Here is a 72,089-nt window from a genome sequence, read left to right as displayed (position 1 = left end):
CATCGACGTGTGCCCTAGGTGAGTTCGCCATATTTCCCTGATGCTTTTCTGCCGCTTGCTAGAGTTTTTAGACCAGGGGAACGCCTCATCGGCGAGATTCTGGCCTTGCGCCACCGCGGGTAGCCCGCCGCTGCCTTCTGTTTCACCAGAGATGAGAGCGAGCGCATTTCATCCGTCTGATCTAGATTAAATGGCTAGGATTAGATCACTCGTACCCCTTCGTTTTTAATCCAGTCAGCGATGATGTGGCAACCATGTAGCCATATTTATTTGACATGTCATGCCATGTCAGTGTTAGTTGCTGAGTCAGCAAGCCCACTCATCGTTTCTTTTTTATTGTTTTATTGTTCTGCTTACATCATAAAAGCTAGTGTTGATGCAGTAAAGGTTATTTTCCAGTACAGAAATAATTCATATAATCTTTTATAAATAGTAATTGTTTATGTTAATTAGTAAATAGTTTAGGTAATGGTTTCTTTAGTAAAGATAGTAATTATAATAGTGTTTAAATATTTTCTTTGGTAAAAAGAAATAAAATAATTTTGGAAAATTAGTAATTTATTTTTTAGAAGTATATTCATGTTTCTTTGATAAATGAATTATTAATAATTCTATATAATGTTTCCTTAGCGGAATATATTATTAATAATTCCAACAAATATATTCTCCACAATAAAAATAATTATGAAATTATGATTAATATTTTTAAAGTAGTTTCTATGATGTTTATAGTGTTTTTGTAATGCTATTTAATTCTGTTATATGTTTTATAATTCAAATAAATGGTACAAAAATCGAGAAAAATTCTAGAAAATCATAGATGACTCCAGAAAAATTCTATAAAATTCCTAGTAATATAATTTGATCTGTAGTTAATCTTTTTAGTCCTGTTTTGATCTTTAGAAAATTGTAACTTGTTAACCATAGTTCCGTTTTGACTTGTTCTTTTGCCAAATTGTTCGGAAAAGCGTGATCTTGTATGTAATGATTTTGTTGTGTGATATTTGATTCATTTTGGATCTTGGTGTTTATGTGTTGACTTTTCTGCGTATGTTCACGAGTAGATGTCGACATTCTGGAGGAGTTAGAAGGACTCCAAGAACAAGCTTCGATGACCCAACTGAGTCGAGTGAAGGCAAGTTGTGTTCTTAACATATTTATCCTAATTTTTGAAATATTTTGTTTTACAAATTTGCATGCTAATAACTTGGTTGGGAATCCCAAGAGTTAGGATTTACCATAGTCTTCCCATATCATCCTTGTAGCCATGGTTTAGTTTTGGGTTATGGAAGGGTAGATGATGCTTACCCATGCTTTGGGATCGTAATCATGATAATTGCTCTACGAAACTTAATAATGGTCCTATGCAACAATGATAAAATATGATGGAATAATTTTTGTAGTGACATGGCATAGGGATTTGAGCATGTGGTATGAGGAGACCGGTACGGGATGTACGATTGAGAATGTGGTAGTCTTGCTCAAATGTAAGGATTGGTTCATTGGGTGACCTTTTGGTGTTTACAATGCAACCACAAGTTTGGTATAGGATGGGCCTAACCAATTAATTTGCTTTACTCTCAGCATAGTATAGACCAGGAAGAAGAGTGAGGAATGGATGAGATGTTGTAGCATCTAGGCCCCTAGGTAAGTGGTAAGTGTTTCGGTGATTAATGACAACCATATTACTGTGACTAACAATTTGTTTTGAAGGGAATAAAAAATTTAGTATACAATGATATTTGGGTAATCTTGGTCCCTAAAGTGCTTATATGGACAATCAAAGGACATATGCTTTAAGATTAAGGATCTTCTAGTTCTAAGTGTCACAAAGGAGATGGAGGACACTTAGAGTAGTATAGGTCTTCTTTTCTTTTAGTCTTTTGACCGTACTATAAAGGGGGGCTAAAAGTAGTAGCTTGACTTAGTGAGTCTAGACATAGCTGATGCACACTTGTTAAATTCTAGCACTAGGTAGAGCATACAAGTCCATGGTGAAGTTGTCGAGGAGTTAGAGCTCAAAGAGAGTTGAATTGGACGAGCTCAGAAAAAAAAAATATATATCACTCACCGGATAAACACTAATTGAGGCATCCGAATTATATGAAAAATTTCAGAAGTGTTACACCGGAACATCCGGTGATGGAAGCCCGGTGACCACCGGAGCTTTTCCAGCAGAGAAATTTTTTGGAGAAAAACAATTTTGTACTCACCGGATTATCCGGTGACTGCATAATATGAACACCGGACTATTTCTTGCAGAGAGCATTGCTTCGGGCCACAGTGGAAAATTACGTTCACCGGACTATCCGGTGACTTAGCTGGCAGACCACCGGAGAAATGTTGTGAAGAAACTCAGACAAATTGAACTCACCGGATTATCCGGTGAGAGCAAAAATATCACCGGAGTATTTCTTGCAGAAGGTTCTGAAATTCAAAGGGTCGGGTGAGTTGTACTCACCGGATTATCCGGTGATGACTGCGTGTTCACCGGAGTTTATCACCGGACAAATGTTGCCGTGCAACGGCTAGTGACAGCTGGCTCTGGGTTTGAACCCACCGGATTATCCGGTGATCTTAAGGATATAGCCAGCGGATTATCCGGTGATTACAGAAAAATGAGAGTGGTTAGCCAACGGCTAATTTTGATCTCTAGGCTATAAATACCCACTCAGTTGGTTTCAAGAGGCGCTCTTGCGACACTGTAGCAACTCATACACTTGGTGTGATAGTTAGAAGCAAGAGAGAGCACTTGAGTGAATTTCAAGTTCTTGATTGAAGGTTAAGGACATCATTAGTGCTTGGAGAGTAACAAGATGTGCATCTAGCTGTAGTCTAGGCTTGGTCTCTGTCAAGTGAAGCTTGAAGCTTGTTACTCTTGGTGGTTGGCAACACCTAGACGGTCTTGGTGATCGGAGGTGTTCTCGGTGAGCTCTTGGAGGTCTTGTGGGAGCCCCGGGAAGAGCTTGTACTTGGTTTGATGCCCGCCAATCCGGAGATGGAGAAGTGGCAATCCGGAGAGAGCACTTGAGTCTTGGTGACTCAAGGGGGAGCTATATCCTTGGTGGATACTCCAACGAGGACTAGGGGGAAGTGCCAACTTCTCGATACCTCGGGAAAAAATCGGTGTTCTCTTCTCCATCTATTTACATTCCCGTAATTTACTTTGAGCATTTTCTTCGTGCAAGCTTTCTATCTCCTCTTGTTCTTGGTTCTTTTGCTTGCTTGCTTAGTTGCCTTGTTTTTTCTTGTTCGTTTAGTAGCATTTCATTTCATCTAGGATAAGGTTGTCTTGTGCTCTAAAAATTGGTAAAAATTTTATTAGTGCCCAATTCACCCCCCCTCTTGGGTCACTCGATCCTTTCAGATGTCTTGGGATCTGAAAGGCGCAGGAGGGGGCTTCCGCTGTTGAGGTGTATTCATGCGGCGATGAAACCTTAGCAGGTAGGCATGTACAAAAAGGGGCATTGTAATGGCTTTGAAGTGATCAACTTAGCGCACACCTTGGAAGTGTGGAAGGTGCCAGCGGGTACTGGTAAAAGAGTTTGATCACGACTTATGGGTAAAGTGTACAACCTCTACAGAGTGTAAAATGGGTTAATCAGTCTTGCTCATGATTAATTGGCATAGAAAACCTACCATGATTAGAACTTGAGGATTTTGTTGGTGTGGTCAATTGTGATGGTGGGAACCATAGTTGAGGTGTCAGTTAATCACGATGGTGGGAACTGTGGTTGAGGTTAGTTTGATAGTTGGTCAACCCTAGTGGTGGGAGCCATGGTTGAGGTATTGGCTGGTCAACCTTGGTGGTGAGAACCTTAGTTGAGGTGGTCAGTTGGTGGTTTGGTCAAGATGGTTGGAATATTGAGGTTAGATGTTTACTTATTGTGTTTTATTTAATTTATTACTCGCTTTTCAACTCCTTTTGAAATGAATACTATTTTCTGTAAAAGAGCCATATCAGCCTTAATCTTGTTAAAGCCTTCATATGCATATTACTCTCTCACAACTTGCTGACTACGTCTTGTGCTTACACTTGCTATAACCAAACACTTAGTTGGGAAAGATTTCAAAGACTTTATGGAAGAAGGTGCACTCTAGGGAGGTGTTTTACATCAATCACCTATGGAGTTATCAGTGAAGATGAAGAGTACATTTAGGATCCACTGCAGAGTTTTATTTGGTTCTTCGACCCTTGAAGGTCTCATTTGTAAGACGATTTATCGACTAAGGTATGGATATTGTAATGGTTATCATCAATGAAGTCATTATGTGTTGGGATTGATTGTTGGGCTCAACACATAGATGAGATTGGTTTATTTCTTAGATCGGTCTCGACAGCAGGCTCACAGGTCAAGGCATTCTGAGGAAACATGCAAGTACCCCTAAGCCATAGGCATACAACCAAGCTCATTTCCTTGTGTTGCAAAAAATCAATGAAGTGTCCCCATATATTGACGAGCACAAGCAGCTGCTTCTTCAAGAGAATCCAGGGCAGACCGAAACTTGGCTTGTGAAGCAACATATGCAAAGGTTTAACACTTGGTTCCGAGATCGAATCAGTAAATATAGTACTCCTAGAAGTGATTTGATCAGGAAACTAGTAGCAGGCACTATATACACAATTACAACATATTAAGGATATGATATAAACGTATACACAAATTACACAATTGCCCAAGATCAGAAAAGCACATACCAGAACAACGGTGTCCGTATAGATGCTTATGATAATAACATGCAGAGGAGTACATACTATGGTTAGATAGAGGAGATATGGGAGCTTGATGTAAGGGAACGCATAGGCTATGCTAGCCTAAAACAAAATTTTCTACCGCATTCACCAAGGAAACCATGCTAGTAGGAGATCATAGATCGTTACCACTTGACGCGCAACATAGCAAAAGAAGAGTTAGAGTAGACCGATCCAACGTCGTGCACGTCATCCTCCTCGACTAGCTCTGCACAGGTGGTCGTGCTCCTCGACTAGTTCCTCAACCAGCTTCGAGCAAGTGTGTCAAGTTCTCCACCAGTTCTGAGTGGTCGCATCGTGTTCCTCGACCAGCTCTGAGTGGTCGCATCGTACTTTGCGACTAGCACTAAGTAGGTATGTCGACCAGCTGAACAAGTCCTCGACCAGTTCCGAGTGGTCACTTCGTGCTTTGCGACCAACACTGAGTAGGTATGTCAACCAGCCAAACAAGTCCTCGACTAGCCGAGCCGCAGCATCACGATCTTCACACCGAGGAGATCAGTGTTGCAATAGCAGTAATGCCTCTATGGTATCCACACGTACTGGGTAGGATCACCACGCGATGGTGTGCTTGCACCATAAGCACGGCTAGGGTTTTGGGAGATCATAGGGAGGGTTATGGCTAAGGTTTCTAGAGTGGCTCACCCTTGCTTCATCCCACACCTCAACTTATATAGAGCTTGCTAATGGGCTCCAACATTGGAAGCCCTTTAGGACTATAACTCCTCATGGATCATAATCCGATCAAACCCATATACAAATCTAATTCTTATGTTTTGTTCCAACCCATTAAGTGTGTGACCCGTTAGGTTGATGTACAAATGGTTATGACTCGAAAACCCTTTCCGAACCGAAATCAACAGCAGTCCCTAGCAGGATATATTGACTTCCGAATATACACAAAGATCATATTGGCTGAACCTTAACATACACATGCACCGATCTCTTTACCTCACGATATCAGTCAAGCTTAAGGCGAGATACGTGCCACCCTTAGGATACCTCAACAATTCACTCGATCAAGTAGTGGATTCATCGTGATTAACTTTTTAATCATATATTGGAATGGCCATGTACTTTCTCAATCCAACTACCTCAAGGGGCCTAGAAATATCTCTCCTATTATCAAGAAGGGGCAAATTCCATCTTGATCACTCACACCCCACGAACTATTTTATGACTAACCCGAAAACTACCTTTATGACTACCCAGTTACAGAATAGCGTTATGCAGCCCTAAAGTATGTCCCACATTATGGGAATCAATGACGATATTAGGTCTAAGGATCCTGCAAGTATATCATTTGAGATAACAACTGATGGCACATCATAAATAATAATCCCAGCAGTATCTCAAGGTGGGTCTATCCAACATCATGTTCCATGACATAAAATATTCACATTATTGATTTGGTATCTCTATACCTACAATCTGTGAAACATAATCATCAATCAATACATATGTTGGCCTTACGAATTATCACAGTGATATGTGATTAGGGATCAACTTAGAATAACATTATGCTATGAACAAAAAGTTTCACAAACAAGTCACATACTTGCTAATTAATGTAAATGACAATGATTCTTGGAATAACACATTATTCAGAAGTATATAAATATATACATGATACAATAATCTCTATTATTGTCTATATGGCATATCACCATCACCTGATTACTTGGGATTCAAGGTACCCCTATTTCGGTGCTGTTGGCTACACGGGACAAAGGGCGTTACGAAAGACAAGTATGGATTTACCAGGTTAATCTCAAACATGTCGGATATAAGGACAAACCTTTCGTACTCGCTAAACATGTTGCCCATGTGTTTTATGTGACTGACACGACAAATAAGAAACTCCATGTGGTTCTCACCGGGAAAAGACAGATCATCAGAGTTGAAAATATGGTTGATGAGGACAAGTAAAATTAATTTGATGAAATCCCCCCCCCCCTTTTTTCACCGCAATCACGCTACAAGTTGCACGGAATGAGAAGACTCTATAATTGCGTTTCGACCACAACAAAGGGATCTATGTCAAGAAAGCACGAAAACAATAAGTACAAGCCAAATGATAATGAATCGATGTAACCTCAAATTTGTAATATTTGTAACCTCAAATGATGCTGGATTTTGTGCAGTTGTGTTGAATTCATATGAATTTTGAAAAATTTAAGTGAATTTATTTGAATTTAGATGAATTATGTTGAATTTTATTCAATTTAGTTGAATTCAGTTGAATTTTGTTGAATTTATAAGAAATTATTTCAATTTAGAAGAATTATGGTGAGTTTTGTTCAATTTAGTTTAATTTAGCTAAATTTTGTTGAATTTTATTGAATTTATTTGAATTTAGATGACTTGTGTTGAATTTCATCAATTTATTTGAATTCAACTAATTTTTGTTGAATTTGTATGAACTTATTTGAATTTATATGAATTTATTTAAATTTAGATGAATTTTGTTGAATTTTGTTGAATTTAGATAATTTTTTGAATTTAGATGAACTTATAAGATTTTAAATGAATTTATATGTATTATACATAGATAATTTAGATGAATTCATTAGTGACAAGTGATATAGGTCATTAATGACGGGTGCGTTGTATTCCTCATCACTAATTTAGAGGTCATTAGTGAAGGGTTTAAGCTACGACCCCGTCACTATTGAATGCCTATATAAAATGGGGCCGGAACACTAGCCCTCTCATTTTCCTAAGCAATTTTTTTAAATGTTATTATTTTGTACGAAAGTATAAAAAATATTGTACAAATTCAAAAAATTACAAAAAAAACTCCATTGTCATGAGTTCATTGTGCGAAATCTAGTTTTTGCATAATGAACTCGTGAAAACTAGATTTTCGCTAATTCAATGTGCAAAAATGTGAAATTTCGCTGATTGAAATATAGAAAATATTTTGCATGAGTCAAAGTGCGAAAAATGAAGTTTTCACACTTTGGATCTACGAAAACTTCATTTTCGCAGATCCGTTGTGCGAAAATGTTTTTGCATAATGAAAAAAAAAAATGTTTCGCTGATTGGTTATACGAAAAGCAGTTTTTTCGATTTTGTCTCTTATAGTATCGAAAATTAGTTTAATTTTTTATGCATGCAAAAAATTATCTTTAGTGACTGGTTCATCAAAAAAAATGTTTGTTTTGCAAATAGTTTGTCCAAACAACAACAAGAAGTGCTTAGTTTTTCCTTGATTTTTGGTTCAATGTATTTTTGTCGACATTTCTTTAATTATTTGATGTAAAATTGTGTGAGTAAATTTTTAAGTGAAGTAATATTGGGATGCTGTAAAATATTTTTTTGAACAATAGTACTTGTGAAGCATAATTATCATAAAACCCGGTAGGAAGGTTACATACGCCGATTAACATTACATGGGATATGAGGTTTCTCGCCGTAGCGCGAATGGACCCTAACCATAAAGAGATGATGACAAGAAACATTGGTATGTATGGTACACCTAAAGACTAACCTAACAACGTGTCGCTACTAAATCTAGTATGCCTTAGGGAATGAAAATAGGCCAGATTACAATAGATGCTCTACTGAGTGCACCTACGATATTTGCCCTTCATGAGGGCATCAGTGCCTACCGTCTTAGTGTGGCAGGCCCTCTCTCGCTTCATTTCTCTGTCAGCTTTGCACGCTTCAGCCACGGCGTGCTCCTTCATTGTCTTCCTCATGTGCTCCTTCTTCTGACGCTTCAGTCATAGTTCCTTCTGATGTTGCTTGTATTCCCGGTGTTTGTAAGCTTGCCTCATCCACCGCATGCTCATGTTGATCCTCAGTTTGCTCCATGTCCAATTATCCCATGAAGTCACAGATAGGTATAGGAGACTGGACAAATGATACAAGAGGGAATATTAGTAAGACGGTGTATGAAATCGTATGAAAACGGTCACAAGAATGATCACGTCGCTATACCGGTGGGTAGTCATACGATCCATGTCGAGACGGATCGTACTGGTAGTTGTCACACATGAATAATTGTCTGCCATAGGTGTAGCAGATGTCGTGGGACTCACGAAACCTATAAGGGTTGCCATAGAAGCATATCGGCGGTTCGACCCCCTGGGGGATGAAAGTCGCCTAATGTTTCGTGGGTGGGCTTGGTGGAGTTGAGGAAGATATTGCAGTTGAGAGAGGTGAGGAATGAGTCGTGTACCCATGGTTTAGGCTAGGGTTATTTATGGTGGCCGGGGGCTGATGCATAGACTAAGTGTATGGGCATACCTGGGGGATGGAGTATGGAAGTATTGTGCACAAGGACAAATGACCTGGGATTCGCTGTGAAAGTTGGAAAAGTTGTGCCATCGATGCTTGACAGAGATTCCCTGTGAAAGCTGTTGCTCGGTGTGGTCATGTCATTCTATAAAAGTTCACTAAGGAGTTATTGTTGCATATGTATGGAAAGCAAGGAATCCTATAAAAACATTAGGCATAGAAAAGACGTATTGGCATAATGATAAATCCCAATCATTTCATTGATGAAAGTAAATTACATCACATATAAGACTCATCGTAAGCATTTATTGCCTGTATGTGGCTACAATACATAAGGCAACATACACCGAATCGTACCCTATCCCTAGATAATCTACGACAAGTTATAATGGCATGTAATACCTCATCGCTAAATGAAGCATGTCTTATGGAAAGACAAACTACGCCTGACCCCTACCTAAGGATGACGAATGCCAATTCTGCCTCATGCCTCTCAAGAACCTAAGGATGACGGATGCCACTCAAGAACCTAACAATGACGGATGCCAATTCTGCCACAAAAAGGACCACTACCAGAAAGACATCGTTAGTTTCCTTAAGTGGCTCACAAAAAAGGATAATGATTTAATAACATTCATTCATGAATCTCTTTATACTGATTTTTCCCTTAATTACTGCTACCAACTCCTTATAGGAATTCCTTACCGCGAGAACATTAGGAGAGGGGGTGCGTAGTCTTAGAGTGGCCAATGGGAATGAAGCTGAAGTTGTTAGATCCCTTCCATTAGTTCTTGATAGTGGCTTCACTCTTAGATCGAATAATGTAGTTTATGTTCCTACCATGAGGAGGAATCTCATTTCAGTTTCGATGTTAGATGATGATAGTTTTCATTGTAATTTTTGAGACAATAACTGCATTCTTAAGTTTAATTCAGATTTTATTGGTCTTGCCATCCGACAAGATAAATTTTATATGGTTCCTCTTAATGAATCATATGTGTCTATGAATGTCTGTGATGTAAGCCATAAGGGAAAGAGAAGTACAATTAATAGGATTTCTTTGAAACTGTGTCATTGTCGTTTAGGTCACATTTCGAGGTTGAGAATGAAGCGTTCCATTAAGGAAGAGATTCTCCAGCCCTTAGACTTCTGTGACTCTGACCTCTGCATATATTGCATTAAAGGAAAATATATTAAGCAAATAAAGAAGGCGGCCACTCGGAGCACATGATTATTAGAATTAATCCACACAGACATATGCGGTCCTTTTCCTATGACATCGGTGGATGGCTTTTGTAAGACCCCAACCCGGGATCTCCTATGCCTCCCATATCAGTCCCTGGATCAAGTAGCTAATACGCATAATACAATAGTTGTAGTATCATAGTCAAACTTCCTACATAAATACTAAGGTTCAGAGTACAAAAGGTTACAACCCACACTGTATATTACAAACCTGGCTGAGCGGCCAACAAAACACAGCGAAAAACGGAAGCCCAAGCCACAAACAACTAGGGTGCGAACGTGACTTCTAAGACTACTCTTCATCCTCGCATTCACCTCCTGCAAAGTCAGCATCAGCTTCCTCATCTGAATGACAGCAAGAGTGAGTACTGAGGGTACTCAGCAAGCCCTATACTACTTCAAAGTGTGGATAGATCAAATAAGGGGGTAATTCAAGGACAAGTCTTTACGGTTTAGTTTTAAGCGTAAAATAGTTTATGCAGGTATCCAATTGTACGATCTACGATTGGCTTCAAAACAGTTTAAAGAGTTCAAAACCAAGTAACAAGCTATATCTAGAGGGTTTTTGGTCCTAGAAGGGGCTACACCTCACTCCATAGTTTCTATCATCACCTCTGGTGTACCTCTAGTATCGCACAGCTTTCGACGGATTGAGCCAGCAATCTCATCTAATCCATACACTCACTCATCAAGACACATGCACCCAGAGTCTAGTCAATGCGGTTGCCACTTCCGCATGTCCATGACCATGGACACAGCTATTCGAATAGGTTTACACTCTGCAGAGGTTGTACACTATACTCACGTGATATGCCCAACCTTCAACCGTTGCAAACAGAGGAGCAAATCATACCGAGACACTCCAATCACCTTTCCTGCCGGGCTTTTCTATGAGATTTACCTCCAAGCGCCAAAGTCCATGTACTGAAGGCCAACCCCCTTTTAATCCTAGGCTGGTTCTAGCAACCTTCAAACAGAGCGACAGATGGTCACTTGACTACTCATTGCTCTCAGCCTCCTAGTATGATGCCCAATTCAGTCCGGTGAAGAACAAGTCAAGTCTTGCCCATTTAGGACACATGGTTGCACGAGGTGGCTAGGCCAAATTACATAATGACTTGGTCCTTAAGTGGCAGGGCAGGTATCTTCTGGCAACGAACATCACAGAGGTGACTCAAGCCCCCAGGAGCATCCTCATCTAGAGTACTACTCCACTTGCCCCTGCCAAACAGTTTTCACCCACTTTTACACAACTCCCACCATTTCCCACATGGCATCAAGGATTTTACAACCATCACGGAATTCACAACCATCAAGAATTCATGGTATATGAGTTAGCATTGATAACAATAAATCATTGTCTCCATGGGGATGTATTTTAAAAAGCGACGTCTTCGAGGAGACATATTCCATCCTAAGCATGCTAGATATCAAAGCGTTGTCCATCACTAATATAGATAACAACAGGTAATCCTAGGAGGATATGTATTTTTGATGATAACATTTATGGTATGGCAAGTGTTTAATAGGATTAACTACTACAAGTAGTTTGTAAAAGCGCAATACATAGCACATGCGATATAAGTCCAGATTTAATTGATCATGTAGATTAGTTAAAAACATAGGTTCAATATGATCAAGAAGATAGGACTTGCCTTCCTGAAGGTCAATTCACGATTGGTCTTGTCGTTCGAGTCTCCCAAGTTCTTCATCATCGGGCCTCGCCTTTAGTTCCTTCCTTGTGTTCTCGCTTAGAACCTTGACTTCAAGTCTACACAGATTAATGACGAAAGTGCAAAATGACTAAGGAACGGAACACCGGAACAAAACCAAAGGAAACACCAAAGCGAAACAAGAACATTAGAGGAAAATGATGAAAGCTAACCTAGCAGAAAGACGATCGACAACTCTTAGCTAAGAGAAACTGACGTACAAAGTCTAGCGGGGTTATTTAGTGAAGCTAGGTTAAGTTGTTAACCTAGTTGTTTTATTAACCTAAGAGAAAGCCTAAACAAGTTATTAACAACTAGGTGAGTGTTTATTAGCTAACTTGCAGAAGGCGACAGTTAGGGTTCCTACGTGTTGGTGAGTACACGTGTATCGACATCAAGGTATATGCGATACTTATGTCTATATGTATGTGAGCATGTATATATATACATAAGTATAACTCTAGGCTATTATATATGCTTAAGTGTCGGATTAAACATCATAATTTATAGCACTAACCAAGGTTATCTAGTAATTAATCTTAATTACCTAGTGTTTCTTAATTGCTACTCTAATTAATCAATAAACTATTGCTATGGAAAAAGCATACATATTATTAATTAACTAGGTTAAATTATTTATTAATCTAATTAATTATTAAAAGGGGTATTAGTTAATTAATTACTAACGTCAAACTATTCTATCATATTCTAATGACAGGTATTTATTTATTTAGCAGCTACACTAGTTAATATTATTACATTAATTAAACCAAAATAGCATGTCACATAAAATAACAACCTATTTCAAACATTTAATTAATATATTAATTCTTTAGTTTATTCTAAAAACTTAATCTAATTAACATGAGGATTAAACTTATACTTATGCTAGATTAACATAAGCGACTAATCTACATTTATAACCTAAACATGGATATTGAATATCTGAACACACTTTATTTACTAAAGACAACATCTAATTCTAGGTTAAAGCCGCAACAAAAAATAAATATCATAAGAGAAAATTAAACGGACTTCACAATTACAAGATTTGGCATAGATAGATTACGATTTTAGAGGAATATCGGCGAAAGAATCACCAAAATCGAAGTTGAAACAGAGGAGTTATGGACGACAGAAAATTTGCCGGAAGGATAAATCCTGCAAAAAGAAAAAGGATACTATGCTGCGGACTTGGTCCACGTGTTTGGTGAACCAGAGGGAGGCTCTGAGTGTGGTGCACGATAGACCGGTGGGGTGACTATGTTGTGGACATGGTGTATAGGCACCGCGACTGGAGTTGGGCGCGGGTGTGTGGTTTTGCTTGTGGGTGCCTATGTGTATGTATGCATGTATGAAGGGCGTGGGGGTGATCTTTTGCATGTGAAGATCAGAGAGGAAGAGAAAATGGCTTTTGCCTCTCGATGAAAAGATTAGCGAGGGAGAGAGAAGTGATGGCCGGCTGCTTGGGTGTGTGTGTGTGCAGGGCAGCGGCAGGCATGGCTGGCATGTGAGGGTGGTGAGTTGAGAGAGGACTTTCTGGGTTGCCTGTGTGGAAAGATTATAGGGGAGAGAGGTAGAGAGAGAGATCAGAGAGCGTGAGAGATTTGTGTGACAAATCAAATTGATGTATCTGAGTTGTAAATGGAATGTGTGATAATTAGAATAAAGGTATTTGAATTTGAATTGGATTGTACAATGATTCGATGAATGACTTGAAATTGTAATTGGTTTTAAAAATAGTTCAAATTGAATTTGAATTAGAGATTGAAATGACTTTGGAATGAGAATTTTGAATTATGACATTCAGATTTGAACCAAGATTCTAATCGATTGAAATGAGTTTGCGAAGCAATTGAACTGGAAGAATCGGATTAACTCGAATAATTTGATGCATTCGAATACATAATCGATGTAGATTTGAATGAGTCTGGATTGGAGCCAATTGGGATTAAATTCAAATAGGAATATTTGAACTTAGATCTAAATTTAGATTTGGCATTAATCCAAATAAAAGTATTTAAATTTAGGATTTGAAATTGTAGATTAGCACTGATTCAAATAGAGTATTTGAACTAGGAAAAAGATTTTTTACTTGAAGCCTCGGAATTTGAGAGGGGTTTGAATTCAAAATAATTGAATTCAGTTTGGATAGAGCTGAAAAGAATCTAAGAAACATATTTGGAATTAAGAGAGGTTCAATTCCAAAACTCCACTCAAAGAACCATAAAAATAATTAAACCAAAAATGCATATGATTAATTTATTGCAACAGTTAATTTAGAAATTAATTTATTGATATCTGGAATACTTAGCCAAAATAATATATTTGAATACATACATACAAGCATATACATATTCAAATATATATTTCCTTGATTTTATACTGGTTTAATAATTAGAATTTTTTTAATTTGGAGTAAATTTTGCTATTTCTAAAATGCTAAAACTCGGGATGTTACAACTTTGATTCATTCATCACCTTCACTGATGATTTCTCCCGTTACGACTATATCTACCCCATTAAAGATCGATCTGAGTCTCTCGATAAATTCAAGGTATTTAAGGCTGAGGTAGAAAATTAGCACAACATAAAGATTAAAGTATGAGATAGGATGGAGTGAGAGAGTATTATGGGAGACATACCATGTTGGTGTATCAGGAACCGGGGGTCCCCGAATCCCGAGGTCAGGCTAGCCATCCGCCACATGGCGCCATCCCGCAGGGTCTCTCCTGCAAGATGAGAAAAGATCAAGTCCCGGGAGAGGGCGCTCTGGGCCACAGTCGGTGGCCCCCGAGTACCCCAGTTCCCCGATGATCCACGAAATCCAAGTGCCGGGAAGAAAGTGCTCGGGGAAGTGTACGGTCACCCCCGAGCACCCTAGTCCCCCGACGACCAGGAGAGCTAAGTTCCGGGAGAGAGTGCTCGGGGCTGCGTGCGGCAACCCCCGAGCACTCGATTCCCCGAGGATCTGTACCAGAGTGCTCGGGAGAGAGTGCTTGGGGAGGTGAACAATAACCCCGAGCACTCGGTTCCCCGAGGACTAGAAGAAGCATTCTCGGGAGAGAGTGCTCGGGGAGGTGAACAGTACCCCCGAGCACTCGGTATGTGAGGAACCGTCCAAATAGTATTTTAATTAATCATCAAGAGAATCATTATTCATAATCACAACCTCGACGATTAACCAGAATACCATTCTGGTAGTCCCGGCACGTATTTTGTGCCCAGGATCAGAACACATGCCTTCCAACTCAAATATCACAACACAGTTTAAAAGAGAGCAAGTAATTAAGCTGTATTACAATACTTAAACATGCAACTGCTTCCACAATTTACAACGAAAGAGGAGCAATAACAACTACGCAGCGGAAGATAAACCTATACAACAAAAGAGTATGGAGCCGTATGCCCTTAGGCTCCATACCAAAAGCGCCGGAGTTCGGAGTAGAAGGTGCTACTCCTGCCCGCCACCCTGATCGGCAGGCACAAAGTAGCCGAACACTCCCTCTTCCTCGCCAACCTGAAACTTAAGGGCAGTACCCTTAGTACGAAGGTACTAGCAAGTCTTACACAGTATAAGTATATATATTCTCGATTCCAAGGATCATGCATTTAAAGCTGTAGCAAGGATTAAGACATGTTTAAGTTCATTAAGCGGTAAGCAACCTAGACTCTAGGTGTAAGCAAACGACTTAACCAACCACCAACTCAAACCTTGCCAACCAACCGATCAGAACAGATATATAAACAACAAGTGTATAAGAGTAAACCATTACCCCAAACCACCGACCACATACCGACCAAACCACCCAAACCAACCATTCCACAACCCACATCGAAACTCTACGACCAAAACATGGTCGCTCGGTGGAGATAAGCGATAGCAATGCTCATGACCGAGAGCGCGGCAGTTCGAACTGATTATACACCCTGCAGGGGGATACTCCTGGACCCACACGACACAGGGACCATACGGCTTGTGCCACCCGCTAAGATGCACACAAGGGGGTACCCGTGACAACCTTTCCCAACCAGGCCCAACCATGTGGATCAACCATAGCTCGGCGCAGCGATATTAGAACTACTCCACGAGCAAACCAATACCGCAAAAAGCCCGGACTCAAATCGGACTCACACCGTCTATGACGAGGCCCACATGACCACGTCTGCGAAGGTAATCAGCTCGCCTACCATTATATCAGCATGTGGTGAGTAAGGTAAGTGCTAAAGCCGACTACACCGACGGTCGGTGCTTAACCGGTGCAAGCGGTCTACGGTGTCCGGGTTCCCTCCCCGAACTGCCTGAGGACTCCTCGTGAGCAGATGACACCTCTAACACCGCCCACACCTCGTCTCAACTCACCACTCACCAAACCGACTCATCATCAACACAACCACAAGTGTGAACAAGTAACAAGCCCTAGGCTCGCGACAACGGTGGACGCTGTCGTCGACTTCTACCGGAAAGCCTAAGTACCACTAAGCATAGCGAACTAAAATTAGACCACGACGACACCACTAGGCTCCAAGGAATAACACATGACACGTGACCAAAATGGGAGAATGCATCGGCATAGGTTCTACCCAACTCGGTACCCGACACATGCAATGTATACATAAGCGTAGATAACATATTAGATTTCGAATTGACACGGTGCAATATGATAGATGCTTGCCTTGCTGCCCTGACTGCTGCCCGACACTACCCGAGTCACGATCACCACTGCGGGAACCTCCGGGGACAGCCTCGTTCGCCTCGTTTGTCGGGTCGAAATTCCCTAAAAGAATAACGCGTGCAATGTAACGAATATGAATGTTATGAAATGAAGGATGCTCCATAGAATGCGATAACAGTGCAAATCGTCAGGGAACGAGTTCTAAAGCATCGAAGATTTTTCTTAAATGGGATTACTGTTAAACGTTTGAACACTTCTATGATTAATTAAGCTTAACCCTATATAGAATTGTAACAACATCTAACATGTGGGTGATTATTTTTTCTGAACAGGGGGTATAAAAACAAGAATAACAAAATTGGATTCATCAATTTTGGAAATACCAAACTTTAACTATGAATTATCAAAGCCTAGACATATTTCATTAATTCAATAATTCACAGCACACATTTCATGGCCACTGGTATTTTTAATGGATAGATCATATCATAATAAAGCCAACAAAATTGGTTTCATGAATTTTGGAACTCTACATAATTTCCTATGCATTTTTCAAGATTTCAGCCGATTTATCAACTCAACAGATATTCATTTCGCAATTTCTGATTTCCTCTAATATTAAAATGGGTCCACGCCTTTTTCTACCGGCGCCCAACTAGCCACAGGCACAGACAGTGGGGTCGGGCTCATTTTGACTAGGGTAAAAATTGAACCCCGCCCAGCACACAACGCAGCGCGGCCGGCCGGTGGCTCGGGTTGTGCCCGCCGGCGGCGAGCGGCGCAGTCCAGGCGGCCGGGAAGGGCAGCTGCGGCTCCAGCATGTGCGCATGGACCCAGCTGAGGCATACGTGGTCGCCGGCGACGACCGGAGAATGGCCAGCGGCGGCGGACGGCGGAAACTACACGACGGCGGCACGGTTTTGACGTGCCGACGGCGAACGGCGACGCAACAGACTCGGACGAGGGCGGCTATAGCTTTTACGAGGATGCGCGGACCCAACGGCGTGGCCGAACACTGAGGAGCTCGGCGGTGGCTCGGCCGACGGCGTGCGCCGTAGGCGGCGGCGCACGGCTGCACGGCGGAAGGCGCGCCGGCGACGGGCTAAGCCCCAACGGACACGCGCACTAGACTTAGTGGGGGACGGTGATGCTTACGGTGAGTTCGGTCACCGGGAAAATGCAGTGGTTCACCAGTTCAACGGAGAAGGGTCGGTTGCCGCTGTTGGGGAAGAAGACGCGGCCGGCTCAACCCGTGCGGAAAACGACCGAGGGAGGAGGGGAAATGGTGGAGGAGCTTGGGGCGCTCCTCCCTGCGGCTCCACTGGGCTCGGGCTCGACGGAAACCGTCGGCGGTGCGGTGATTCTTGCCGGCGGCCAGTGCTTGTGTGTGTGTGCTCTGCGCCGACTGTGCGAGAGGAGGAGCAGAGAGAGAGAGAGAAAGCAGAGGGCGGGGAGGGGAAGATAAAGGCACGGTGCCGTGTCCTGATTTTCCGGTGACGTGGCCTGGCCACCACAGTCAACAAGGGCGGCGCCGCTTGCTCTGTGAGAGGAGACGGCAGAGAGAGCAGAGAAGCCGGAGGGGGGGATGACAAGCGGGCCCGAGGAACAGTAACCGGTCGGCAAAATATCCCCACTACTTTAGCCATCCATTTGAATGCCTTCCCAAGGTCCAAAATTGGTAAAACAATTTTGTTTGAAACTAAAATTCATAAGGAACCCATTTGAACTTGTTTGACCCAGAATGCTTGAGCCAATTTTGAATAAAAATTGTTCAAAGATGCTATCTTTTCCAACTTGTGATAATTTTTATGCCTTCTAAATATTTCCCAAAAATTTGGGAAAATTCATTTATATTCTTCTCCTGGCATCTACTAATTTCTAAAATTGTCACCAGCCCTATGTTCCAAAGAAGCTTTGGGAGATGCTTTACAACGCATCAGTTAAACCTGGTTTAACCAAATTCGGTTTAATCCACATTGCATGTCTATACTGCTCAAAACAAAAACAAATGATGCTAATGATACTCATTAGCGCTTAATTACGTGTTTCGAAACTCTGGGCCGTGACACGGTACACCGACGACCCAGAAAGTCCCCTGGTGGAGGCCCCCGAGGGGCCCACCGATGAGGTGTCAACCAGTCAAAGGCTCGAGGCCGCATTTAATGAGCACGCATGGTCTGTCGCCTCCAACTGCTCCCGCCGCGCTCAGCGTCAGTTCCTGCCACGTTCTGGCAGAGAGGCGTGGGGTTATTAATTGCACGGGTCCCGTCCCGTGCCATCCGGCTTGTCTCAGGACAACGTCGTAAGGACCAAGGCGTTCTGCCTACCACGCTGCTGTGGCAGGGGAACAAGACAGGGCGGGCACGCTGGGTTGCTCTGCGGCTGCCCGGTGGGCCCTCTCCACGGTGCCCGTCGCCTTGGCATTTATGGTGACGGATGACCGGGCGTGCGCCGTATTTTCCACCTCCGGTCACTTCGCCCAGAGGAAATGATGACGCATTTTCCATTTATGGTGTCTCGGAACTCGTGGCCCCCTCCCGTTCGGGGCACGTTGCTGCCAGCGGGTATTAAAGCAGCCGGCGGCACAGAGGAAAACAGACGGAACAAAGAGGCTGAGAAAAAACCAAGGGCAACCAAAGAAAGAGAGGACTTACAAGCATAGCCAAGAACACAGCGCAAGAAGAACACGGCTGAGAAGTGAGCAGCACTAGACAGGTTGAAGAGCAAAGAGCCCCAGGCTCTTAGATAGATCAAGATTCTTGTAACCAGCAACATCCTTGAGGGACTTCCTCAGGACAGTTATAGTATCCATACAGGAGTAGGGTGTTACGCCCCCGTGCGGCCCGAACCTGTCTAAATTCCGATGCATTTACTCCTTCCTGCACTAGGTCATCTCCACCACCACCGGCCGTTGCATTCATTCCCATTTATTTCTCCGACGAACATACTCAGGATCATCCCCCCGGCCGAATCTCTAAAAAGGGGTCTCTTAGGATCCCTGCGACTGGGGTTAATCCTCCGACATACCCCTTACGGGCAAATCCTCGGTCTCTTTACCAAATTCCATTAGAAAAATAGCATAGTAGCCCAATATTCTACACCTGATGAATCTCAGCAGAACGGAATAGCTGTGCGACGCAACCGCACACTTATGGACAAGGAGCGAAGTATGCTCAGCTATTCTAGTTTACCAGTTGGACCGTGGATGGAGTCATTTAAGACAGCCGCACACATTCTCAATTGGGTTTCCAATAAATCAGTTCCAAAAACACCTTACAAATTATGGACTGGGACAAAGCTCTCTTTGAAGTATTTGCGTGTGTGGGGCTGTACAACTGAAGCTATAGTTTTTAATCCATATATTAGGAAATTAGATCCTAAGATAGTTGGTTGTCACTTTATCGGGTATCTCGAGAGATCAAAGGGGTATCACTTTTACTGTCCAGATAGGATCACTAAGTTCGTTGAAACAAGACACGCTGTATTTCTTGATAATGGGGATCTGGCGCCCAGGGAAGTTGATCTCGAGGAAAAGCGGCTTTACATTCCTACACCGCTGATCCAAGAGCCCTACATCCTTGTGCCCTAGGTGGTTGCACCTTCCGTAGAAACTAACGTCAGTGCACTTCTGTTGAGGTCTCTAAAATTCCTAATGATGCACCTAACGATGAGCCTCAACAGTCCCTTGCAATACCCAATCTTGATCCTACAGTGCCTAACGAACTGAGTAGAAGATCACAGCGTGACAGGAGACCTGCCATCTCAAATGATTACATTGTCTACATGAATGAAGATGTTAATGACATAGGAAAGGTAAAAGATCCCAACTCATATAAAGAGTCAACGATGAGTGAGCATTCGTCTGAGTGGCCTAATGCCATGAAGTGCGAATTAAATCTATGAGCAATAATGATGTATGGGACCTAGTAGAAATCCCTGATGGAGCCAAAGCAGTATGTTGTAAATGGGTCTAAAAAACCAAGCATGACTCTAAGGGGAACATCGAAAGGTTCAAAGCAAGACTCGTAGCTATGGGCTTCTCACAAAGACAAGGGATCAACTACAATGAAACTTTCTTTCCAATATCAAGTAAAGATTCTTTCAGAATAATTATATCACTTGTAGCGTGTTATGATTTAGAGTTGCATCAGATAGATGTAAAGACGACATTTGTTAATGGTGACTTGGAATAAAATATTTACATGGTTCAACCAGAAGGTTTTGTCATGGAAGGCAAGAAACATTTAGGATGTCGACTTAAGAAATCAATTTATGGTCTAAAGCAAGCGTCTAGGCAGTGGTATCTCAAGTTTGATAAAGTCATTAGAAATTTGGTCTTTAAAGAAAATAAAGTTGATAACTGTATTTTTGTAAAGTTTAAAGGGGGGAATTCATCATCTTAGTTCTTTATGTGGATGATATCTTATTGGCTAGCAGCGATAAGGATATGTTGTTTGAGACCAAGAGATTTCTATCCTCTAATTTCTATAAGAAGGATCTCGGTGAAGCTTCTTGTGTTCTTGGCATTGAGATTCACTAAGATCGGTCCAAAGGAGTATTAGGTTTGTCTCAAAAGGTATACATTGACAGAGTACTAAAATACAATATGTATAAGTGCTCTGCCACGCCTGCTCTTATTATTAAGGGCAGTAAGTTTAGGATATATCAATGTCCGAGGAACCAATATGAAGCTGGTCAAATGAAGTCAGTTCCTTATGCTTCAGCTATCGGAAGCATTATGTATGCTCAAATATGTATGCGCCCTGACTTAGCTTTCGTGACCGGGATGCTTGGCAGATATCAGTCAAATCTAGGACCGGGCTATTGGAAAGCTGTTTAGAAAGTCCATCTCTATTTGCAAGACAATAAGAACTACATGCTCATATTTAGAAAATCCGATAACCTTGAAGTTGTTGGCTATTCAGATGCAGACTTTGCGGGGTGTGTGGATACTAAAAAATCAACGTCAGGTTATATCTTCACCCTTGCTGGAGGAGTTATCTCGTGGAAAAGCTCCAAACAGACACTTACGGCTTCGTCAACGATGTAAGCTGAGTTTGTAGCATGTTATGAGGCTACCAGGTAGACTGTATAGCTAAAGAACTTTATCCCAGAATTAAGAGTGGTCGATAGTATTTCAAAACCAATTACATTATACTGCGATAAAAAAAACCCACAGTTTTCTATACAAGTAACAAAAATCGAGTGGTGCTGTCAAACACATCGACATTAAGTATCATATTGTGAAAGATAGAATCCAGGATCAAATAATAAGTGTCAATCATATAAGTACTAAGTCAATGCTTGAAGATCCGCTCAATAAAGGCTTACCACCCCATATCTTTCGTGATCATGTTGCCGACATGGAGTTATTTAAGAGCCTATGATTTTGGATTAAGATGACCATAATGCAAACCAACTCCCATTAGGAATAACGATTTTCCATTTAGAGATGGAGTGATATACTATAGGTATTTGAGTTTCAGTGGTATTTCATTAGCCATTGTAACATGTTGCCTTGTTGTGCTGTTTCGTTGAGAGTGGGCTTATGATGTTAGCCTTACGATCAACAGGGAGAATATTGGATGTGGTCTCAGTCCCCCTTCCTAATGAATCCTAAGTAATGACCAACAAAAGCGAGGAGTCCCATTCCACCTAGCATTGTGATTGGTGGTGCAACCAACCAATTATGGTTGTGGTCCTATTCCGTGTTGCGCCTATATAGATGAGGTGGAGCTGGCACCTCATGGGGACATTGATCTCATGAGGTTTAGCTTCTTGTCCCCATGAGGTTTAGCTTCTCCCAAACATACGCACAATCTGCCGATCAAGGGTGCCGCAGCAGAGCGAAGGCCGCCGCCATCGTCACCCACGACCCTCTTCACCGCGCCGGTGACCTGCTTTAAGCCGGCCACATCTACATCACCTGCATCACACCGGCGACAAGGTCATCGACGGTCTGCAAGGCATCAACAACCACCATCACGCACGGTTACGCCTAAATCACGCTCCTCATCCTTCATCTGATGGCATCTCTGAACGCTGGTATGTACTCATGCTTCCGCAATTACGTGTGTCTGTTGTTAGGGCTAATGGTGATCTAAGATGAGTTTAAGTAATCAATAGTTATACCTACAATCTTATTTAGATATGTGCTATAACCAGTGGCGGATCTTTCGAAGGGCGGGGTGGGGGCTGGAGCCCCTACCCTGCCGGGACAGCGGGGAACCCCGTGACTCCTTGAGCAGCTCTGGCACTTGGCCAGAGGTGGAAGACAACGGCTAATCGACTTGACACGCTGGACGATGTTTTATGCCCACGCATTGATGCATGGGCCCAAGGCCCACTGGCCTAGCCAATCAAACCCTGGCTGAGTCCGCGAGACCGTGAGTGCCGAGTGAGTCCTAACTGGTCCAAGACTCCGAGTCCCATCCAACAGACACAGGCATAGCCCCAAACGACCGAACCCTAGGTAGTAGAGGCCGCGTGCCGAGCAGCACGACTAGGTGGTGCGGTAAGCTCCAGACGGAGCTGTGCGGTAGCGTGGCGAGTGGCACGGCGAGCGCTAAGCAGCGCTATGCGAGGCAGGGTGGTGTGACGTACGGAGCGGCTGGGTGGTGACAGCAGCACTGCAGCAAGCCACAAGCCAACAACGTGGTAAAAATAAATAAATAAAAATTGATGTTAGCCTGTTATCTTGTTTCCCTGTTATTTGCATATGAATCCTGTTATAGTGTTATACGCATATAACACTATAGCGTGTTTGACTTCCGAATGCCTGAGCTCTAGCGTGTCTATCAAACCAAACACATGATTTGCATTTCCTTATCACCAGAACAAGTTTTCCATTAATAAGGTTTGTTGCATTTCCCAAGTACAATGTGCAGAATTTGTTGCATTTCCATTAAAATACAATGTGCAGATTTTTTTTTTGTTGTAGCTACATTTTACATTTACCATGTATTTCTAATTTTTAGATTGGTTAGTTAGTGGTATGCTCTTTTGTAAATGTGTTTTGTATTTTTTAACACTATACTTATGTAAAATATTAGTTTAAAATTTGAACTAGACGATTACTTATTTAGGTTGTAGAGCTCAGTTACCTTAAAAATGATCCGTCACTTACTAAAACACATTAAGTGGGTTTGTGTGACTATAAATGTGATGCGCGTATGTCCCACTTATACTTAAAAAACTCCATCAACCCAGCATTCATACATGATTGGTCAAACCAAAGATTTTCCAACTGCGATCTGTATCACCCAAACGGCCAGGGTACGAGGATTCTCATCTTCTTAAGGTAATCTGGGCCCCGCAAGTTTTGGGCGCGATCGCTCCCGACCGTCCTAAGAAGGTAAGCAAGCCTCCACCGTCTTTCCATTTTAGTCCATCGTCTTTCTTTTTTTTTTACCGAAATTAAAGGAGATCCAAATCGTTCCAAAAAGTTTTTCAGAAGATATTTTCCCGAAATATTTTACCTACATTTTTCTGAAAAACACTTTCCCCAAAAGTTTATGGAAAACTGTTGGCGAAAAATTCACTTGAAAATTTCAAAAAGAAAGCAACCTACAAACTTTTCAAGGGCAATTTGCGAAAACTTTCAAAAAAAATCTGAAAAAAAGAGAAGAGAGCAAAAGTGGTAAGGAGAGAAGGCTGGCGAAAGGGGAGCAGACTCGCTGGCATCCTTGCTTCAGTGAAGGAGGCTCTATCCTGCACCCACACCTCTGATGTAGATCTGTTTTGTTTTAATGGATTCAGATCTGTTCGGAAAGTAGGCAGGGGAGAAGAAAGAGAAAGTGAGAGAGACATAAGAGATGGGGACAGGAGGGAGGAGATGTACTGAAGGGATGGGAAAGTTAAATTTTTTATTTTTTATAATTTATTATCTACAGATATACAAATATGATGCCTAGACTCTTAGTAGGATATCCCGAGACATCTAATTATTTTTATTCTACATCTACTTACTTCATCCGACCACAAGCTGAGCGAGCAGACGAATGTGTGTGCTTACTATAAACAAGAATACAGTAAGCCAGGGGACGTCTTCCTTCAGAGTGATGAGATAGCTAGAGAGAACATTAGAGATATAGGAGATGAAGTGGGATTCAAAATTATCACAAACTGTCTACTGTTCATGTATCTTCTAAGAATTGCTAGCCCATGCAGGTGCGTTTATGGACTAGTAATTGAAATTAGAGATCAATTTATTTCCAAGATGACAAGGTCTTGGCGGACCCTTTCCTTGTCAAACTCGAGATTAAACTGGAGGTACAATTTTTTTCCTAACAACATGTCGATATAAAGGAACTTACCAACTACTTCAAAAAAAGCTTTTATTCTTATCCATGTGAGCTGTATGCCTGTACCATTAGTCTATAACTCGCCTTATGACCTGTTTGGTTATCTGTGTTGGGGCTGATCCGGTCTCACACGTACATGCAACGCGTGTTTGGTTGTCTGGATGCTCGAGTCGGCTTGTCCTGAGCAGTGCAAAAATACTGCACGAGTCTGGCTCCGAGGAAACGGATTTTGATTACGTTTCTGCAAAGCTAGGCTCGCTCAGTGCAGCGCGCACTCAGCAAATGATTAGATTAACATATGATTAGTGAATATTAACTTATATTAGTACATTTTAAATTGAATTAAGACTTAATATGATAAATTAAGTAATATAAAGTGTATTTATATAAAATAAACATCTTGTTAACACTTTTTTTATTTTAATCTTATGCAATATATATTCATACGGATAATCAAACACAATCTCTTCTCAATCAGACTAAACATATACAGCTAATCAAATAAATAACACTGCATACACATAGGCTAAATCAAATGAGCCTAACTCACTAATATGAGCCAAACTAGATCCATACGAACAAGTTACAGCTCACCTTCACAAGTCTCCCCGAGAACGATTTTTATTGCCATTCCATATTTCCATGGCCCATGTGCATGAGTACAGTACACTAACTTTTGGATCTACTATACGTCAAGTCGTAATGAGATACCAAAAAAAAAAAAGAAGCCGTGACAAGATACTACCTCTGTTATATTTACTTGTCCTAGAATACATGCATTGAACGTTATAATACTTCAACCACCATTATCTATAGCATATTTTTTGCATTTTTAGTATTTTTTTCATTAAAACTATTTCATGTGTCACGCTTTCTAGTAATTTTCTAATATTTGTAAGATGTATGTGTTATAAACCGTGCCGAGTGCCGAATGCCTCACAATTTCTTCACGGCTGCAGCAAATCGCGATTACATTTGAAAGCTTTTTTTAAGAGTCGTTACGGTTTACTTTGTGAGCTAACAGAGCTGCGGTTGTGGCTGCAACGAACAGAGTCAAACCGCGGCTGGGTAACATGAAGATTAGTGTTGAACCGCAGGCAGGTACAGCCAGGCCATGTTCTACGCCTCCATTCAGATTGCAATTGGCGACGGAAAATCCACCTTCTTCTGGTCTGATCCCTCGATCAACGGCCAATCAGTACGACGTTCGCGGTCGCCGGCTCTTTGGCCGCTTGTAGTTGTATCTGCGAGAGGGAAGAAAATTTTACGACATTCGATATCTCTTTTGTATCTTTCTTCTTTCTTTTAGTTACACATACAAACTATTAGATTAAAAATTAATAATATAGATCAAAGTCTTGTAATGGTCTTTCGATAAAGAGTCTTATAAAATTTCCTTCACTACAAGAGTGCGCATGAAGTGGACAGTCAGGGAGGCGTTTACAGGCAAGCAATGGATCTTTGGCACGATCTTGACTTGAATAAGATGCGCAGCTCTCGCGCGGCACCCATGTGATAAACTCCGTGGATTAAGCACATCTTCGCGCTAATTATGTTCATCCATAGCAATAAAAAAAACATGCATGATGCGGTGCGCCCCCAATAAGTCGGCATAACCACACTCAGTCACCTGCGTTGGCAACAGTTTAAGAGACAAAAGAGTTGTTTGGATTTGTGGAAACCCATGCAACATGGTCTCACCAACCAATCCACTTCCATCCATCTGCGCCGCAACCAACATACCACTGCCATTCTTTTCCTCACGGTGTTTCAGCCGAGGAATACTTGGGCATGGCTTTGTAATCAACTCTGTTTCAGTGGTTGCTTGACTGGTCCTTCTCAGGATAATTGATCAACGAGCAATGCAAAATTTGCATCGGCAATTCGACATGGAGATGCGGAGTGGGCTACATCGTCATTTGTAAATATCGCATAAGAAAATTGCAGGATAGCAGTAAGCATATTGCTCACCTTACTTGGAACCAGAAAGAAGAAGAGGAGGAAGAGAAAAAAAGATGAGGAAAAAGAGAGAGACGGAGAAAGAGAGGCTCCTACTTCTTGACTCTGGATCCGTCACTTGGAACATCAGAATTCCATAGTGATAGTACAAGAATGGCAAGATTTCATGAGTTTCATGCATATTCATCACTAAATTCCCACTTTTCCATACATGTCAAAACTGTGAGGATGGGTATTGAGATATGTGTGCGCCATGCTACCATAGTCCATAGCTTTCTCCAATCTTCTAGTACGAAAAGTGGAAAAAGCAACATTGTCGTTGTGGAGAGCATGCATGTGAGTGAGCATTTACAAGTGCATTTCCTGTTCGCTGTGAGTGAGCATGCATGTGATCTGGCTTGCAAAATTCGGAAACCATGTTGGATCTCAGATCTTGGATACGATGTCATGTGATGACAGGCAATGCCATGAAGTCATGCTCATATGTCCGGTGCTCCTAAAGAAAAATGTTTCTTCTGCATAACGAGGTCGAAATCAGGCGAAAAACCTTTTTCTTTAACTAATTCTTATTTGCGAGGTTCATGTCTGTAACAACTCGGACTCGTATATATATTTTAGCGCTTATCTACCTAAATATACATTCTGTAAGGAAGACAACACTTAATTTATTACAGATTAAACTAGAGCATAAGGTGGGATAAGGTGAAAATCTAAACCGTTGGATCCAAAGTAGAGGCACCTTTCATTAAAAAAACGGTAGAAGAGCCATTAGTTCATTGTTTTCTTTTAAAAAAAGGTTATCATCGATCAATTTGAACTCAATAAAGTAGCACCATATGGATAACACTAAGACATTTTGAGGTACAGAATATGGATGGCACATCAATTGGAGAGTTGAATATGCTTGATGTTGCCCAAATGTTGAGTTGCAACCTTACCTTTTTCCTATAAAAGGTATGTTCTGTAATGGCCCAAATTCTAAACCCAAAAGAAACAATAGCTATTTTAAAAGGAAAATCAAAATTTCTGCAAAATTAAATTTACCCTAAGTGTGTATATATATGCATACATGTTTGTATACATACAAATATGAGTGTGTATACACATGTATAAATATATATATGTCTGTAAAGGGATATGCATTTCTTTTTATGAGAATATATAAGTATGTATATACCTATAAATAAATGATTGCTTGTTTGATAGCTTATGTGAGCTGGTACATACATATGTATAGAGTACATGATGTATATGTATACATACATATATGTATGTATATACAAGAGAATACATAGAAATAGGAAGAAAGAAATAGGAGAAATAAAAGAAGAGAAAGCCTCATTGGGCTGAGTTCAGCTGGTCTGGTCCACTCTCTCTTCTCTCCTCTTCTGGCCCGGCCCATCTCTCTTTCTCCTTCCTCACACCCTCCACTCTTCTCTCTGTTGTCGTCCGACAAGAATGAGACCAAAGAGACCATGCGAGGTGTTCACCGTGTATGAGCCAAAGATCGTCGAACAAGTGCCAAAACAGATTCAGTATAGCATCTAGAAGCTTTGGCCCGCACTAAATCCGGCCAAGCCCAAGAAGAACACGAGATGGCCTCAAAGAAGAATCTACCGGGCGCACGGGAACTCATTCAAATTCGCGCAAATTGGAAGGGGATAGGCTAAGAGATAAGAGGGAAAAGAAACCTAGAGCTATACATGAGCTTTTGCCCCTTCTATTCGCAGCCAAGCTAGTTTGAATCGGGAAAATCGAGTTTGAATCCCCTCCGCCACCGCAAATGAATCTGACTCGATTACATCTCCTATCTGCGTCTCGTGTATATAAAGCAAGCCATAGAGGCTCCGCAAAGCATCACAAATCTTTTGCCCAACTCGCCAAGCCAAGAGTGTGACTGGATATCCATCTCTAACGAGCTCCAAAGCTCAAATCCACCGCTAGCTTCACCGAGGCATCACTGATGTCAACCCATAGCCACGACATGTTCGATGTGAGTACATGGTTCTGTTCCACAGCTCATCGGTGAGTTCAGAGCATGACGATGAGATTCCGACAGGATTCCAGTGACACGTTGCCGCAGGATTCCTCTCCGCCACCATCTCGCGAGGGACGAAGCCAAAGAAGGTGAGACGTCCGATCTCGAGTGCGTGGTCGCAATTAGAATAACACGTACCGGTTTGGTAGATTGATCTAGAGCTATCCATTGTCCGATAAACGACCGGGATTTAATGAAGCACTAACTCCGTCAAGCTATCTGTTAAAACGCCGTTCATCGCCACGTCAGCGTGTTGATTCGACAAGTCGCATTAGCCGTTTTGCCAACGTGTTGTGCCACCTCAGCATTAGGTGCTGAGTCAGCCTACACAGTTAGTATTAGTTTTCTTTTTATTTGTTTTAATGCCATGTTGACATCATATATAGTATATATTGCGCAATAATTAGTTTTTCAGTACAAAAATAATTTTGAAAATTAGGAAATAATTTTAATAATGTTTTAATAGTTTTATTTAATTATTTTAAATGTTTTTATATAGTTAATGATTCATATAAATGCTAGAAAATTTTAGAAAATTATATATGACTATGGAAAAGTTCTAGAAAATTCCTAGCAATAAAATTTTATCTGTAGTTAATCTTTTTGGTCATGTTTTAATCTTTAGGAAGCTATAACTTATTAACTGTTGTTCAATTTTGACCTGTCCTTTCATTGGATTGTCCGAAAAAGTGTGATCTTATGTGTGATGATGTTTGTTGTGTGATATTTGGTTCTTTTTTATCTTGGTGTTTATGTGTTGCCTTTTTGTTTATGTTTGCAAGTAGACGCTAATGTTCTGGATAAGCTAGAATGCCTTCAGGGTCAAGACTTTGAAGTTCCAACTGAGTACAGTGAAGGCAAGTTGTGTTCTTGAACATATTTATCCCAGTTTTTTTTAAATATTTTATTTTACAAACATGCATGCTAATAAGTGTGTCGGGAATCCCAAGAGTTAGATTTTACCCTAGTTTTCCCTTATCATTCCTGTTGCCCTGGTTATGGAAGGGTAGATGATGCTTAGTTTTGCTTTGGGATGGAGATCATCATAATAATCCTATGCAACAATGATAAAAGATGATGATATAATTTTTGTAGGAACATGATATAGGAATTTGAGCAATGGTTTGATGAGGCTGGTATAGGTTGTACAGTTGGGATGCGGTAGTCTTGCTCAAATCTAAGGACCAGTTCGTGGAGCAACCTTTCTGAGTAAACAGTACAACCAGTAGCCTGGAATGGGATGGGCCTACCTAATTAATTTGTATACTCTCAGTATTGTGTAGACCATCCGGTTGTGTAGAACGAAATGGTATACTTCTAGGGTATTCCATTAGTGTAAAAGGGGGCTTCCATTGATCATGTATATTCATGTGGTGGTGAAACCTTAGTGTGTATGTACATGCTGAGAGGGGCATTGTAAATTCTATGTAGTGGTCAACTCGGCGCACACATTGGAAGTGTGTAAGTTACTAACGGATATTGGCAATAGAGTATGATCATGTCTTGTATATAAAGTGTATAACATTTGCAGAGTGTAAGACTGGTTAGTAAGCCGTACACATAGTTACAAGTGGAAAGAAAAACCTCACATGATTAGAACTTGATGGTTTGATTGGTTTGATCAATCATAGCGGTGGGAACTATGATTGAGGTGTTGGTCAACCTTGGTTGAGGTGTTGAAAAGCTGGTTAAGTTGAGATGGTTGTCTATTTATAATTATTCACTTAATTATTACTACTTTACAAATGTTTTTACTTAAATACTATTTATGCAAAAGAGCCATATTGCCATTAAATACTATTTATGCAAAAGAGCCATATTGCCATATTTTTATCAAGCCTTCGTATGAAAATTATTTCTCGAACTTGCTGAGTACAACATGTGCTCACTCTTGCTATCACTAAACACTCAGTTGGAGAAGGAATTGAAGAGTTCACTAAGGATGGATCGTTCTAAAATGCATTCTACGTCGATTATGCCTGTGGAGATGTTGTGAAGGATTAGAGCCTATGTAGCTACGTTGCAGTTTTATTTGTATCTTGGCCCTTAAATCTCACTTTTGTAAGACGTTTAATGATGATTAAGTGTGATATTATAATGATATTAATCAATGAAGTCACTATGTGTTAGGATTGATAGGATTGATTCCTAGGTGTTGGGGAATGGCCTTACGGGTCCCGTTTGGACTGTGAGTCGAAGACCTCTAATGGATACATATTACTAATGAAGTTTACAGTTGTTATTTTAGGATAATGCTTACCGTGGAAAGGGCCCTTCGGATAAGTGACGAAGGAAACACCAGGCCTTCGAACCAATTGAAGGCCTACCCACGTCGCTCTCAGGAAATCCCTCGAAGGGAGCACCGAAGTTGTCGCCGCAGGCGGAGCCTCTGAGGGGCCTTTGGAGGTCAACCAAAGGGCAATTTGCGATGCCGTGCTAAAGTCGGTTGAGGGTGCGCCGAAGGTCTAATGTGTGATAGATTTTCAGGGGCCAGGCTAAAGGGGTGACATTCGTCGGAATCCAAGGAGTGAAGGGTGAAATTATAAAAATGCCAATGTACTTAGGAATGTACCAAATTAGCCCCTAATATGCCAAGAATATAGTAGTTAGAGGAGTAATGATGTAAATTGTAACACGGAATGGTTGAGTGCGGGCTATAAATAGGCAGTCACTGTATCTGAAATGACAGTTGATAGTAATGATATTGCACATCTTCCCATAAGTGCGTGCCACTATGACAAACCTTTGGCTCCCTCTAAAGGGCCGAAGGCCCACCCCTGTGTTCAGTAAACAAGTTTCCAATAGTTGGCGAGGGATCGAACCCACGACCATGGAGGTGGAGGTGGAGGTGTTCGAGGCGGTTGAAGTGGTAGAGGCCATGGAGGCCGAGGCGGTCAGGGCAGACGGGCTCCATGGGAACCAACCGTATTATACTGCGAGTTGCATGGCGAAGGTGTCAGTTATAACGCTAAGCAGTGCCCATAGGTTATAGCCATGAAAGAAAACTTAAGGAAGCAGACCTTCGATCCTACATGAGTCGTGCATCACGCCACACATTTCAGGCACGATGAAGCGTTGGAATCCAATCAGAGCCACAGCCCAAACCCTTCAGCATTTGTTACTCAGTGGCGACCGATGGACGTGGCACAATCATAGGTTCATACAACTTCGGCTCCACCAGACCAGGGTCAACAGCTTTTCAAGCAGCACTCACACCCCCTCTGCCAAGTCTAGCAATCTAAGCCCCTCATAAACTAACAGATCAGTAAACACAGTAGCCCAAGGCTTCAATGTTGTGCTGGCAATCACTGGAGGATCCAATCAGGAAATTGAATCAAAGAGACAATGAAAAGAGTATGTGTGAAGGGTTAACCATGTTGGTGTATGGTCTAGTTTTGTCCATTCGAAGTGGTCTCATGTGCCAATCACCTTCTCACAGGAAGACATGAGATGCCTTCATCATCACTGCAAAAATTTCAGGGAACGAAGTGCACAAAATCCTCATAGATGGTGGGACTTCGGCAAACATCATTTTCTCTGATGCTTTTGATAGGCTAGGCCTACATCGAAATAACCTTCGGTAGGCTGGATCCCCGTTGCTAGGTTTCGGGGGAAAAGCAATTAACGCTTAGGAAAAAATAGAGATCCCGATTTCTTTTGGCGAAGCGTCTAACTTTCAAACGGAGGATATCACCTTCAATGTGGTTGATATAACCTATCCTTATAATGCAATTTTTGGACGGGGAATCCTGAACAAATTCGGAGCAATTCCACACCATGGTTACTTGTGCATGAAAATACTCGTTCCTGGAGGTGTCATAACAGTATTTGGAGATCAACAAGTGGCCCGTAGGATTGAAGTGGGAAATACTGCAGGCAGGCAAGATGTTCATGCAGTGGCAGAGCCTCTAATGAAACCTGAGGAGTGCGAAGAACAGCTATAGACACAGCGGGTGATGAAGGCTACACCCAAAGTATAGACCAAGAAGGTGCTGCTATGTCAAGATAGGCCAGACAGAGCAGTTGTCATTAGAGCTAAAATGACAGAGGAGGCCAAGCGAAGGATGACACAGTTCCTTCGCAACAACGAAGATATCTTCGTTTCGTCACCGAAGGATTTGCAAGAAGTAAATAGAGAAATCATCCAGCATACTCTAAATGTGGACCCAAATGTGAAGCCAAAGAGGCAAAAGCTTCGAAAGGTGCAAAAGCTGCTTGATGCCGGTGTAGCACGCGAAGCATTGCATTCTGAGTGGTTGGACAACCTGGTGTTAGTAAAGAAAAGTAATGGAAAATGGAGGATGTGTGTAGATTTCACAGATCTCAATAGAGCATGTCCGAAGGATGACTTCCCTTTGCCACACATTGATCAGTTAGTGGACTCCGCTACTGGCTGTGAAATGTTGAGCTTCTTGGATGCATATTCTGGGTACCATTAGGTTTGGACGATGAAGAAGGATGAGGAAAAAACAAGTTCAGAACATCCTTCGACATGTATTGTTTTGTAAGGATGGCCTTCGGTCTTCAGAATGCTAGTGCCACCATCACCAGACTAGTCCAAATAATGTTGAAGTCGCAGTTGGGCCGAAATGTCTCTGCATATGTTGACGACATAGTAGTCAAAAGCATCAGGGAAGACAAACACCTCGATGACCTTCGAGAAACCTTCGATAATCTGTGAAGTGTAGGGCTAAAGTTAAACCTAGAAAAATGTGCATTTGGTGTGCGATTCGGAAGATTATTGGGCTTCTTGGTGTCAAAAAGGGTCATCGAAGTAGATCCCCAGAATATACAAGCAATACTTAACATGAGGCCTCCCCAGAGCAGGAAACAAGCACAACGCTTAGCCGAAAGATTGGCAGCTCTAAGCCAATTCATTGACAAATCCGTCGAGCGAAGCCTTCCTTTCTTCAAAACCCTTAAGGGATCTAACCCTTTCAAGTGGCGCGTGGAGCAGCATGATGCCTTCGATGGCTTAAAGAAATACCTGACGAAGCTCACAGCTCTGACCAACCCAGATCCGAAGGCTGAGTTGTTGCTGTACATAGCGGCGTCTCCTTCAGCAGTAAGTGTTGTACTTGTGCAAGAAATGCAAGTAAATGACAAGCTGCATCAATTTCCGGTATACTATGTTTTGGAAGCCTTGGCAGGGCTGAAGAGGTTCTATTCTGAGATGGAGATAATGGCTTACACAGTGGTGATGGCATCACGGAAGCTTTGGCATTATTTCACAGCTCACAAGATAACAGTACCTACCTCCTTACCCCTTCATGACATGTTCAAAAATTGCGAAGCCATAGATTGAATTGGAAAATGGGCTACAAAGATTGCACCATTTACATTGGCCTTCATCGCAAGAATGACGATAAAATCCCAAGCTTTAGCAGAGTTTTTGGCAGAATGGATGCCACATACCGAAGGGCCAGAGGAAATCCCTTTAGACCCAGTATGGATAGTGTATTATGATGGAGCCTGGTGGGCTTCAGGTGCTAGCGCAGTAGCAGATCTTCGCCCTCAAGCGTTAAGCTGTGATGCCACCAGGCTTGATTTTTAATCAACAAACAACATCACAATATATGAAGCAGTTCTCCGTAGGCTTCGTAAGGCATGGGCGCTTGACGCCTGAAGGGTACTGGTTAAGACAGATTCTGAGGTGGTTGCAAGTCAAATTTAGAAGACATTCCAGGTGAATGAGCTAGAGCTAGTCAAGTATATGGCAGCAGTGCGAAGCATGAAAAAGCATATGTTTTTAGGGTTCATAGTCAAAAGAATATCAAGAAATGACAACTTCAAAGCCGATGACCTCGCCAAGGCTACGGCACAACATCTACCAATCCCATCGGATGTCTTTTATCAGAACTTGAAGGTACCAGCTATCGAGGCCCCACCACAAGCGGCACGTAGTGTCACTGTTATTGAGAGTGAAGATTGGCACTCCTCTATAATGGCCTATCTTCGGGGTCCCTATCTTTGGGATCACTACGACCTAGAAGATCATGTGGAGGCGATGTGTATGGCGTAAAGATCCAGAAACTATAAAATTGTGGGGGCTTATTTGTACAAGATGGGAGTTTGTGCACCAATGCTTTGGTGCATATCCCAGGCAGAGGGGCAAGAATTGCTGAGAAAAATACACGAAGGACTGTGTGGCTCACATATCGGCACTCGAGCACTTGTTGGGAAAGTGTTCAGACAAGGGTTCTTTTGGTCGAAGGCCATCTCTGATGCAGAGTCCATAGTCCAAAGCTGCGTGAAGTGCCAATATTCAGCCAAGGGCTCGAACATGCCTTCGACAGAGACACAGCTTATTCCACCGGTCTGTCCCTTAATGCGATGGGGGATTGACATCATTGGAAAGTTACTGGCTGCCCTAGGAAATTTGTGCTATGCTGTTGTCACAGTGGAGTACTTCTCCAAATGGGTGGAGGCAATGTCGCTGGTGAACATGACATCAAGAAATGTACAAAAGTTCTTACGGCAAAACATCATCTACCGCTTCAGCGTCCCTCTCAAACTGACGATTGACAATGGCACATAATTTGACAGCGAAGGGTTCAAGCAATTCTGCGAAGACATGGGAATGAAAGTTCACTTCACATCAGTGTATCACCCACAATCAAACGGAGTTGTGGAGAGGGCGAATGGCATTGTCCTAACTAGTGTTACAAGGCATCTACAAGGCCTGCCAAAAGGAAAATGGGTCGAAGAAGTACCGAAGATCCTATGGTCAGTAAGGACAACAACAAGGAGACCAATAGGGTTCACGTCATTTCGTTTGCTCTTCGGCGAAGAGGCAATGACTCTAGAAGAATGTAAAAATAAATCATTTAAAGTCACAGCTGGGACATCTCAAAGCGAAGAATTGATATCCAAGGATGCACTGGAGGAGATTAGAATGCAGGCTATTGAAAACTTGACAAAATATCAAGAAGAAACTAAAAAATGGAGGCACAAGAAAATATCCCTGAAGGAGTTCATGCCTGGAGACCTGGTACTACGAAGGGTCCTAAATGCTTCAACTTTGGGAAAGTTGAACATCAAGTAGGATGGACCTTTCTTGATAAAGAGTTCGGTTAGGCCTGGGTCCTATCACCTGGCTACTGTCGAAGGGAAAGAGCTTCCGCGCACTAGGAATGCGGATAACCTTCGCAAATTTTATGTGTAGAAGATCAAAGGTGTGCCTTCGTATTAATGGGAAAGCATCTGTGGAAGTTTTAGATTTATGTAATTTTAAATTCTACATTTCAATCAAAACAATATGCAGGTGATGTACTCTTTTCCTCGCAAGGGGAATCCTTCATTAGGGTGTGCAGTTTTTAACGAGGCAGTGACCTTTGTAAACCATGTTTAATATATATGTAGTCGCCCCTAAGAAAGCGTGTACATCTAGAATATGTGCATAATTCGTTGTCGAAGTGATGTATGCCTTTAGTAGAAGGAAGCACACCAATCGACGAGAAGAGGTGGGCCAAAGCCTCACCATAAAAGTCGAGGTATGGAATGTCTAAGACATCTTACCTTTCGACTTAAGATGGGTACAAACCCGCGGTGAAGTCTGGAGCATATAAGTTACTTCCTAGTTGTCTTTATTTTAAATCAGATATCATTTGGCAGCATTTTCGCTCTTGTGGTAAGATAATTGTTATTCAATTGCACCCTTGCATGTCTATTTAACGCATGCAAAAGCCAAAGTGTTGAGCGACCTCAGAAAGAAGGTGGCACACCTCTTGACTAAAGGTCAGAGGCTAAGAGTGCCTGCCCCCTCATCGAAGCAAAAAAGACTTTTGGAAACAAAAGCCGAAGTGCTGTTTGACCTTAGAAAGAAGGCGCGCACCTCCCGAATAAAAGTCAGGGGCTAAGAGTGCCTACCCCGTGGCGAAAGCAAAAGAGACCTTTAGAAACAAAAGCCAAAGTGTTGCCTGACCTCAAAAAGAAGGCGGCACACCTCTCTACTAAGTCGAGGGCTAAGAGTGTCTGCACCCACACTGAAGGAAAAAGTGACCTTCAAAAACAAAAGCTGAAGTGCTACCGGACCTCAAAGAAGGTGGCGCATCTCTTGACTAAAAGTTGGGGGCTAAGAGTGTCTGCCCCCGTAGCGAAGGCAAAAGAAACCTTCAAAAACAAAAGCCAAAGTGTTGCGTGACCTCAAAAAGAAGGTTGTGCACCTCTCAACTAAATCGGGGGGCTAAGAGTGCCTGCCCCCACACCGAAGGAAAAAGAGACCTTCAGAAACAAAAGCCATAGTGCTACCCGACCTCAAACAAGGCAGCGCACCTCTCGACTAAAAGTCAGGGGCTAAAAGTGCCTACTCCCATATCAAAGGTAGAGAGACCTTTAGAAACAAAAATCGAAGTGCTACTCCACCTTAAAACAAAGGCATCGCAATGATTCAAATAGAAATAAAAAGTAGGGGCCAAGAATGCCTGCCTTCGATCCCGAAACTTGGTTAAAGTCTTCAAAATAAAATAAAACTTTGGCGAACTGAAAATCGAAGCATGGTCAACCCTCGCCAGAAAATGCGCTTGAGCACTTCCATTTTATAATAATTATGGAGCAAAACCCAAGTCGGGGTGGGGGGATACATCACCAATGGTAGATTGGTCGTAGATATTAGGCCTTCGAGCGCAAGTATGCAAGCAAACGAAAAATAAATTCGTCGAGGCAATGCTCGACAGTATTGTCATCGCCAAAAGATGCTTCACACATGTTGCTGTCGAAGGTCCCTATAGCTTAAAAGGCAGGGGGGTGGTGTTTTCTCAGTCAATGCTTCACGCACACTGCTGGTGAAGGTCTCTATGGCTTAAATGTCAGAGGGGATAGCGTTTTCTCAATCGATGCTTCACGTACGTTGTGCCGAAGGTCCCTACGGCTTAAAAGTCAAAGGGGGCGGTGTTGTTTCCGATCAGAATCTTGAGTGCGGGGTGCAATAAGGCATTTTTGAACACATGGTCTGCAAACAAAGACTCGTAAAGACTATATAACAAGGAATAATAAGTTTATTCAACAAATACATCAATGTCATGATCTACAAAGTCTTTATACAATTGGCTGCGACCAAATTGGAAAGTGATACCCTGACTGGCATGAAAGGGCTAAGTCAGATCTAGTGGAGATCTGACATAGCTGCTCGAAGAGGTGCTAGATGAGGTTATGGGCGAAGCACTTTGATCTTCGACATGTTGCATTATTTGCAAAAAATTAGGCCTTCGGCGATAGCAAAATTGAAAATGCCTAGGTGGAGGTTTGTATGTGCCCTCTGGCTCAATCATATGGGTTTCCTGTTCAACCCTCCAAATATCTATGACCAAAGGGCAAAAAGAATACCAAAAAGCTCTAGAGTTGGTGTTACTCACATCATACGCCCTAGCCTTCGCTCTCCAATACTTTTCAAATTCGACTGCTGGATTGTGGTGGTGGAAGGAATCCCAACAAGCCCAAGTCACGAAAAATTATCATGCATCATAGTGATAGAAAAGCATCTTCGGCTACTTGCATAGTGTCCGAAGGGAGAACCTACGCAGGAAGCGAAGGTAGTCAAAACATTTAACAAGAAATAAAATCGTATATCTTACAATAGATAACCTAATGTTCTAAGATCAAAATAACACTTCGCTTGTTCCTCAGACCTGCTCTCTGTCTTCGGCCACCTTGGTGATGCCACCAATGTTTTGCGAAGCGGTAGCCTGCGAGGCTAGTGAGACAAAGGCTCCAGCAGAAGAGTGACCACCCTTTGCCTTTGCCTACAGAATGAAAGATCCATAAATATGTGAGCAGGTGACAAAAATTTCGAAGGCATAGCTAAGAAGCATACTCATTGATGGTGGATTTCCGCTTCTCGAAGGACCAGTTTGGGACTGTGTTTGCACCAATAATTGGTGGTGAATGATCATACGGTGGCCTTCGACGCTTTTGTCACAGCCATAGTAGACATATCCAAAGGATAACGAAACATTGATTTTTGAAGCTCCGTGTGATGATCACAGCCAGTCATCTCAATTGATTAGACTAAACTTCTAGCTGAGACCATGGCACAAAAGTCACTGTATAGCTGAGCTACAGGCAGAAGGCTACTACTAGTATCAGTGATCCATCTGAGAAGCCCACCTAGCTTGACATCATCAAGCGTTGGAGGCACTGTCGAAACACTAATTTTCTAAAAAGTCTTGCTAATAGCTTCACTAGCTGTGACGGCCTTCGGCTCCAGGACCTCTAACACCCTAACCGTATCATTAGACAACTGCTTCGCCTCCTCTAACTCTTCGCGCAGCCGTTGGGCTTCAACTTTTTTAGCATTGTAGAGGGCTTGAAGTTCCGACACGTTAGCTTCAGATGATGTTAGGTTCTTGTGAAGAACAATTACCTCTTTTTCCGCACGTTGTTTACCCGAGCGAAGGATGCTCACTTCTTTTTTGAGCTGTTGTGAGTGCAGAACAGTCTCCTTCTTATGTTGTAGATAATCCCTCTTCTGAGCTTCGGCTTTCTCCGCCCATGCTTGATACAGAGACTTTTGTGCCTCCGCATTTTTTGCATGAGCCTCAGTGTGCTCCGCATGTTTGCGCTGAGTGCGCGAGAGAAGCATAACCTGTGATAGCACAGCCATATGAGAACGGGTATATGAAGAATAGCCAAATAACAATACAAAATACATTTGCGATCACCACATCAGAGGTGTCGATAAGTTTAGAAGCAGGCTTTCACGCCAGCGGAATCTCAAGCTCGGGAAGAATGAAGCTATAGAATATTTTCTTCATGTCTTTCACCTCCCTGGAACTTGGCTCAAATTAAGTAAGCTTCAGGGCTTCGGTGTCGATTGCCTTAGCATTAAGTAAGCAGTAAGCCACTATGACACATGAGCCCCTTGCCACCACGGTGGGGTGAAGGTGGCGAAGCTCTCTCCTCTTCGGTATCTATGGCTCTAGGGCCTTCGGAGGAGCTAACCTTAGAGGAAGAGTTGGATGATGAAGAGCTGGAGGATAACTCAACTCTAGCTACTTTGGTAGCTTTTGTTCCTTCAAGTGTCTCGGCTCCCCCTCCACTGGTTCAGCAACAACGTGCACATCCGATGACTAGTCCTCATCATCGCTGAGTATGAGCATGGCAAGGTCCATTTGTGTAGAAGCACCAGGCTTCAGCGAAGCAGTGGGAAATTCTTGTGTGCCCTTCAGAGGCGCCTGTCGAAGGGGCATAACACGAATGGCTTCTGAGCCTTCGAGGACCTTTCGTCGCCCAAGTCATCGAAGGACGTTTTACAAAGTCTCTTCTTCAGGGTGGGAGCTTTCTTTTTTCTACATCCTTGCGACCAAGGGTTTTCATTTTTCCTCTTTTTCAGACTTTTAGCAACAGATGCTTCGCCAGTCTCGATGTTCGGGGAGCGGTCATCTTTGACTTGACTCAATGAGGACGAAGGTAACTTTGGCCTATCCTTGTAAACAATACCTCGTAGATCAAAAATCCAGTTGAGCCGGCGACCAAGAGCCTGGTCGGTGCAAAGTTGAGCCTCGCCTTGAGTGAATTTCCCCAAGAGAAGGATAGCTCGGGTCTCCACTTTGCCCATTGTCAAGTCTGTTCCAAAGCACATAATGTAAAGAAAAGATAAAAAACCAAAGCACACTTAAGAAACAGGATAATGAAAATACCTGTGAAACCTCTAAAATCAGGCTGAGGACGACAGAGTCCCTCCGGCCCTTTATCACCGAAGGTTAGGATGGAGCAGCCTTCGCTGAGGGGCCACACCCCAGATGCCACGAACTCTTCTAAGAGGTCGCATGTGCTCAGGTGCTTCGCACACCTGGTGAAGACTTCAAATGCCGCCCTTTAGGAGTCATTTAGGTTCCCCTTAACCTCTTCGCACTTGGACACAAGATACTCCTTTCGGTCTACCTTATGGTAGAACCACCGTTGTGTCTAATCCTTCGGCCACTGGTTTTTGTAGGCCACGACAGGCGTCGCGAGTCTAGTAAGTGAAGTTCACACAGCCGTAGTGAGCCTCGTTTTGCACACTGGACGTGAAAACTGACTTCAGTTGGTGGTAGAGTTTGTGGGCTGCAACGAAAGCCCTGGCCGAGGCCATTGCTCCTTCTAAACATGCCGCCCAAGCAAAGAGACTGAGCTAAACGATGGCATTCGGCGTCAGCTGATGGAGGTAGACTTCGAACAGTTTCAGAACCTTAGGCACCATCTTGTCAAGGGGAGACGAAGACCTGCTCAAAAGTAGTCCACAAAAATGATGGCTTCGTATTCTTCAGGCATTGGAGTTTCTTGATCCTTTGGAAGTCTAACCTTCGAAACATCGCTGATCAGGCCTTCCTTGATTAGTCCGGCTACGACCTTTTTTCAACCTTGGATCGCTCGATCCAGTATGTCTTCGAGCGACCAGATTTTCTTTTTGAAGCCATGGGATCTCTTAGGGCTTTATGTGAGAGATTTTGTACGAAAGCAAGTGATTCAATGATTGTGCAGTAAAACAAGTTAATCATCAGGCAGTATATATAGCGGTTAAATTAAAGGCTGATAGCAGTTGAGAAGACGTGAGTTGGAAATTGAGCCATTGCCCAAATGACGGTTAAGAACGATCCAACGGCAACTGCCGTTTGTGAATCCTAAACGTCGCGTAGGGATAAAATCATCAACCCAGTAAAATTAGAACAATCAATTGACCGAAGGGGGCTATCTGCTAAAAGACAAGACGAGTCACAAGAGGTCTTCGATGGGCCGAAGGGGACGGCATTTGGTTATACCATCTGATTCGCAGGTTCGTCCCAACAAAGAAGAACCTCACCTGTGAGGGGCTATTATTGGGGAATGGTCTCACGAGCCCCCTTTGGACTGTGAGTCAAAGACCTCTAATGGATACAGATTACTAATGAAGTTCACAATTGTTATTTGAGGATATGCTTATCGCCAAAGGTGCCATTTGGATAAGTGACGAAGGTAGCACCAAGCCTTTGGACCAATCAAAGGCCTACCCATGTCGCCCTCAGGAAATCCCCCGAAGGGGGCACCGAATCCATCACCGCAGGCAGAGCCTCTAAGGGGCCTTCAGAGGTCAGCCGAAGGTTGATTCGCGATGTCGTGCCAAATCCGTTGAGGGTATGCCGAAGGTGCCGTGTGCGATAGACTTTCAGGGGCCAGGCTGAAGGGGTGACATTCGTCGGAATCCGAGGATGATGAAGGGTGAAATTGTAAAAATACCAATGTACTTAGGAATGTACCGAATTACCCCTGAATATGCCGAGAATACATTAGTTAGAGGAGTAATGATGTAAATTATAACACAGAGTGGTTGAGTGTGGGCTATAAATAGGTCGTCACTATACCTAAAATGACAGTTGACAGTAATGATATTGCACAGCTTCCCACAAGTGCGTGTCACCGTGACAAGCCTTCGACTCCCTCTAAAGGGCCGAAAGCCCACTCCTGTGTTCGGTAAACAAGTTTCCAACACTGGGCTTATCACATAAGTGAGATTAGTTTTTTCCTTAGATTAATCTTCACATCTTCGAATTGGAATCTCTCCTCCAATGTGAGGCTCTAGTGGCAAAAGGCATGCTTGCCACTGGCTTCCATTCTTCTATCGGAGGCTGACAAAAAACCACCACTGTCCACACCCATGGAAAAAGGCTCCCCTCCCCACTCTGTTCCAGAATGTTTTTTTTCCCTTGCGTTTCCAAACTTCTTATAATATAAGATATGACATATATATGTCCATGTAATGCGTGCACTTAAAAAAGTTGGACAAGCAGCGAAAAGCATATGTTGACTATCTCAAAAGCAACCTATGAAATCATCTTACCCTGTTGAGACTGTGAAATCATCCTGCATCATTTGCTTTCTTGTGAACTACTCCCTCCATTTGCTTTCACTTGTTGACATGGTGAAATCATCTTATTCTTTTGAGTAAATTTCAAAAACCTACAACTATTTTAATATATGCTGTAGGAAACTATAATTTATGGTATATATTTCAAAAACATACAACTATTTTGACATATATTAAAAAAACTATAACTTTCTCACCGTGAATCTACCTATCATCCTCTATAACATGTAATAGAATAATTAACTAGGGGCCCACCTGTTGGCAGAGGGTGACATGTGGACTCACGGTGAGAAAGTTGTAGTTCTTTTAAATATGTGTCAAAATAGTTATAGGTTTTTTAAATGAGCACTAGAAGTTATAGTTTTTTTGCTACATATGTCAAAATAGTTATAGTTTTTTAAAATTTACTCTATTCTTTTTTTTTTTGTTAATTACTTGCTCCTGTTTTAATTATTCGTCCTTCCAGACATCCGAATTTGAGATGGTCTCGGATAGAAACTTTTGTCTATTACTTTCTTTTCTAATTAGACACTAGTAAAATTATTAAGAAGTATAATGATGTGGAAGTGCTTTTAATGATAAATGGTTGTAATAATCTAATTAATTTTCTGTATATTAATGGCCAGATTTTTTAAAGGTTGATTCACAGCTTTCAAGATGATAGCTATTTGGGAACGAGACGGCTGTGTATCTTTGTTCATCTTTTGAGAGAAAAAAAACTTATTTTGGGTGGAAAAACATCAACTCTTTAGGTATCACACCTTTTGCTACCAAGGATTTTGTTCATGTGCTAATTCTCATTAAGAAGTAGTTCCATACATAAGAAAATATATGCTGAATGATATTACTCATTTATGCTCTTGATCAAGACAATTAGACCAATGCGACTGAACTATAGACTTTTCAGAAACCCCCATTTTTAATTTAGTCCTCTTTTACCGCAAAAAGAAAAGAAAATATTTTTTTTTCCTGATCTATTGGTGGTTAAAGGTGTGAAACAAGATAAAATCTTTTCTTGTCTTAAGCTTAAGGGCTAATTAAGATTCCATTCGCATATCTTCTTAACAACTAATCGTGACTTTGTTTTATAACCTGATTCCTCACTCGACCTTGATTTATAAACAAGATGAAGTCATGCATGTGAGCTGCATGTTGCAGGCATGTCTCGCTTACACTCACCCACCCTTGATGGGGAGGAAGCAGCAGCTGGACTGAATCTCATCTAGGGCAGCCAAGAAAGAATATACCCATTTGTTCTATCCATTTGGTGTATGTTATGCATATACTCTATCGACGAATTTATATATGCATGCAACCAAGCAATGTTTGGTCAAACATGCAAGGTTTGGCCTGGATATATAACATGCCATCTCTTTGATTCTTGTTTTTAATTCCCCATTTGGATAAAAATCCAAGGACACCATCAGCTCACATGATCATTTGTTGGTCACTACATCTTATTTAAGCAGCTTCATAGCATGAGCTGTTGAGAGATACTGGAGATTATAAAGTAACTAAGCAAGCATGAGCAGAAGAGATCAGAGAGAATAGAGCAACGCAATCCCTGCACACACGCTCCATGGATCGATCATGATTGCTCTCGACCCGACGAAAATGGATCGTTTGGATCTTCGAGTTCATCCTTTTGACGCATGATGCAGACGTCCCTTGCAAGGAAGGACATGGTCTTTCTTGGAAGCTTCTCAGATTTCGGCACATTTGTCAACCACTGAATACACCTGAGGCATGAGTGACCACCTGGCAGTTGGCAGAACTACTGAAATCGTAGCATACATAGCACTCATCATGCTCTTCTTTGATAGTGGTTTCCATCAAGTTTCTTTTTTTAGAAAAAAAAAACTATGAATCAGCTATGAGATCAGGTTTGGGGACTGAAAATCTCCTTAGACCAAGAAGGTCTCAATGTTGGTGAAACACTTGGAACTTGAGAAGATGAAGCCAAGTCTGCGTTCGACTTCTGTAGTCAATTAACACTTAAGGCTTTTTATAAATACACATAGGATCATAACAATTGGAACTTGATGTTACGTCAATTCATAACGTAATTGCACCTCCAATCGTCATGACGCATCCCACAGAATGATTAAGTGGCTACTTTCATCTACTCTAAATAACAACACAACAGAACAGGCTCAGGACAAGTCAACCATAATCAGCTCCAGCTGCAACTTTCATGCTACAACTCCATTATATTGCAGACGCTAACACACCTTCATACAGCAGTGACAGTACAGTCTGATGCTTCATGCAAGCCACACTTGCACGGTATCATTTATTCCTAGTTCGTATAACTATAGTTACTCGAATTCTGACAGTTAGGAACTGTCTTTCAGTTCTGTGGGATTGAGATGATAGTTTTCTCGATCATTTCTTTAAGGTTCCAGCTACTGTTGTAACTGACCTTGTAGGTCCAGTAAGCCCAACCAAACGAGGCCTGACCATAGACTCCCATCTGCGCATCCGCAAACTTCCTGACCTGCTCATCCGTTGCATCATTCACTGTCCAATTCGCAGTCCATTCCCCTGCACGCGCACAACAATTCTGAAATAACCTACAAGGCAGAACAACCGGTCCATCCTGTAGCCCATGTAAGACAAGGTCGTGCTATGAAACACATGAATAATTTTTATAGGGTTTGCAGATTCAGCAGATTTTTTCAGAGTTAATTGTCAAAATGAAAATATCTTTTCTTTTGGAAAAAGAGAACTGGAGTTAAAGAACATGCATTTTTATCCGCAGGATGCAAAGAAATATGAATTATCTAGTTTCAACTTTGAATGTAGCATGAAGAATTAAGAGGATTTCATGAACATAACTCTGTGCACCTTTGCATGAACAGATATAATGCTTATTTGGCTTCATACTGGATCTGACACAGAGTGAATGTACGCCCTACAAGTCTAGTCCCAGAACAACAGATAAATAAATTTGTATCCATACATGTGTTTTTCTGGTACTACTGTACATCCATTGGAGATGTGATCATTTAGAAGTATTCTAGCATGGGTACACCATTCTAGGTTCCAAAAACTAGCACTGGGGTGTTTAAATGTAACTTAAAAGAAATCAAAACCAGCCACTTCTGCCAACAGGAAGGAGAGCAGAAGTCAAGAAAAGAAACATGAAGATGCTCCTAAAAATACCATGCAATGCTTACCAACAAATACGAGTGCGCCTTTTGCCTGCATCAGACTCTTCAACTGGCTCAACTGCTTTTTCTCCACAAAATCAATGTTTTGTGTCCAATTCATGCTGGAAAACTTGGACTCATACAGGTTGTAGTAATGAACGTCAAGGATGCAATTACGGAACTTGCTAGTGAAGTTCACAAGCTCAGTCGGGTCACTTATATTGAGTCGGTTTGACATGATCACATAAACATCAGGGCGTTGCACTTTCGCTTTAACTGCTTTGTACCCAATCCGACCTTTGGTGCCTGTGGCTCATTGAGCAGTTCAATTGCCAGTAAGCTTTTCCTTGAAGCATACTTACCAAGTTCATCACAGCATCCTTAAGAACTTTACACACCCAAGTCAAGCATAAAAGTTAACGTTTCATACTACTCCCTCTGTTTCATAATGTTTGTCCACGCCCACCATTACATACAAATCAAGAAATACTGAAATTGAGTGAAAAAATACATAGAGATGACCATACTACTCCTAATCAATGCAAGAATGAGAGCAAGTAACTCATCAGCGTTGGAGTAAATGCATGAATGCACTCAAGGGTATAGCAGAAAAATGGACCATAAAGCATCCTTGGTTACCGCAATGGACAAACAATTTGAGACAGATACTCCCGAGACCATGGACAAACATTGTGAAACGGAGGGAGTATTTGTGACATAGACTAGTCGTGTCCAAGAATCCAGGTGTGACTAAGGCTATAAATCTCCACCTGTACACTTCAAAGAGCTGTGTTTTAATGGAAGCACATATTTTATATTGACAATTATATTGGAGAAATCTAAACAGTAGAAACGGTGAGCACAGACATACATGTAACATAGGATCTTAGATAGTCAGAGCACAGACTCAAGGTTTAACGCTATGCAGTAGTGCAACCGAATCTTATGACTGTCAAATCACAATGCACAACTTACAAATTTTAATGCTTCTTACCAAATCCAATGAAGAATGTTTCGCCTAGCTACAGAGATATGCTAATGAATGTTCTGTATTGATTTGGTCCATGTTTGGGCTTGCCAAAGTCAAACTAGCTGTGTGCTTTTACAAAAACTTCCACCCAAAGCTGAATGCTCTGGATAAAATTAAAAAAGAATTGCCTCACCTAACTGCAAGAGCTTCAATTACTTGAACAGTATGGTCAATATTTGCATCACTGATGCCCCAACCAATAGTACCATCTCTGGATGCACTATGGTCGTGGCCGTTCTGTGACCATGGTGCGGCATGAAGATCAAAAGGATGAATGTCAAGCCTCTCATCTTTCTTTCATTTTCTTTTGGAAAGAAAGAATGGTAGATGTTATTTAGATTATATTTTAGACCATCTCAAACTCTCAATACTCAGTTACCAAAGTGGTACCCTAGAATGAAGTAGTATTCCACTAGATTGCCATCTATAAAGTAATGTGAACAAGATGCATGTTTCTTGTTTCTTTCTGTCCATAGCATATTCGGGTATGTGCAGCAGAACAGTATAGCATTACACTGATAGATACGATTGTATCTTTATATTTAGTATGATAGAAACTAAATTGGCAACATGACTTACTCTGCCCAATCAAAAGCCTTGTCTAATACCGTTTGATAGCCAGGATAACGAGGAGGATGACAGGACGGACTGTTTGTTTCATTTGTAATCCACCATGCAATTGGAATACGTACAGCATTCAGTCCATTTGATGAAATGAAGCTGAAGTCATCTTCAACTATAAAAGTATTCCAATGATCCTGCAATGATGCATAGAGAAACCATTAAGATTAAAAAACGGTAATAATGAAAGTCAGATGAGTCTGAAATTTCCTGTCCCTTAAATTTGTCTGGTTTCAAACGAGTATAAACCAAATTTATGATTCCATAAAACTAGAGGACATATTGCCCTTTCTTCAGAGTAACGGAAGTATCATAGCTGATACAAACATAATAGTTGATCAACAGTAGAGGAAACACACCTGTAAGATGCTTACAGCTTGTTCTGCTCCATAGAAGCTGCATAGCTGAGTGTCCCCTTCATCTGTCCAGTTACTTGTAAGTTAAAAACAGATGGATCATTGTTGTTCCAGCTTCCAGTTGCTTCATTATTTGAGCTTACTGAACCTGACTGCTGGACCTATTTACATGAAGAAGTATCAAACATGACATAGCATACCAAATGGTTAATATATCCAAACTGTTTTATCATTGAATGATAAGCTATTCTAGATAAAGTGTGCACATTTTAAGGCATACAGTGTAATCAAAATAGCAATAGAAAAAAAGGTGTACCGTTGCCCTTTATCTGAACACAATACTTATAAGAAGGTAAGAAAGTTACCTTTTGAGTAAGGTCTCAGGTGGTCATAATCTGACAATAGTATTTCCATAATAAATGAGAAGTGCAATATCATTTAGCAAATAGTAGTTGAGGTCCGTAGCAACGTTTTCTTTTATTTTGCTTGTCTATGGTGTTTTTTGAGCTAATTCCCACAAATGACACTATCCATAAGCCACATGGATACAATTTGAAATAATCTGAAATATTAAACAAATTTACAGAACTTCAATCAGAAATAGTATCTGTAACTTTCTAATGAATCAAAATGGAAGTAGTAATAATGAAGTTTTTTAAAATAAAAAATATTATGATAATTCACTCCCCTGACACATATCAGCTTACTCCAACCATATTTGGTAACTTGCACCCTTCTCACATATGAGTTACGAACAAAATTTGTTGTTTTTAGGGTGCAGTAATCAGGGCTAGGTAGGTTTTTTAAGTGGTACACAATCACAAAGATTGACAAAAGGAGTGGCCTGTGGGTAAAGAATAGCCAGGACTGTACCATTTGAATCTCTGTTATTCATGCTGGGATCACAAATGTGGTAATTTGTTTTCTTAAGACCCGAGTAGGTTAAGCAACTAAGGTAGTTCGGAGAACTCAACAGCAATGGAATTTCAAAATAAAAATGCACATCATGACATGGACTTCTGCTCATAATTGCAAGGAATTAAATAAAAAACACTGGAAGAGCAGTCAAATGTTATTACAAATTACATTTGGTTTTGAGCAATATACCACGAGCCAGTGAGTAATGATCAACAAGTATTGTATGAATACCTGAAAGAAGTATCAAACATGACATAGCATACCAAATGGTTAATGTATCCAAACTATTTTATCATTGAATGACAAGCTATTCTAGACAAAGTGTGCACATTTTAAGGGATACAGTGTAATCAAAATAGCAATAGAAAAAAAGGTGTATCGTTGCCCTTTATCTGAACACAAGACTTATAAGAAGGTAAGAAAGTTACCTTTTGTGTAAGGTCTCAGGTGGTCATAATCTGACAATAGTATTTCCATAGTAAATGAGAAGTGCAATATCATTTAGCAAATAGTAGTTGAGGTCCGTAGCAATGTTTTCTTTTATTTTGCTTGTCTATGGTGTTTTTTGAGCTAATTCTCACAAATGACACTATCCATAAGCCACATGGATATAATTTGAAATAATCTGAAATATTAAACAAATTTACAGAACTTCAATCAGAAATAGTATCTGTAACTTTCTAATGAATCAAAATGGAAGTAGTAATAATGCAGTTTTTTAAAATAAAAAATATTATGATAATTCACTCCCCTGACACATATCAGCTTACTCCAACCATATTTGGTAACTTGCACCCTTCTCACATATGAGTAACGAACAAAATTTGTTGTTTTTAGGGTGTAGTAATCAGGGCTAGGCAGGTTTTTTAGACAAAAGGAGTGGCCTGTGGGTAAAGAATTGCCAGGATTGTACCATTTGAATCTCTGTTATTCATGCTGGGATCACAAATGCGGTAATTTGCTTTCTTAAGACTCGAGTAGGTTAAGCAACTAAGGTAGTCCAGAGAACTCAACAGCAATGGAATTTCAAAATAAAAATGCACATCATGACATGGACTTCTGCTCATAATTGCAAGGAATTAAATAAAAAACGCTGGAAGAGCAGTCAAATGTTATTACAAATTACATTTGGTTTTGAGAAATATACCACGAGCCAGTGAGTAATGATCAACAAGTATTGTATGAATACCTGCAAGAATTTCCCATTTGGAGCTTTTATCCGAGCTTTGTTGTCCTTGTTAGTTATGACCTGGAATTCCCCAGCTTGGCCTGGAGAGGTTGCCATTGCAACCAATGCATCACCATTGACGCTGATGAACTGATTTTGGTTAGCACGAATCTTGAACATATGGTCAGAGTTCTCCATTTTCCAAAGCTAACGAAAAAGTGAAACCATGATAAGTTCAAGGCATTTGTGATCTAAATTTACTTTCATTTTCTGTCAATAAGGACTATGCAGCTCAGATGAGAAAATCTCAAGAAAAAAATGGTCCAAACCATGTGGGTCACAAGTTTAGGATGGATTCGTGAGATTTCAATACATCATGCCCATGCAACCAATTGAACTTAAACAACGTGTCCCCAAAACTCCAAAAATAAAGTGATCATCTACATAATTTGATATTCTAAAAATTTTGTGTGCCCAAGTTGAGTTTTCATGTTTCAAGAAGTGAAATCAGAGAAATTTATGTTTTGATACTCTTTCATGGCAAAACTGTGTTTACAAACAAAGGGCTATGAACTGTGGCGAACATACGCCATCTTGAATTGCGAGTTGGCCATAGTTCATAAGCATGAGCTCACATACAGTACACACTGGAGTTCAGATTTTTCACAAACCACAGATCAAAATTTAAAAAACCATTAGTAGTGACCAAGCAACAGCAATTACTTCATTTTCGAGAACACACTAAAGGGCTTGCACACATTTCATTAATGGCTTTGATAAGACAAATTAAATTGCGAGTGGAGTAAACTAGGCAGGGAAAATAAATCCTCACCCTTAAGGTCTCCCAGTCCCGAGCCTTGCTCTGGTCGGCCGCAACCGTGCACCCGCCGCCGCCCGCGGCACTCAAGAACATCTTCCGCGTCACAGACCAGAGGGTGATGTTCGTGCCATCCTGCAGGTGAGAGGGAATACCTATTAGACGCCATGGACGGGCTTTCCAACCTCCAAGTGAAACTATCTTGCCAAGAATGGCCCATCCTCCACGGACTCGCGTCTAAACAGAACAAGAATGCCTTGGATCCGGGAGTTGGATGAGCGACTGATTGAGCTTAGTGCCGAGGGAAGGGACCGGCGGGAGGCTGTGAGCACGGGGGCTGGGCGCGGCGGCACGGCCATGGCTGCCGGCGGACAGATGAAGAGGGCAGACGGCGAGGAACTGGAAAAGGAGAAATTATGTGCTGGGAGTGGATACACCATTTTTCGAGTTCCCTTGCAGAGTGAATGGCTATTTGGAAAAGAGTAACAGGTCTAGAAGTATTTTTGGCCCATATTGTTTCCAAGAACTTTTAGAGTCCAATTCAAATTTGCACTATATCCTAAGAGTTTGGGTGAAAAAAAAACTTTAATTTCCCAATAGGCACCACATGTCTATCTTCGGGAAAACAAAATCCCAGGTCGTGGCTACCTGTAGAGGAAAGCGTACCAAGGTTGTCTGGATCGCAATATGAATTGTATAGAGTTGATGTAGGATCACAATATCTTAATTTTATCACATTTGTAAGATCACAGAGGATCCCTGAATCATATGTAGGATCATGATCGTAACAAGAAATTTTTATACATTTAGTATAAGTATGAGTATAAGTATATCATTAGTTAATGTTTATTGGTTTAATTTTATTTCTATTAAATGGTTATAATTCACTTATGAAACATTTAAATGATTATAATTATACACAAGTTAAATTAAATAATGTTTAAAAATATGCTTACCATAAATTAATTTGAATAAGTACACACAAATTTACATTATTGTAGACTATGTTTTATATATACATCTTTCAAACTCCGATACAACCATGATTCACGAATCGATCCTGTCACACAAGAAAAGAACCTAGCTAGAATCGTGTGATCTTGTGTACCAAAATTGCTCACTTTTTCCATAAGTCTCGATTTGGCACGTGTCATTTTATTTTCTATCAATTCATGAAAACAACTACCTAGAATTGTAATTTGTAATAAATGATTTGTCTTTTTAACTTCTCTGTTCCAAAATGCCCAAATGTGGTGTACCATATTTAGCTTAAGAAATGGTAATTGTATGAGAGTGCGATATGTTCTTAATCGGCTAAGCTACTTGTAATTAACCTTTTCTTGGAAAAGAAAAGAAGAAAGAAAAGGTTAGCAAAATATTTTAACAATTTAAGGCTATTTTCATGCATTTTTCATATCTGGAGAGTCAAATAACGATTAGGTGCTCCCAGCCTATCAAAATAGTTAGAAAAAATTATAATATATTTTTGTAACATAGGGTGTGATATCACCCCCACAAAATTAAAACCTAAAATACAATTTATATGAGGAAAAATAAAAAAAAAGTCGAATTTCAGTAAGGGGTGAACCATCCTAACTCAAATAGTTCGGGGAGTTGAACAATTCGAAGCTTTGTACGGGTTAAGTGGACAAACTGATTAGTTAGGGTAGTAAAATAAAGTTTTTCTAAAAAAATAATATAGACAGTAAAATACGAACCGAGGCAGGCTTGAACCTGAATAGCCTAGCTTGCTAGTTTAGTTCCATAAAAGTGGAATAGGATGGAATACAAGGACCATCAGTTACCATGAGAGCTTTGCTGTCCCCATGGGCGAAGAGCTTGGGCGTCATCCATCCCTCCACCACCAGCCACCCTCCGAGATTGATGGCCCTGATTGGCGGCGAGACGTTGCCGAAAACAGGGGAGGAAGCGACCAGGATGACGAGATGTTGCCAATCCAACCATCAAAAACACCTTACTTGCCATCTTCCCTGGTTGTTTACTGATGCCTATGAACGCAAAGTGCGGAGTCGGTAACCATTTATAAGCCACTGTAGCCATGCATGGATGACAGCATATGAGGCCAGCCCAAAGGCTGTGCTCTAGTTGTCTAATGGAGTCAAGTCAAAGTCAACGCATACAGTGCCAGAGCTCCTAACCAGCAGGCGTGGTCAAGACGTTATACTATTCATACATATATACGTGGACTCTAGATATATCAGACAGACTTTAAGAAAAGACATTTGCGTTCGCCCAAAGGAAAGCGATGAGTGCGAGTTCCTATTTAGGGTCTAGGCTAGCCCCTATCAGGACCATCCTAAATTGGTCGGAGTCATTTAGATAAACTTCTTTGAGCCGATCGTCTGGACAGGTGATGACATGGACCTTCACCGGGTGATCACTGGGCTTGGTGTTCCCGGGCTGTGACCTAGGAGTCAGCTCGACCATGTTGAGGCTCCTTTTATCACAGTGCAGTGCCGTCTTTGTGTTGCCAAAATTGGTGATGCCCCCTGGACCAGAGATCTTGATTGTCTGGTAACCATAGTGGGCGATGGCCATGAACTGGGCTATCGCCAATCGCCCCAAGATTGCGTTGTAAGCGGTCCCGAAGTCCGCTATATCGAACAAGACCCTTTTGGTCCTGAAGTTACGAGTAGCTCAATTTGCGCCAATGGCTTAGCTGAGGAGCCAGGGGTAATCCTGAAGAAGAGATGAGATGGTTTCAACGCGCTCTTTGGAATCTGCAGGGCATCCACCATGTCGGCAAAGAGGAGGTTTATAGAACTCCCTCTATCGACCAGTACTTGACCCAATCGGATGCTCTATACCATGGGTTTGACCACGATGGGATAGTGACAGGGCGTTTGATACACACGCAGTGGTCTGCCTGGCTGAAGGTGAGGGTTACCTCTGACCACTTCAGATGCGGGCTCAGGCCCGATGTGGTCGCCCACACCTCATGGACCACCGACTTGTATTCCCTGTTTGAGGAATATGTTGCGGCGTCTCCAAAGATATGGTGGATCGTGTGATCGGCCTGTTGAAAACCCAATGCTAACTGGTCGGGGTTGGCCCCATCCTTACCATTATCATCGTGCTTGGGTTTACACTTCCCAAGCTTCTTGTCGGCGATACCCCGCACAACCTTGCATTCGGTCAGGTCATGGATATCTATGCAGTGGATGGGCAGTAGCCTTGGCCCTTCTTCCTATCCTTTTTCTTGAAGTGCCAGCGTGGTTGGCCGGTCTGCTCTACTGCCATGACATCGGGCGATCCTACCTTGCGTTTGCTATTCTTCTCCTTCCAGTCGACCCCTTTAAAAGAGGCAGACTGGTCGAAGGTTGGCTACGGCTTTGGGCCACTCTGGAGCTCTTGGGTCTCAGCGGCCTGCGTGCACTTGTCCACGAGCTCAAAGAGCTCGGTGGTACTTCGAACTTCCTTGGTGGCCAGCTTTTCGACCGGCTTCTGGTCTCTGACCCTCCTCCGGAATGCTATGACCACGGACTAACCCGTGATCCTTGGAATGGTATTTTGGTGTTTGGTAAAATACTGGATGTAGTCTCGCAGCGACTCGCCTTGTCGCTGCTTGACCTGGTACAGGTTGTCCTCGACCCCTAGTCTGGTGTAGGTCCCTGGAAGTTGGTGACAAACTGATCGCACAAGTCCTCCCAGGAGTGAACCGACCCATGAGGGAGGTTCATAAGCTAGGACCATGCTAATCTGGCCAAGGTGGTCGGGAAATAGTTGGCCATGATTTCTTGTGGCCTCTCGCGACCTGCACCATGGTGGTGTAAATCTACAGGATCTCCTCGGGATTGGTAGAGCCATCGTATTTTTCGGCTAGGACCGGCTAGAACTTGCCTGGCCAGCGCACCTCTTGTAGCGGAGCGGATAAGGTGTTGCACCTCGTCCTGTAATGGGGAGTCACTTGCTAATGGGCGGCGGCGCGTGCTCGAGGAGAGAGACGAAGGTCTCGTGGTCATGGTGATTGGATGGAGGAGTCTGGTGCCCCTTTCCTGCTCCCGTCGAGCCTGATCTTCCTGCTCCTGGCTAGCCCTCTGGCCCTAGATCACACCACGGAGGTCACGTTAGTGAAGAGAGTCACGCAAGTCAGTGGGTCCACTATCCCGACGTGGCGGGGGTCTCTGAGAACTTTCCATCATGGAGGGAGGATAGGATCTTTCCTGCCGCGTGGCCTGCTACGATTATTGGTGATCACGGCCTTCACCAGTCCCTACGATGGACGTGGTGTTCGCCACCACGGTTGGCATCGGATGGTCTCCACCAAGATGACGAGGTCGCGTAGCCATGGCTACTAGCGAACCCTCTGGCATGGCCACCGGCAGGTGGCTGAGAAGCCTTCGCACAGTCTATAGATTTTGCGCGAGCATCATAGCCTCATAGTCGAGCTACTGAGTATGGAGCAGCAATATATCATGAAGAGGGCAGCCCCCAGCGCTTGCATCATGTGATGGTTTAGACGGCGACAACACCGAGGGCTATGCCCTATGCAGGGGTTGTATCGGAGCACCTCCTTATTCGGTGCCAGGCCGGTTTCTCCATGGGCACAAGGTATGGGGCTCACTAATGGTGCCTAGGACATGAGAGCCTCTGCTGCCCCTACTACATGGTCTGCCATGCATACTTCACGTTGAGTCTTAGAGCTTTCAGGCTCTGATTCGGTGTCCCAGGCTTAGAGTACACCGGGCTCATCTAAGTTGTATCCCATGTCGGATACCTTGCGGTGATCGGGGTTCTCAGACTGGGACTCAACAGTTGTCGTGGATCCAGCCATGGGTAGCCCAATCGAGTTATCAACACCTACCGAAATGTGAAAATGCGCCCCCTACCTGGCGCGCCAATTATCGAGGGTTAGTCCCTGACAATAGATCTAGGGTACGTCGGACGATGGGTGCGTGATCAGCATTTCTAGTGGCTATTAATCACTAGTCTTTGGATCTTGATTCCTCAGCTCTATGATGATTTGCATGAAGCGGGCAACATAGAAGCCACATATGTTGTCCGGTGGTTGATGATAGTACTGAAAAGTATACAAATATATATGTGTAAAATAGGTAAGAGAGAAAGTAACAATAAGAATGTATTTAAAATTTTTACTATGCCAAGAGTTTGAAGGAATGGTGTAGTTTGGTTGATCCTTTTCATATGTGCACCTCCTTTCTGACCGACGTATCTCTCGAAAGTTGTACATGCATGCAAGAATAATACAAATTAAATTTCTTGAATGGAAAATAACCTCAAATGAACTAAGTATAGTCAGAAAGAACTCACGTGTCGATAACCTTTTGCAATCTACAATAGTCACGTATTTGCACCTTTATGGAATCAAGGTACCACACCTTGTTAACTTTAGGAATTATTATAACCACTAAAACCTGATGATGACCCGGGTGATAGGGAAACAAGAAGTAATCCTTGGTGCTGAAATGTGACAATTCCTTTACAAGGTAGTTCACGACAAATCCCTCATCTGATTCAATGCTCTGTTGGGTGAGAGATTGAGGGTCTAGATATCTGACAGGCTATTTGTTCACCCTGTTTTCTTGTATTATGTATCTATATATACATAAGAAATGAGTTAGATGCATATATATAGTGATATGAATGATTGAAAGGTGCAATTGAAAGTCCTTACAATGTGAAGCACCTCAGAAGTCACATGTCCAGAGCATCAAGGTTATAAAGGTCATACAAGTCATTTAAGACCACAAATAAGTAGCCTTCGCCGTTGCGAAAATATTTATTCGCATATTTCAAAAAGATGTCTACATTATTAGCTGTGCATGCTTGCATGTATAAATTATGCATACTAACACATGCAGCTCCTAACCTTGCGATATCAGTAGTGTGATTTTGGTGATTAATTACCCTATTAGGTCATGATTGTGATTTTGGTTATTAATGATAACATAGACATTGGGACTAACATGTTTATCAAGAATATATGTTAGTATGTCTCATGGATGCAATACACAAAGAAGCCACCGAAGCCGGGACAAAGTTTGGTTGAATTGAAAAAAGTCTCAGGAGAAATGACTACACTAGATGGTCCGATGCTCAGGGTATTTGCACTCACCGAAGCACCTCTGTCAAAGGGGGACAGAGGCATGAAAGCCTCATCGGATAGTCTGGTGATGAAGCAAGGCAACACTGGACAATGAACAGTGCAAAGATGAAAAAGAAGCAGAAGACCTCACCGGATAGTCCGGTGATTGATTTGAACACACCGGAGGAATACACCAGAGCATTGTTGACAAAAAGGGGAGAATGCAGTGACCTCACCGGAAGGTCTGGTGCTCTGAAGATTTGTACACCAGAGCATATTTTCCAGAGAGGGTTGCATTGTCTTGGCTGGCTGAGGATAAAGCACCGGATGGTCCGGTGATGAAGTGATGTGCACCAGAGAATACACTGGAGCAATTTACACAGAGAAGATGTTGGCTCAGATGGCTAAGGTATACTCACCGGAAAGTATGGTGATGAAGGTGGAGTATACATCGGAGTATCCGGTGTTCACAGAGGCTTGAGTGGGGTTCCAACGGCTAGTTTCTAAGGAAGTACTCACCGGATGATCTAGTGTTTGTACTACTATTCTCACCAGATCATCCGGTGTTAACAGCTTTTTAGAGCCGTTGGGTTAACGGCTAGTGCGCGGGTTTGAGGCTATAAATGCCCCTCCACTCAGTCATTTAAGTGTGCTGGAGTCCAGAGAAGTTCTTGTACACCTGAGAAGACATCCAAGCCACCAAAGTGCTTAAAATGATCATACAAGGCGATTAAGCACAATATTAGTGAGCGATTAGTGCTTATAGGCCTAGAGAGTGAGTTGCTAGGTGGTTGTTGCTTAGAGAGTGGATCAAGGAGTGATCCAACAGTGTACCTCTTGGTACATCAACACCTTAGAGTCTTGATGACTCGTCGGCAAGCTTATTGACCCTCTGGCTTGGTGTGGAGCGGTGGCAAAGCGATTGTGCGGGGACGCAGAAACCCTTGCCTTTGTAGCTCAAGCTCCCAAGTGATCACGGCGGCAAGGAATAAGAAGAGAGGCTAGTGGTGAGACCTTGCCTTGGTGGCTCATCCGGGTGGAGGCCTTGTCTTTGTGACTCAGTGGCTCAAGTGATGAGAGCATCGCCATCCATTCCTTCAAGAGAAGCTCTTCCTCAAGATCAAGATCATCATCACACAAATCGTCTCGCAAGCCATCTCACAAGTTCTTTGTGGCCAAAGGTATGGATAGCAATATAAGTGATGATGAATCTGATGAGGATTCTCCCACCTATGATGAACTCCTTTATTTGATTAATGAGCAACAAAGGGCTCTTAAGAAATAATCAAAAGAGCTTAAGAAATTTGATGCACTTAATGATATTCATGCTACATTTGTTTCTAATTATGAACAATTATTGTGCAAATTCAATTTGCTAAATAAGGAGCATGAATAGCTTAAGGCTAAATTTGAGTGCATTGAATCTCAAACTAAGGTCTCTTTGAAGCAATCTATCTCTCTTTTTAATTACAATCCTAAGGTAGATGTTTCCACTTCTTGTGATGATTTATATGCTTTATCTAGCTCACCCCATTGCAATGAGATTTGTGCTGAGATTGTTGCTGTAGAACAATCTAATGAACTCATTGCACAAGAGAATGCTGAGCTCAAGCAAGAAGTGGAGAAGCTCAAGGAGGACTTAGCGAGATTGAAGGGCAAAGGATATGTCTAACCTCCTCAAGATAACCGTGCTTTCATGGTGAAGAAGCTTGCAGGGGGGTCAATCGTGACATGCTTCAAATACCACCAAGAAAGCCACAAGTCCTTCTAATGCAAGCAAGTGAAGAAGGAGACCAAGGAGAAGAAAAAGATGGCAAACCTCTCCAACAAGACCTCCAACCTCTACACTAAGCCCAACTACAAGAAGAAGATAAAGAGCAATCACTACAAGCTCAAGAACAAGGAAAATGATAAGGTGGTTGCACACATGGTTGGGAAGAAGGATCGGAGGTGGAACCAACCTATTTGGGTGCCAAGGAAGTCATCACCAACATGAAGGGGCCCCAATCGGTTTGGGTTCCAAAAAATACTTGAAGCCCGAGACGGCTATGAGGATTTAGAGGTTTGGCTTATAAGATGAAGTGAAGATTCAAGTATAGAAGCCAAGTATGCAAGATGGGCGCATTGATGAAGATTATGATCATCACATACCCAAATCCTCATCCAAAGGTAAAAAAGGTAAGTGTAGCTAGATTCTTGTTCATGCATTTTGTTTTGCTTCTAGTTTATTTGCCTTGTCTAGGATTGCATGTGCTTATTTCAATCTATTGCAATACCTAGTGTAGGTTTTCATACGGTAGGTTGGTTGTATTTCTCTTTTAAACAAGAGCAACCTACATGGTTTATTAGTGGTAGGTTTCTTTTATGGCACTAGTTTTACATTTGATATCTTTTATGTGCTATGATCCAATCTATATGGTAAGTCCTCATTGTTATCAACAACAAGTGCATATATGTCACAAGTATTCAACACTTGTATGCACACATTTACGGGGAGTATATCCTATAGGTTGTGATTTTGAAACTAACATGTGTTTTAAGTTGCATCTCTTGTAGTCTCATGGAGTAATCAACATGTCCCCGGAGGTATGCAATGCTCAAATGCTTCAATTGGTATCATTGTCAAATCTTTGTTCATTTAAGTTACATCCACGCATAATATAGCTTAAACTTCCTATCTCGACATATTGTCTAGTTGTGCATATGCTTCTTTCTCATCATATGTATGCGCACATGCATCCAAGCAATGTGGTAAAACTTTATGCTCATTTATAATCTTTACATTTGGAATCATTTGTTATTTGCCACTTGCTTTGATTGTGTTGTCATCAATCACCAAAAAGGGGAAAATTGTAGCGAAAATGGCCCTATTAGGCCATGATTGTGATTTTGGTGATTAATGACAACATAGTCATTGGGACTAACATGTTTGTCAAGAATATATGTTAGTAGGCCTCATGGATGCAATACATGAAGAAGCTAGCAAAGCCGGGACAAAGTTTGATTGAATTAGAAAACGTCTCAGGACAAAATGACTACACCGGATGGTCTAGTGTTCAGGGCATTTGCACTCACCGGAGCATCTCTGTCAAAGGGGGACAGAGGCATGAAAGCCTCACTGGATAGTTCGGTGATGAAGCAAGGCAACACCAAACAATACACCAGACAATGAACAGTGCAAAGATGAAAAAGAAGCAGAAGACCCCACCGGATAGTCCGGTGATTGATTTGAACACACTGGAGGAATGCACTAGAGCATTGTTGACAAAGGGGAGAATGCAGTGACCTCACCGGAAGGTCCCGTGCTTTGAAGATTTGTACACCAGAGCATATTTTCCAGAGAGGGTTGCATTGGCTCGGCTAGCTGAGGATAAAGCACCGAATGGTTCAATGATGAAGTGATGTGCCCCAGAGAATACACCAGAGCTATTTACATAGATAAGATGTTGGCTCGGATGGCTAAGGTATACTCCCCGGAAAGTCCGGTGATGAAGGTGGAGTATACATCAGAGTATCCGGTGTTCACAGAGGCTTGAGTGGGGTTTCAACGGCTAGTTTCTGAGGAAGTGCTCACCGGATGATCCGGTGTTAGTACTATTGTTCTCACCGGATCATCCAATGTTAACAGTTTTTTAGAGCCGTTGGGTTAATAGCTAGTGCACAGGTTTGAAGCTATAAATACCCCTCCACTCAGTCATTTGAGTGTGCTGGAGTCCAGAGAAGTTCTTGTACACTTGAGAAGACATCCAAGCCACCAAAGTGCTTAAAGTGATCATCCAAGGCGATTAAGCACAAGATTAGTGAGTGATTAGTGCTTATAGGTCTAGAGAGTGAGTTGCTAGATTATTGCTACCTAGAGAGTGGATCAAGGAGTGATCCAACAGTGTATCTCTTCATACGCCGGCACCTTGGAGTCTTGGTGACTCGTCGGCAAGCTTGTTGACCCTCCGACTTGGTGTGGAGCGGCGGCAAGGCAATTGTGCGGGGACGCAAAGACCCTTGTCTTTGTGGCTCAAGCTCCAAAGTGATCACGGCGGTGAGAAACCGAAAGAGAGGCTAGTGGTGAGACCTTGCCTTAGTGGCTTGGTGGCTCATCCGGGTGGAGGCCTTGTCTTTGTGACTCGGTGGCTCAAAGGTCGTGACCGGGTGTCGACCAGGAGCATATCCTTTGTGGAACTTCAACATGGACTATGGGTGGCATTCATGCCATAAATACTACAGAAAAAAAATCCTTGTGCCGAGTTTTCTCTCTCTACCTTATTTATGTTTTCGCATTTACTTACTTGCAATTTATCTTCTTAGATAGGTTGCAGGCGCTTTGATCGGTAGAGTAGACACACTAGATAAAACTAGAGCACATTTAGATAGAAATTGATATAAATTTATCTTGCATTGTTTTTTGGAGCCGAAATAGTTTTAAGTGTCCTAATCCCCCTCTTAGGACGTCACCGATCCCCTACAAGTAGGCACAAGCAACGGGTGGCCATACTTGAATTTGAGGTTCCCACTACGTTCTGTGGCTAGCACATGCTACTCCTGAGCGACCTCTTCTTGCTAGACAACTTGTTGCTTTTGGACAACCAGTTGCTCATCCTCAGCTTCCTACGAGAAGCTCTTGGTAGGATGTTCTTGAGGTGGAGAAAATGTTGCAGATGCTGAAAATGTTGTAGGTGCTGGATGGGACTGTGTGGGTGCACATGGCGATAGGGAAACTATGATGAGCGCTAGAGGGTTCAACTGGATGTCACTCTTTTTCCGCTAGATCCTCTATAGGAGCGCTTCCCCTAGAGGTATGATCTTATCATTAGGGGGATCTGCAACTTGTGTCCCATGAAGCTGGGATGGATCATGTCCACCTGGTTTGAGTAACAAGTACCATTCGGGTTTGAACAAGTTACTTAGTTGCGTATGAATTGGTTCACACAGGATGGGAAGGACTGAACCTTGATCCTCACCCTTGGTGTGAGAGCCTCCTTATATGCAACACCCTGTACTAGGCTGCTTTTGCCTTAGCTTTCGGGTTGGACTTTGCGGTCATGTCCATATATCTTAATTCAGGAGTGTCACTTAGAGAAGTACACGGCTTCTCTATAATTGCGACCACATAGTCACACTAACATAGGTGAATTCTCCTAAATGTCCTGTAGGATGACATCTATTGCCATACGACACTGAATTCATTAAGAGCTAACAACTCACCCTCTTCTACAGAAGAGCAAAGCAGCAAATGGGATAGATTTGCTCATGTATCCATACAGCGTGTTTTCCTAGAGCCTAGTTCACGGGATCTCAAATCTCCTAAGATAGGCTACTGCCGGTGCGAACCTTATCAGGGGTAGTAATCCCATTCCTCTTAATGCTGCCTAAATGACTCTTCTAGCCATTCTTTTTGTGAAATGATCCGTAAGGTTCCTTTCAGACTGAATATAATCCACAACGATTATACACGTCTCTACTTCATGCCTTAGTGACTTGAGTCACCGTTTTATATGCTTCGAAGTCTTCATATTGTCCTTCCTACTCTTCACCTTAACCAGAACAGTTTGGTTATCACAGTAGGTCAGAACAACCAAAATTGGCTTATCCAATATTGGCAGGTCAGAAAGGAGTTCTCTAATCCATTCTGCCTCTACGGCTACTGAGTCTAGCACTACTAGATCAGCCTCCATTGTGGAGCGAGTAAGGATGGTCTGTTTAGAAAACCTCCACGACACAGCTCCGCCTACTAATGTGAAGACATATTCACTCACAGCCTTCGTATCATCTGAGTCACTGATCCAGTTGGAATTACTGAATCCCTCTATGACTGCAGGATGACCAAAAAATGAATGCCTAGGTTATGTCCCCTTCAGATACTTAAGTATCCTCTCCAGTGCTATCCAACGATCATCTCCTGGGTTGGACGTATAGCGACTCAACCTGCATACTGCATACGAGATGTCAGGCCTAGTTGCTGGTCAAGTACATGAGGGAACCTATCACCTGTGAATATTTTAACTGGTCTTTCCCATTGACTACATTTTTCTTCATCTTAGCATTTTGATCATAGGGCGTGGCTACAGGCTTACAGTGTACCATCCCAAAATATGTAAGCACCTTATCCACATAATAGGATTGACATAGAGTTATCCCATTCTCGCCGTTTACGAGTTGATGTTTAAAATTTCATTAGCTTCTCACAAATCTGGTGAATATCAAAGTTCTGAGATAGAAGAGACTTGGTCTGTTTAATCATTTCTAAGTCTATCCCAAACAACAGTATGTCATCCATGTATAAACATAGAATAACACCTCGTCCCCCACAATAGCAATAATACACGCACTTATCGGCTTCATTGACACAAAAGCTGACCAAAGTCAGTGTAGTATCAAACTTTTCATGCCATTGCTTGGGGGTCTATTTGAGACCATACAGGGATTTGATTAACCTGTATACTTTACTCTCCTATGTTGTTACCACGAATCCATTTGGTTGTTTCATATAGATCTCCTCATCCAACTCTCCATTGAGGAAAGCGGTCTTGACATCCATCTGATGCACAAGGAGATTATGCGAAGCAGCCAGTGCTAAGAGGACGCGGATAGTGGGCAATCTTGCAACATGAGAATATGTATCAAAATAGTCCTCACCTTCATTTTGCATAAAACCCTTAGCCACTTGTCGGACCTTGTACTTTTCTATAGTATCATCGAGTCTGCGTTTTCTCTTGAAGATCCATTTGCAGCCGACCGACTTGTAGCCAACTGGAAGGTCTGCTAACTCTCAAGTTCTGTTAGTGATTATTGAATTCATCTCACTACATATCACTTCCTTCCAGTACTCTGCTTCTGGAGAAGCGTATTCCTCTAAAAGGTTTCGTGGTTCATCATCCACAACATAAGTGAAAAAGTCATCTCGCAGTGATTTTTCAGCTCTTTGTCTCTTGCTTCTCCTAAGTTTCAATTCAGGAACCGTGTCATTGACACTTTGAGGAGCAGGGTCATCAACTAAAAGATCAGGGATATCAGCCTCCTTCGCTAGCACAGGAAAGATGTGCTCAAAGAATGTCGCATCCCGAGACTGCATTATCGAGTTGACAACAATGTCTGAGGTATCAGAATGGACCACTAGGAATCTATAGGCGGTACTCTGGTATGCATACCCTAGAAAGACATCGTCAACAGTCTTTGGTCCTAATATCCTTTTCTTCGATAGGGGAACATGTACTTTAGCTAAATAGCCCCAAGTGTGAAGAAAAGATAGATTCGGTTTCCTCCCCTTCCATCCTCCATAAGGGGTTACCTCGTGATTTCGAGGAGCAACCCTATTCAGGATATAGTTAACTGTGAGAAGAGCCTCACAGCACCATGAGTTAGCCATACTAGAACTTTGTAACAAAGCATTAGCCAAGTCACAAATCATTCGGTTCTTTCTTTTGGCTACTCCGTTGGCCTGTGGTGAGTATGGTGGAGTAAACTTATGTATTATGCCACTTTATTCATAGAACTCGGAGAAATCCCTAGGAATATATTCCCCACCTCTGTCAGGACTCGGTCTTTTTATTGTCTTCCCCAGCTGGTTTTCCACCTCAGCCTTATAGACCTTAAACTATTCTAATGCTTCATCTTTTGTTCTAAGCAAGTAGATATAGCAGAACCTAGTAGCATCATCTATAAGAGTAAAGAAGTGCCACCCTTGGTTAATATTCCATTCATCTCACAAAGATCAGAATGGATCGGCTCAAGTGGCGAGGTGCTTCTCCCCTCAACTGAAAGAAATGGTTTGCGAGGCTGCTTAGCTTGCACACATACCTCGTACTTATGGATCTTGTCATAATATATGAGGGAATAAGATCCATCTTGCTCAAGCGCACTATTGCTTCATTATTAACATGACAAAGACAAGAATGCCAAATATCAATATTCTTATTAGAATATGAAGAATAGAAAATGTTTGTGGAACTATCAAGAATAGAAATACGAAACATGCCTCACAATCATAGCCTTTTCCTACAAATGACTCACACCTGGTTTACACTACTTTATTTGACTTGAAGACTAACTTTATTCCTTGCCAGCACAGTATCAATCCACTGAGTAGATTATGGGTCATGGCAGGGACAAACAGCACGTCCTTCACGACAAGAGTCTTGCCGGAAGTTAGCTTCAGGCTCACTTGTCCTACTCCTTGTACTGCTGCCGAGACCCCATTCCCAATCAGTAGGGATCCACCATCTACACCCTGAAGAGAGGTAAAACATGTCTGATTAGCACAAATATATCTTGTTGCACCTGTATCAACCCACCAACTTACTGGTGAATTTGCCATAAAGGCCTCAGATACATACCCACTAGTGGAGTCGCCTTTGCCGGTATCATCGGCCGTCGCAACCGCCACATGCACTTGGACTTTGGCTGCCTTCTGCTACTCAGGTGTCGACCCCTTGCCCTTACGATCGCAGCATCTGTTGACCTTGTGATCCAACCCGCCGCTGACATAGCAGATAATCTCGAGCTTCTTCTTCTTCTTCATAGCATTAGCCTTCATTCCTGAATATCCAGGCTTGGTCTTCTCTTTCTTCATATTCTTCCCAAGCTGGCTCTTGTGCTCGATAAGGTTAGCTTGAGCGGGCACCTTCACCCCACCATAGCCTGCCTCGGACTTCTCCTCAACATTTATAGCAGCAATGAGCTCATTAAAAGTCAACCTCTGCTTTAAGTGCCGGCACGTAGTAATAAAGTCACGCAAACAAGTAGGCAGTTTCTCTAGGATAGCGTTAACCTGAAAATTCTCATTGACGACACAGGCAGACTGGACTAACTCTCGCATGATCAACTACAACTCATGGATCTGTTCCATAACTGATCTACCATCTCCCATATGAAAGTTCAGCTAACTGGCCACCATGAAGGACTCATTGTCGTTATCACTTTCAGAATACTTGTCATTCAGCTCTGACCACACCTTCCGTGCTTTCCCGAACCCCATGTAGACATCAAAGAGCCTGTTCGATAGGACTGCCAAGAGATGTGCTAAGGCTGAGGCATTAGCCTTCTCCCAACGGGCCCTTAACGCATTGAGACGCGTTCTTTCGACCTCATCTTGCACGGCTTCCCTCGAAGGGGCGAGCGACTCTTCGGTGAGGACCCGGAAAAGTTCGAGCTCTATCAACCATAGCCTCGTCTGGGCCTACCACTGCTTAAAGCCAGTTTCATCAAAGTTCTTAGGTTTAATCGCATCCGAGGACGATAGTGATAGGGCAGAAGAGCTAGAACTAGCCATCTTAGAAGCAATAGGATTTCTAGATTGTTGTAAATAATGTGATAATTTGAGCATTGATATTATTCCATATATACAAAAACAAGAGCTTAATAACATGAATCCATTGCACATGAACAATAAACAAAAACAACTGAAACTCTGTAACAACAGTAACTGGAAACATGTGTGACATAAAAACTAAATAGCACACATACGTCTTTTGTGAAATTGCTCTCAGAAAAGATTTGACAATTGGCCTCAGGACCATAAAGTTCCTGCCCCCTAATTGTCCTAACATGTATTTCATCGATTGGGCAATATTCTTAAGATCTCAGCTAGCAAAATTATAACCTAACCTGACTTCTCAAGTTCTGAATTCTTATCCTAGACAGTACTATAGTTCAAAACTAGAATACACCAAGTTAGCACAATAAGAGAAAAACAACAAAGACAGTGATGGAAATGAACTACAAAATTGCCAAAGACAATGACTACAATTTGAATTAGCAATCCATCTAGAGACAGATACGTTATGCATATTCAGATCTTACTACAACACCAATCCAGGATTAGATTAACAGGCAGAAACTGGGGACCCAATACCATGTGTAGCTCGGTATACAGGAACAAAAATAACATACACACCGAAAAGCCTCTAGGTACCACCAGAATCAACCAACAACAAGAGAAACTACAGGTATATGTAGTGTACTCAAGGAACATGCCCAATCTCAGAATCTTTAATCATCATCAAGCATAAGTGCTGTCCAGAACATAGAGAGAGGGGAAACCTTGAATACTCACAGTGATATGCAATCAAATGAGTCAATAAGTGAGGCAAGGCACAGCCTGCAAGCCAATTTCCTAGAAATCCTATTCACTATCATTGCCGCTGGTAAGGAAGACTAAGATACAAAGCCTCATCGCACCACGTCGGCGCATGCGAGCAAACCTAGGCGAGAATAGCTCCGAGAAGCACCAACAAAGGAGCTTCTCCCACTCAACCTCTTCAAGCACCGAAGCACCAAGACCAGAGCCTGAGGTCCACTCAACTCCTAATCAAAGATGTCAACCAAATTAAAGAGGAAAAACAGTGAAGGAGGAAGGGGAAAAACAAGTTTTTCTCTCTATGTCCTGCAGGGAGAGGGAGCCGACCTAGATATGGAAGCCTCTACACCCTCCATCCCAAAGACTCCAGAAGGAATCGACCAAGAGGTTGCACCACCACAGCCTTCGGTTACCACCCGTTCGCTCTCTCCCTGCTCTCTCCTTCTCCCTTCGATTCCCTAGCCAGCCACTGCCCAGCTCATTTTGTCCAACACCGAATGGGCCTGAACACTAGATAGACAGATGGGCCATTCGGTTCACCGAAGAAAGGGCCCAATACAACATTGAAATTCACAATTTCCTCAACAATATAAATATAGTTCTAGCCTGTTTAGATAGGAAGGATTGCCAAGAACATTGGGTGGAATACTGCCCCTATATCTACCTAAACAAATCCTAACATTGAAATATATATCTTGTTTGAACCATGGACATCCGCAATTTGAAGACATGCACATATATTGTACTCCTGGACTTCTCTTCCCATACAAAGTTTCTTACAGTGAAGTGCTTTCACCACTTGCAAGCAGGGGTAGATCCACAGAGGGGCTGATATCACTATTGAAGGAAAGAGGTGGAGGAGGAAGGAAGAAGAAAAGGGATAAGAGGAGGAAGAGGAGAGCCTACACCTCGGCCCTATATGCAAGTTGCACAATGTTAGGCTACAAATCACTGTCACCTCACGGACTCCGCACAGAGTGTGCGGCCTAGATTGGCAAAAATTTAGCAGCTAGCTACCATGCATGCCAGTACGCCACTATGGGCTACACGCATGAATGCAACTTGTTCCCGGCCCTGCACATGCTGCTAGTGAATGCGCATGCCCTTGGGTGACGAGTGCACAAATCGTAAGGTCAGTTACCTGCAAGAAGAGCCCATTTGGCGCCCTAATGTGCACCCGGATCTTGTCGCCGTCCCGACGCACGATCTGGAACGCCTCTGATGCCCCCGGGATCGCCGCCGTGGCGACGACCGCGTTAGTGCTGTCAACGCCCCAGAACTGCCCGCCGAACACCCTCAAATTGATGAACGTCGTCTCGTTGATCCTCCACAGCTGGATCGTAACAAAAGTATGTGTGTGGCAAGTTTTGTTTGTGTAGTAGAAACTTATATTAGTTACACGTCGGAACAATTATATCACCTTGAAGGTCTCCCAGCCAGAGGCTTGAGTCCGGTCGGTGACGATGGTCATTATTGGGGATGTCGTAGAAGATGGAGGGCAGGATCCAGCCTTCCATCACGAGCCAACGGCCGAGGTTCACCGCCCGGATTGGCGGCTCCGGCGCTGCCGTCGGCCATCGGACCGGGGAAGGAGCCACGATGAGCAGACAATGAGGAGAAGCGCGCTGATGCTACATCAAATCGATCGGCTGGCCACTATACTATTCGATCTACCTGCTCAGCTGCAGATCGAGCTTAGCGATACGCCGCTATATATAAATGTGCCACAACGCGTAGCTGCTGTGCCCTACTCTTGCGTCACCGTTGTGGGAATTGAATTTCTACGTACGTATATGCACTCGGTTCTCTACGCACACTTCCTCAAAAGGAGAATAGTCATGGTCCCCTCCTTTCCCAGCTCCTAGCTCCAAATCACGTCCTCCTCCTATTCGAATCTTATAATAAATTAAATTATAATGTGTCTTAGTTTGTGTAAGATAAATTATTAATAATATTGGATTTGAAATGATTTTGATTGACATGAGCCTATTTGCGTGTAATCTTAGTTTATGGCTAACCAAAGTTTAAATTGGAGCAGACTGTTTCAAAGTCTAGAAAATTATGCGTCACCGAAACATCCAGTGTGGGGTTTTTTTACCACATCGGATAGTCCGGTGTTATGGTGAAATGAGCATCAGAGCATTTTTAGTGCTGAAGTAGAAATAAAAGAAACATCAGATGGTCCGGCGATGGACTTAGAGAGCGCTAGAATATTTTCTGCAGAGAGGAGATTTTTGGCGCCAAGTTTGAATATACACGTCGGATGGTCCAGTGTTGAGTTTGTGAACACCGAAGAATGTGCCAAACCTTTTGTTGTAGAGAGGTTGTAGAAGGATGATTCGGTGGATTGGCACTCACATGATTATCTGGTGATGGACATGAGATCACTAGAAGCTTCCACCAGACCTTTTCTTGCAGAGAGCAAAATTTTCCTAGAACAGATATTGCTATACTCATCGGATAGTCCGATGTTCAGGAATATCCGGTGTTAACATTTTCTGTAAGATGTGCTCTGAATTAAAGTTTTTGATTTTGTGCTAATCTGGAGATGTTTTGGAGTGTAGAGAAATGTGTTTGCTTATTTCATGGTGTGCAGGTGCGGATGCAACTTGACAGTCAATGGCGAATGATAGGAGCTAAGCGGGTGCCTGGTGCTGGACGATCAAGGAAGACTGGGTGGAGTCAAGGGTGATCCTAGCTGTACACATGGAGGTCAAGCAAAGCATGAAACGGAGGAAGAAGACGACGTGGTGACAAAGTCAAATGAAGGGGTTGCTGCTGCAAGTGATAAGGCGGCCCGAGGGATTGGGAGTGGGAAAGACTTGCCAGCGGCCAAGATCGTAAGATGGAGGACACGCGTCATCATCAAAGCACTTGCTTTAGGTAGAAGCAAGTGACGGCTAGTCACGCTTTGAGAAGCGTGCAATGGTTCCGCGGTTTGGCCTCAAAGCCGTGGGAGGACTGGAGGTGTACGTGACAACATCGTAAAACTTGCATTGATGCGAAGCTAAGTCGTGAAGTCTCCGAGGCCGTCCGATTAATGGAGAAGAAAATGGACCAAAATACCCTCGGTGTTAGGTAGGAGTGTACTACAAGAGAGGGGTATTTTGGGAAAAAGCTAGAAAACTTAGGGGTCAAATTTTATAGGCCTATAAATAAAGGGGTAGGGCTATAAGAGAGAATGAACCAGCCACTTGAACCTTTTATGCCACTCATTTGAAAGCCTAGTGCTAGGGTTTTAGAGCAGAGGAAGGCTGAGTATTTAGCCTATGTATTAGGTGAGAGTTTTGAGTGAAAAATCTTTGTAATCCGTCTAAAATAGGGCTGATCTCTTTGAGTAATGAAGGTTATATTCTTGCATATGCTTGAATTCCCCTCATTCCAGTTTCTCTCTATTGGTTCCCTTGCAAGTTTGCAAGTTTTCTATGTTTCATTTTATTTTTTGTTTTGGAATTTGGGCTGAATTTTTAGCACTTGTGAAGTTATTTTTCTAGTTACTAGAGGCATAAAAATCATATATGAGTGTATACTTATGAGTCTTGAACTCCCTTGCCTCTAGATCATCAACCTGGAGAATTTCTTCAACCAATGACCTTATCTTTGATTTTTAAATCATTCTTCCCAAGTTCCAAACTTTGTGTGGGGATGAGTTATGGATTGGTTTGCTTTAGAACTTAGTGTCCCGATTCTAACCATGAGACCATATTTGATTGGATCTTCAAGTTTGGTTTTTGAATTCTTTGAGTTTTTGTTCTGTTCTAGCTGGATCTTTCAGGCTAAGCTATGTGTTTCCGCTGTGTTTCTGTGTTTTGTGTTGCACTTTATCGTTGAGGTGTGTTGGGTGATAAAATAGGAGAAAGCCATCTATTTTTTAAAAAAAATTATTGAGGCGCCTATTCACGCCTCCTCTAGTTGTTATTCTCGATCCTACAATTGGTATCAGAGCCGGTTTGATCACTTGTTGACCTTAACCGGTTTTGTGATCCGTAGGCTATATAGAGAGAAGTGAGAAGATTTCATTGTTTGATGGCCATGATTTTTTATACTGGAAGGTGCGCATTGAGGGTTATCTTCTAAACCAAGGAAGTGCAATATGGAAAGTAGTTGATTCCAACTACGAGATTCCTGCTACTCGCACAACTCAGGTTCAAATCAAACAGTATAAGGCCAACAACAAGGCCAAACATATTTTGTTCACTAGGCTAAGTCGGAATGAGTTTGATAGGGTCCAGCACCTTCGTACTGCTCAGGAGATCTAGAATACTTTGAGTGTCCTTCATGAAGGCACTAATCATATTAAGGTCAAATGCCAAAGCATATACAACCAAAAATATCAAATATTCATGTAAGGCCCTGGAGAGTTTTTGGATGCGATGTTTTCTCGCTTTGATGGGAGTGTTAGAAATCTTCGATCAACTGGTGTTTTGCCCTGTTATGACCACGAGAGAAAGATCAAGCTTCTCTGTGCTCTTGACAGTAGCATATGGGAAGTGAAGATCGAGCATTGAAGAGTCTCTAAGTTACGACATGTTAACTTGTGATGAGCTCTTCAGCAAGCTCAAGTCCACCGAGATAGCCAAGGTGGCTCAGATGGTCCCATAAGTCCCCTATCTCAGAACATGCCGTGGGTTTCTAGACCTGGTGGTGGCAATTAGTCTGCAGCTAGATTTTCTTGTGCTAACACTTCATCATGTAGATTTGTTTTGTTTTCCTTGGTTTCTGTTACAGAGGAGCAGGTGGACGTGCTGGATGATGAGGACCTTGCGCTGATTGTGAAGAAGTTCACCCACTTCTACAATAATCGCCAAGATCGGAGGAGGGGTGGTTCTCATGCTTGCTTTGAGTGTGGTGACACTACCCACTTCAAGGAGGATTGCCCCAAGCTCAAGAAGAAGAATAAGAAGCCCTTCTTCAAGAAGAACCATGACAAGATGGCCAAGAAGACGGCCAAGGCGGCTTCTAAGGCGTTCATGGCGGCTCTCAGCGACATCGACACCTCTTCCAGCGAGAAGGAGAGCTCAGAGGAGGATAAACCGCAAGCAAAGAACAAGAAGAAAGCCAAGAACTTCACTGGCCTCTACTTCATGGTGGACGACAACAACAACGACAGCGATCCCGAGCTAGATCCTTTTGAGGAATTG

The 72,089-nt window shown here is 42.3% G+C and overlaps 1 pseudogene; it reads right to left on the bottom strand.

The window, feature by feature from the left end:
• Positions 1-44,913: 44,913 nt before the first annotated feature.
• On the bottom strand, positions 44,914-53,371 carry LOC133907192 (probable glucan 1,3-beta-glucosidase A; annotated as a pseudogene).
• Positions 53,372-72,089: the final 18,718 nt, after the last annotated feature.

This window comes from Phragmites australis, chromosome 24, assembly GCF_958298935.1.
Source record: "Phragmites australis chromosome 24, lpPhrAust1.1, whole genome shotgun sequence".
Lineage (NCBI taxonomy): Eukaryota > Viridiplantae > Streptophyta > Magnoliopsida > Poales > Poaceae > Phragmites > Phragmites australis.
Note: the sequence above shows the minus strand (reverse complement) of the source record. Positions and strands in the feature narration are given on the sequence as shown.